At 39.5% G+C, this 72,089-nt stretch overlaps 1 protein-coding gene across 1 annotated transcript; it reads left to right on the forward strand.

Annotated features, from left to right (window-relative positions):
- Positions 1-13,238: 13,238 nt before the first annotated feature.
- Positions 13,239-42,368, forward strand: TRPV5 (transient receptor potential cation channel subfamily V member 5). Its single transcript, XM_054188107.1, has 16 exons — positions 13,239-13,287; positions 13,730-13,892; positions 22,697-22,794; positions 23,336-23,458; positions 24,407-24,547; positions 25,083-25,181; positions 25,408-25,583; positions 26,408-26,554; positions 32,864-33,076; positions 33,413-33,499; positions 34,630-34,706; positions 35,008-35,173; positions 35,447-35,513; positions 36,092-36,360; positions 37,375-37,481; positions 38,911-42,368. The coding sequence occupies exons 2-16, from the start codon at positions 13,762-13,764 to the stop codon at positions 39,185-39,187; spliced, it is 2,178 nt and encodes a 725-aa protein (XP_054044082.1). The 5' UTR covers positions 13,239-13,287; positions 13,730-13,761; the 3' UTR covers positions 39,188-42,368.
- The last annotated feature ends 29,721 nt before the right edge of the window (positions 42,369-72,089 follow it).

Consider the following 72,089-nt stretch of genomic DNA (forward strand, 5'->3'; position numbering starts at 1 on the left):
TGCAAAATGACCTTTTATTGGCCGTACAGTAAGTTACTCTTGTTTTTTTCAAATCATTTGTTCATTTGGATAAGGTTTCAATGTATATCACTCCCCTAGGGTAGATAGCTGTGGAAAAATGCTGACCATTTAGATTACTTAGTGTTAAATTATATTATAATTTATTATCAGATTATCATTTCTCTACTTATTATTAAAAATATATCTCCCACAGGTAATGCAAATAAAGCAACAGTAGCTCAACTACTGCTTTAATTCATAGAGTCATCACCAAGATATCTGTATGAAATACTCACTCTATGGGAGTGTGTGAACTAAAAATGCAGCTAAGAGTTCGTGTTCATGATACCATGGCAAAGAAATCAGTATAGGTAGTTTCAGACATAGCTGCAGTAGTTGAAGGAACCACCAGTTCAGATAAGAAGTTTAGTAATACAGTTTATATTGTCAGTATTGTTGCTTCCAGTTATTTTTTTTAAAATAATCAGTAACAATTACTCAACTTCTTGCCAATAATGTACACTTTTCAAACACACTTTTAACAAAAAAATGTTATGGACCTGAAATTGTCCATGAAACAGCTGCAGAGCTGCAGAACACTCATGGGTCTGCAAATCAGCAGTGTTTTATGAACTGTGGAAATGAACTGGCAAAATAATTCCTACAGGTTTTATAAGCATTAGCATATTGATTATATGTACAAGCTTCCCATACTCCAAGTTCTGATTACGTTATTATCGAGAAAGAACAGGTATCAGGGTTTTGTTACCAGATGGTGGAAATGAAAATGTCTCAAACTGTCATGAAAAGGAAATTTCCAAATGAGGAAAGATTAAAAATGCTACATAGCCTAAAGAAGAAAAGAACAAGAGGTGATATTACACTTTTTAAAGACTGGAACCAAAACACTAAACTGATGATCTGGTCTGTAATAGAAGTAATCAGTTTTCAAATAAAGTTTGCATCACGTGAGAATAGATTGGGAGTCAATATTTATAGTTGACTTCAGAAGGAACTTAAGAAGCAGAGAAGACTATATACATAACAATTTTCCTTGGCGATCCCACATACAGGAGGAGCCAAATGGAATAAGTGTATTCAGTTAGCATTTCTTTTTCAGTAAACTTGGTGACTCCAAAGGGCAAATTATGGAAAAATGCCGTGGGTGCACAGGGGATGTTCAGGTGGAAAAATACTTTGTGGTCTTTTCCCCAGGGTTTGGATGAAGGTCACCCAGATACAATGTTCTTACAGCAGTTCTAGCGATGTGACCTCTGATCTTAAAGGCTTAAAATCAGAAGATGGGCAAAGACTTGGGCCCTAATGCTGGTTACTCTGACGTATTAATGGGAAATCATCTACTTAAGAGCTTCACCTGAACTGATTTAGTGTTTGTGGAGGTCTCACTCTAAGTGGGAGGTTACACCGGGTATCTCAAGAGGTGTCTTCCCGAAAAATGTGATGCTACCATTTTATTTTTTTGGAGAACAATTGAACCTCCAGCAACTTGACTCTAAAATCACTAGGAGCAGATGAGTGGTTGCTTCTTTGTAACTATAAATGCAAAGATCACACATGTTTCAAGGGAAACCAGATTAAGAAGCAGAATGGTTCACAGGGGACTCCCGTGTGCAGTGAAAGCTAAAAGAGTCTTTGTTGAAGCAGGTTTACCCTGCAGTCTGTAGTGGTGAGATCCTCAAGCTAGCTTTACATTAGCTAGGTTGGTTGGTGGCAGTAGTATCTGTTTACACTGAATTCTGAGTTGCTGTGGCTTCTTGGTGGTAGGTTCTCATCCAAAACCCTTTAGCTCATACACAGAGATACCATGGTGTCTACAGTGTGGTTGTACCCTTGGTGCGTATATATATTCCAAATAGGTCAAGGTTAAATTATTATTTGTAGAGGGTACATCTTGGGAAGACAGTTGTTTTCCAGGTTTTATGAAAGGAAATTCTTTTTTCCCCACGAATTGAAATCTTGCAAGTTTATTTTAGCAAAATTCAAATGCTCCAAACCTCATATATTTCAGTTCAGAAAATAATTTAAAAGTTAATACTAGAAAGTGAATTTTCTTTTGTTGCCTAAGGTCAGCCTTTAAAAATTATTTTTCAGTAAAATAAGAGATGCAGCTTTAGCTCTTTGCTACTTTTAAGTATAATTTGTTGATTGAGTTACAACAACTCATGACTATATTACAGATTGAAGTGTGTTTGTAAGCAGTATTGAGCCAGTGCTGAAAATACAAATAGAGCTGCTTCACGCAAAGAACCCTGAAAGACAACACAGTCACATCTATCAGGTGGTTGTTCACCTCCAGTATCTGCTTTGGATAATGCTCGAAGAAGATGACAGTGATGTAATTTTGATGACTGTACAGCTCTAGCATGCACTAACATCAGTGAACAGGTAATGATCAGATACAGGAAGTTCATATGTTAATTAGCAAAATTTTAAAGACTTGTCAAATTTTTATTTCTTAAAAGCACTTCTAGAGATTCATAGCCTTTAAAACATCCGTAACCTCTCCTTGCTCAAAGCAGCGCCAACATCAAAATTAGATCAGCTTGCTCAGTCTTGTTCAACTAGGTTTTGAAAAGCTCAAAGAATTAAGATTTCACAACCTCTCTTGATAACCTATTCCACTGCTGAACCATCCTCACTGCAGTGTTTGAAAGTTGTTGCTTTTTGTCCTTGGTACCTCTGAGAACAGTCTGGCTCTGCCTTCTCTATGACCCTGGTGGTTACTGCAATTAGACCTGCGCCTTCCCCTCTCCTCCCCTTCCCTCCCCCTCTCACCCCCCTACCCCCTTAGCTAGCTCCATGATGAACAAAACCAGCTCCCTCAGTATCTCTTCGAACAGTGTTGTCCATCTTAGTGGCCCTCTGTTTGACATGCTCCAGTTTGCCAGTATCTCTCCTGCACTAGGGGGGCCCAGCGCTGGACGCAGTCTCTTATATGCAGCGTAACCCCTCTGAAATGGAAGGGAATAATAATTTCTCTTGATTTACTGCTTACAGTATTGCTAATGCAGTCCGGCATGTGGTTGACCTTCATTGCTGCAAGGGCACACTGCTGGCTTGTGTTCAACTTGCAGACTCGTTTCTTCAGAGATGCTCCCCAGCCAATCTTTCCCTAGCCTGTACTGGCAGGTAGAGGTTTTTCTATCCCAAACTCAGGATTGGGTATTTGTCTTTGTTGAACTCCATGAGCTTCCTGTTGGCCTGTTACTTCGTTTTATCAAGCAGCCTCTGAATGACAGCCCTGCCCTCCAGCATAGCAACCAATCCCCACACTTTGGTGTCATCTGCAAATTTATCGAAGGCACCCTTTGTACTTTGAATGTGTTTGTGATACCATTAACAATATAAACAAACTTTAATCAATCCGGTAGAGGGCAGCCAGTCTCTGCTACTTGACACACAGGGCACAGAGGAATGTCAAAGCATACATACCACCCCTGCCCCTGCTCTTGTTGTGTTTCATAGATAAGTACATTAAAAACTAGGCCACTCACTATGGAGACCGTTGGGAATAACTAAAATAAAATATGCATTTATGTTTGTTATTAAATTGTTGAATTCCTTGAATTCCACAAGCCTTGAGCTTGTGTTTAGTGATAGTGGATGTACAGTGGCCACACCTCCATATTGAGACATAAGGACTGAATCAGGGAGAAGTGAGGTTACTACTCAGTCATCTCCTAATGCAATTTTATGATATCAAATTTGTAGTGCTTTATTAAGTTGTGATCTTTGTGTCACATTCCCTACATTCCCTTCAGCAGCAGGAGTGATATTTTTGTTGCTCACTCAAGGAAAAAGTGTCATTTTGCATCATCTAAACAACAAATGAAAGAAATCCTTGGTTAAGATGTAGTTTAAGGAAGATTTAAACATATTTGTTTGGTCCATGGCCACCGACACCGACTCCCAGAGACTTCAGGGAGGCTATAAATGAGCCTCTGCCTGGAAAATGTCATGAATCATAGTTGCAAAGGGAAAGGTAACTTTTTATTTCAAGTTCTATTGTCAGAAACCCTCAGAAAGATAGAAAGCTTGCTCTAATAGTTTGTTTTCCAAATGTCTGTCCTATTCAGACTTATGTAAGTCAATGGAACTTCTTTCCCCTTAAGAATCTAGTTAGTAGTCACTGCAAACATACGCAGTCAGGAGTCTCTTCATAACAGAAAAATTCAACTGTTCCTGAAAAAAAACAACCAAAAAACAACCAAAACCAAAACAAACAAAAAACCGCAGTGAAAAACAAAAAACCCCAGAGACAACAGGCTTGTCACTTTGGCTCAGCCCAGGCAGTACCTGAAGACCTGACTTCTCAGAAAAAATTCTGTTCTGTACTCAGTTTTTAATCAGTGCAAGCTTGTTTTAGGGAACAGCTTTCTGGTATATTCAACGTTCTCAGGCAGGGAAAGAGGGTAATGTTTCATTTTGATCATTCATCATGTTTGTAATTATGTGGTTGTAATGACAAATCTGTTTCTCTTATGGACTAAAACTCTTCTCAACTTCTCAGCAGGGATGGGGGGAACAAATCACCAATGCAGCTCTTGTAGCTCTTTGGGTGTCACGGTATATCAGGCTTAAAATTAATTAGCTGGTGAAGCCTAACATGAGTGTGAAGGAAATCTCAACATATTACAAAAAGTGCAAAAGAGTGATAATGAAATGAAACTCTCTGATCCAGCACAGTGTTATGGCAGGCACAAAAAAGAAAAATTCTGCTTTATTAGATAGGGTGAAAACAACAGAATCTGAGGAAAAACAAAAATCCAAACAACAAAAAAATCTCAACTACCAACTTTTCAAGCAAAAAACAAAGCTGAAAATAACTAATTGCTAATAAGTAACTAAATTTACAAATAAATTATTTTGGTTTTAGTAGTTACTTTAATAGATGCATTCAATAAAAACAATCAGTTCCACTTTACAGGAGATTTGTCATTTTCCTTCTCATTGCTGTTAAAATTTCGTTTAAAGTTTAGTTCACTGCCTTCTCCCTGAATCAGTTCCACTTTGCATGTACAGCACTCCCCAGTTTCTACCATAAAATTTTCCATGAGGTGTATAACAGTCGTTTTCCCAGAAGCTCGGGACAATGAGTGTTACAGCCTTTGAGTATCTTTCTTAACTATTGTAATACCATACCTCCACAGAAAGAATAAGATTACTCACACAGTAACTCAGTAACCTGAACTTTCCCTGGGTTAGCTAACCAAAGATGAATTAACAGTGAAATTCTTCCTCAGTCTATGGGCAAGTCCTTTGATGAATACCATTCTTCAGGATAACCTGCTTGAGAAGAACATTTCTAGCTTCTCAGCTCTTTTTCAGAGCTGAGTCTCTATCTGCTTGGGATCAAGCCCTGATATACTTAACTAATTAAAAGCCTTCCAATAGTTAATGCAAGAAACCACTGACTCCTTTGTCACTTTTCTGCCAGGAAAATTCTCTAAGCAGCTCTTCAGATACCATAAGTGGTCTCTACCATATTTCTGTGATTTCTTTTCTGTTCTGAAAGCAAGAAGTTCACGTAAGCAGAGGTATTTGTTTCTACTTTAATACTACTACTAGGCACAATGGGTTGACAAAGTTAATTTTGCAGAACAACCGGTTGTATCTGGCCTCTTCCCATGATCTCTTGCTGCTGCCAAAACTTTCAGAACAATTCAAGATGTTCCCTAGGACAATCTTTGATACTGCAATTTGAAGAGTAGTAAGTGCAGAGGTATTTATAGGACCTCTTAAATTGTGAGGTAAATGTTAGGAAGCAGCAATGGCTAGACACACCTGAAGGGATAGGAAGCTGAGCATGACTTCACACCAGGCAGTACAGGAGCCTCATCAGCTAGAGTACAGCCCCAGACTACTTGAGCAAGGTGAGTAGGCAGACCTGGAGATGGTAGCCAGGTTCAATCAAGAGCCTAGATTGTCAGACAATTTTGTGGTGATGAGGCATGTCTCAGATCAAGCATGGAAATTAATCCATTGATCAGAATGATATCCAGTGATGGTAACCAAGGTCCACTTATCACTGGGTAGGTCCATGTTGACAAGGCAAGCTTGAAGTGAAGCTAGAAGTCAGTCAGCAGGTCAGGGTCCAGATTATGGGAGTCCATGACCAAACACAAGCATAGCTGTAGCTGAGCTAAAAATTTATCCTTCTACAAAATAGCCAAGGCAGGAACTAAAGGCTCAAGACACATAAAAAATGGACCTCCTGTGCTCATGGCCAGGGCGTATGTGTATAATTGGGTGTGTGTTTGCGAAGGCCCTGGATTACACTCGTCAGGGTCATCCAAGCCCATTAGCGCACTCAGCAACCTAACAGTAGTGTCCCCTCCCAGCAACAGGTGTCCTCACACCTTACAGGAATCTGGGGTCAGAAATGACTGTTTGTAGTAAGGTCTAATTATTGTGGGTTTTCATAGGACTATTTCAGGGGACACAGTGCCAAGGACAGAGAGACAGAAGACATGAGACTTGGGGCTGGGTAGCGGAGCTCAGGCTGCCTATGAAGTCCCTAAAGGTTGGGTGAACTTGAGAGGCAAGATGGGGATGAAGGGGGCAGAAATTCTCTCTGTCCCTGACAAACTTTGAAGGCAAGGCAAGGCAAGGCAGGGCAGGGCAGGGGGAAGCATCCAAACTATCCCTAGGAAATCTAGGGGGCTGGACAGGATTTGAGGTGATGACTGTGTGAGAGGAGAACCCATGTGAGGCTGATCAGGGCTATTAAAGCCTCTAAGTACACTCGGGGACCTGACCAAGGTGGGAAAGGGCAACAAAAAGAAGTTAAATATTTTGACTCTGCTCTGGGATTTCACAGGTTACAGATGTTTGTAGCATGCTCTGTTATCTGTTACGTGTAGTTGAACGGCTCTACCAAGCCAGCAGCAAGCAACGTTCTTAAAGACAAACATTTAACAGAGCCCAGATTTCCCATGTTAGCCAGAGCAAAAGCTGAAACCTTGTCATTCAGTAGTTACCTTCCAAATTCTCCCTCTTCCACCAAAACATATATTTAGGAGCTCCCTAATGATGCTCTGGACAACAGCATAACTCAGAGCTGTGTGTTCCAAGTATTAAGTGGCATCACCTGTTGTCACACAAACAAACTAGTCACAATCTAAGTTTGATTTCCTATCTGCTATCCTGACATAGTAGTACAATTACTACAGGCTAAGACTCAAAAAGCTCAAGACAGATTAATTTTTCAGAGGTATCTGAGAATCTTTAAAACATGATGCTAGCTATGAAATTGGAAGTCGGTGCACCCTCCACCCAGTCTTAATTCAACACTATAAGGCACGAATACTAAACAGCCATCACACTAACTTCTTCCCTTTTGCCTTCTTTTTTCCTTCTCTTCTTTTTCCCTTTTCCACACTGCAAAAATATTGCCAGCCACAGATTTGGGGGTTAACATTTCCATGGATGCATCCCAGTTATATACTTTCACACCTTTGTGTATCTTTTAGAGCAAGGAGAATTTCTACTAAAAATGTAGGGTCTGCCAGTTCCAAGACACACACAGAACTTTACAATTACTGAATTAAAGACTTAGGTATTCTTATGGCACTCCTGACCACAAGGTAAAATTTGTGAAGTGCTCTTTTTTGCTAATGCTTTCTTGCACTGTTACAGGCTGCTTTAGAGAATCCCAGTAACACCCTCGGCTATCTTAACATCCCAGACTTCCTTTGAGGAAATCCAAATGAGAGGATTCTTATGGCTTGATTTCGATATCTGATCATTTCAAATCCTACTGTCAAAATTTTTATGTTAGTCTACAGTCCAGGTGAGGTTCCAAGTCCTTTGCTGCTCTTTCTACAGTAATTATTCTTATTTTAAGACCCACTGCCAGATCCCTATGTGCAGGACTAGAATATCTGTTTCATGTTCACTCATTCCATCTTTTCCAAAGGAATATGCTGCTTCTTTGGTTGAGTACCTGAGTCCCTGAGACACACTCCCTTGACAGGAGGCTGGGGGATTGGTCTCTTATCTAAACCAACAGTAAACTTCCCAATTCACCTACAGAAATCTTTTTGACTTAATCTAATAGCTCAAATCACAACACTAGGAAAACATCCAGGACTCTTACCCAGCCTTCCCCAGTGAGGTAGAATCCTACTGACTGACTTATTCAAGGTTACTTATGAATTAGGAAGTTTCTTGGTGATCCTATTTCACCGAGAGCTCTCCTTTAAGTTGCCAATACAGCTGCACCCACCAGAGGTCTTCAGTTCTTGCTTTGTCTCTTTTGCCTTTTCCTGGAAATGCTACAAAGTCTGCTGCAAATGTTTTATGAAGTCTAGTGATTTTTGAGCTGCTGCACCACGATTTTCTGTAACAGCCAATGGAACTATTGCTGATCCCTCCTCAAACTGACCAGGACCTTGGGAATGCATATTTCAAAGGAGTGTGTGCCTCTGCTGCCATTCTCCATCACAAGTGTTTGGCCTTGCTTCTGCTACTCCAAGTAAAGAAGGGGAGATCCACTCTACTTAACCAGGCTTAATGCACACACATGTCCACACACAACAAACACACACTATTAATTAAGATAATTCAGTAAATGTTTTACCTAAAACAAGCTTGCCTTCAGCCTTTTGCCCTCCTTCAGACCAGGAGGCGGATTCACAGAATTACACATCAGAATTACTTGCATAATATATAGTGCATCCTTAAAGGACACCTATGCCCTGATATAGTTTATAATGCACTTTTAAGTTACTTCTATTTCTGAGTTATCTGTGATTTACTGGTGGTTAAGTAATTCCTGTTTGCACAGTAGATGATATCTTGTGAAGATAAGAGTTTCTCAAGACTGATGGAGATAACACACTACTAGTACACTTCTTCTGGAGTATCTAGTTATTTTCCTCTGTTGCTTAGTTTTGGATTTTGATATATATCACCACTCAGTTGTGTGATATGAAACTAGATAATAATGTGCATTTGCTTACAATCATCCACAACTTTGTTTTCCTATGCAACACAAGATACTGTAACTTGACTGACTGGAAATAGCACAGTCCAACAGGATTCCCTAACATATCTCTGATACATCAAGCAGTTGTTGGCTAGTCACTATTACAACCTTCTCAGATGGAAAATTATCCATTATACACCTGGAGAAACTACATCACTGCTTACTGCTGACCTGATGAGTTCTTGACTTTCTGTTCTGTGTTCTGTCTGTACTCAAGAAATGTTATTTTTCATTGTTTTGTTCTGTACTTCTGCTTCTCTCATTCTTTTCTCTCACAACTTACATCTTTAGAGATTTTATTACATGTTGTGATTTCAGACAAAGAATTGTAACACAACCAGAAACGTACAGGATTGATGTTGAAAGACTGAAGTCTGGTTGCAGGCTGCACTTCCACTCTTGCTCTTAAGATGGTAGCCTAAACTTGGGTATGGAATTCATGCATTTGTTTTTGCCGTTGCTGAAAGGACAGAATTTCTCTTGTGATTTCTGAGTGTGAATTTTTTAAAAGCAAATTCTTATGAGAGATAAGGTGAAAGATTTTTGTGAACTGGAGCGAAAAATAGAAAATGTCATTTTATTTTTAAGGTTTGAGCATATATGTTATTCAGAAAGAACATACAGAACAAGACAGGGAGAAATATGCAGTGGAAGGAGAAGAGCTTCTGTAATGCCCTGGCAGCTTATGGCCCTGATGATGTCCCTAAGACAGTAAAACAGGCAAATCTTTGTGCTGAAATTTGTCCAAACAGAAGGGTTGGGGCAATACTTATCTGTGACATAGACAACTTGGGTGGGTTGGCTATAGGCTACCTGAGGCAACCTGGCTACTCAGTGGCTGTACAACGCTCTGAAGATGTGTTAGGCATATAGTTATGCTACTTTATTTGCCTAACAGATGCTTAACATGGATTTGGGGGCACATTTGGAAGGCAAACATAGAAGAGAATTTCAATTCATCATAATAAATAAGTTGACTTCCCTTTCCTTCCTTTCTCTTCAGAAGCCACTTCGTGCAAGTTTTTCTGATACCATTTATTACATACTTTTCTGTGCTTAACAGAAACCTTTAAAATCTCTTCAGAAGGTAAAAATGGGGGACTTCTACCTTGTGCAGCTAATATTGTTTCTCCTTTAGGTTCAACAGGCTTCCTTACTTCTACAATGCCTTTTATCTTCTCCGTTTGCTGCTAATCATAGTTCACATTCTCATGGATTTTGTGAAAGACTAGGATTACACTTATATCTTTGTAGTCAATTTAAAATATCACCCAGCTCTTGCAATTTTCTCCCTTCTAAAGAAATTGTAAGATAAAAACAGAGAAAGAGAAAAAAGAACATGCGCTCCTATCCTGATTTGTCACCAGATAAGCACATTGGATTCAATCCTACATACCTTCAGCACTCAAAATTTCCAGGAAGGTTAACAGGAGTTTTGTGAGAACATGGAATGTAAGGGTCAGGGCCATTCAGAAGGAAAGGAATCCATGCCATGTACTGTGCAAATTATGTCTGTCTCTACATTAGCACTGAAATTACTTTTTTAATAGTCCAGGTAATAGTCTTTTTGATTTATGTTTGAAAGAAAGAAGTAACTGAGGAGGTGGCTGGGATGAAGAGAAAACTGGAGACTAAGTAGAAAAATTTTCTGTAGTCTTTTTATATAATTTTTCTCCAATAATATTTCCTTTTCAGGGATGTTGCTGGAAAAGGCTAAGTTAAGTTCTAGGGTCACCAAAAGTCAGTTCATCCATACTCAGCTATTCAGATTTATCCTGGGGAGGCTTTTGGTGGTTTGTTTGTTGGTTTTGTAGGCTGACCTAAGAGAATAGCAATGCACTATAAAAAAGTGTAGAGTAGTGTCTCTGGCGAGATCACAACCCCCAGTGGCAAAAGTAGCTTTCTTGTTCCCTTGTATTTTTAGCAGGTGTGTGAAAATAGAAATTCCTTGGTTGGTGCTGAAGTATTTCCACATATTGGCTTGATTACACAGTTTCTATAGCTCTACGAAGGCCAGCACATCCTAATTGTGCCATATACAATATCGATATTGACTGAATATGGATTCCCTAGAACCATGAGGTGACTGAACTGCACAGAACCAGCATCTTCCTATCATTGCTAGTCTGCTCATAATTTTGTGCTGTTAGACACCGTGGCGTGAGGAACGCATTTGGCCAGGTCATGCTTTGTCTTTCTTCATGCTTGCATTGATACTCGTGGCCTATGGACATAGGAGGGAAATTTTATGTAAGGAGATTTTGACATCAGCTGTCATATTCGTTAGGTAAGGCCAGGCTGGAATCAAGAGATTCCAGGAATCAGGTCAGTCAGAATCAGGCCAAGTCAGAAACAAGAGAAGTCAAGACACACACCAGGAAAGGGCATCACTGGCAGCCAGGATAAAGACCCTATTTGCAGTAGGAGTCTGGAACAAGGAACAAGTAGAGCTAGAATAATGTCAGGATCGAAAGGTAGGCCTTGAGAATGAGGAATAGGAGCCAGAGTCACAGTATGATTTGGGAACTGTGGAAAGGGATACAAAGAGCTAAAAGCAGGTATCAGGTATGCAGGCAACCACATACACCAAAACTGTACACGCTTAGAATCCTTCCCTTAACTACTAGGCCTTATCAGGTCCTTAGTTTTTGAAAGATTGTTTACAGCCTCCTGCTAGACTGAACGTCCAGCAATGCTGAAGAGATATGGCCATGATTTGCCAAAGAGACTTTGGTCCATGCGATATTATTACATATTTCATCCATCTTTCATCTCTGTATTCTATTACCTTTGAAAATGACCTCTATCATGAATTACAAGAAAACACTCTTGCAGTATTAAGACTTTATATCCATGCAAGTGGGTAAAGGAAAACTATTGAGTCAGATTTACTGCAATCTGAAGCTATGATGAGAGCTGTAATAAACCCCCCACGACAATGCGGGTGGTCCACCTGAGATACTGGTTTGCAGTTGTTTGAACTGCCCTGGCTGCTGCAGCTGTTGCCCTAATGGCTAGTTGAGAACTCTCTACTCAACCTGCTGTCTGACTGTTATTCACTTCTTGTACCTTAGAGCTGCTGGGTGGCAGTAGCACTGATGCCCAGAAGAGGGGGGAACGTGTCACTCCTCCTTGTCCTGCTGATACCAGTCTTCTAGGGCTTTTACTCCTTGGACAGACAGTAGAAAGTATTCTCTGCTTGGGAGAACAGCCCAGGAAAATAGAGATTGTGTTTGTTTATTAAATATCTTTCTCAACTTTAAGTGGAGTTGCTTCCTCCCCTCAAGAATGTTAGGAGAGATACATTATTGATATTTTTTAAAAACCCTCACATTTTGCTCATAACATCTGCCTGATGTTACACTCTAACCTCTTGATGTAGCAAGTAATAAATTTTTCCCATTATAATAGTTTAACTTGACGCTTCCTCCTAGAACTGGACAATTCAGTGAATCTTACATTTTAGGATACAATTCCTCAAGTTTGTCTTGAAGCATTATTTTTTCTGTGTGGCGATTTACATTTTTTTAGGATAGGGTATATCATGAGTTTACAGAAGTTTGGATGTGAATCCTGGTTTGGTAGGTGTAAGTAACCTCTAAATAAATCAGAGTTTCAGAGATTACTCAGACCTATTGTTTTACACACTTTTCTCCCTTATCTACTGATTCTGCCTAGGCCCAGGCAGCCTGAACAGAATCCTTTACCACTACAGCAGAAGTAAGAATGAAGGTACATTTCTGTTGATTCAAGATGCAAGAATATCAGGACAAGCCTTTAGGTAAAGAAGATTAGAAACTAGAAGCTTTTTGTGTTTTTTCTTTATTTCTCCCATGTAGCTTCCAGGTTCTTCACAAGAAGAAGGATGTCTCCTTTCTTCATTTTGATATTTCGTCTACTGCTTTGCAGACATCCCCCTATGACCTTGATGATGTTTTTCTATACCAAAAACTAGGGTTTTTTTTAAATAGAAGTTTTCATCCCTTTCCTAAATAAGCTTTTCTGGAAGAAACATGAAGAAATGTGAAGAAACAAAAAAAGACTATACAACATTAAAGGAAAATGAAATTCGTAAAGTTTACACATTAATCTACATAAACTCTTGTTCCAACTTGTGAAGTGATTTTGTTTGACACAGAGAAGGTGGAGTCTATAATGATAATTTCTTTAATGGGATTTGCAGACAATTGGAGTGGGAGGTGTGTCCTCCTCTATACTACCTTCGCAGAGCACAGTGTCTTTTAGGGCACGTTCCCACATGTTCACTGACCTAAAAGGTGGTTTGCCTAACTTGTTCATCTGTCTGTTTCAAAATTGCTTAGATGCGGCTTTCCAGAGGCATTGAGAGATATATAGGGAGGATGATTACTTCTGAATTCTAGACTTCAGGAACGAAATACGAGCAGCCTAGGATGTTGATGCTGTATGAATTCTTCAGTGCTGTATAGGGTCTTTGTGAGGGGTAAGGCTGCTGGTGAACTGCTTCTAAGTCAGACACACCTTTGGGTTGGGCTATTTTGGAAACTTAGTACTTGATGAGGCTCAAGGTATGGTCTGCTAGGGACAATTGATTTTATTTTGTGTTTTTACATGTACTTTGATCAGCTGATGCAGCTGACAGACAGTCTCCTCTGTAAGTAACAGACTGGGGGTGGAGGAGTGGTGACTTGTAGCGAGCCTTCCCTGACTTTTTTCAAAGCGTGGATTGCTGGCTTTCAGGCAGCTAGGCAAGAGAGAAAAAAGGACGTGCTATGGGGGTACCTTTACTTGGGGACAGCAAGCCCTTCTATTTCCGGATCTGGAATGGACTAAGTGAGAAGTTACAAGGCAAAAAATCCTGGGATAAACATCTGGATGAAATCTACTTACTCCAGCAGAAAAGGTACAGTGAATTTCAGCCTTCTTGTCTTCCCTTTCTTCTGTAGCTCTCACCCTGTAGCTGATTCTCACTCTTTTCCCTGAGGCTTTTCTGCCAGTAGATAAACTTTAAACAGCCCTGGAGCACTTTTCTCTATCAGATTTCTTCTTTCAACATGGAATGCTTCTGGAGTTCCAATCTTATCTACTTTCACAGGTGGGTTTACTAGGTCGCAATTGAATTACCCTGAGTGCAGGACTTCAGTCACAAATTAATAACATATACTCTTGTCTTTCCTGCTTCATTGGTAAAGCTCGCAAGAAAATGCATGAGCGTCTGCTTGTGTTTTTTTTAATTATTATTAAGACTGTGTGTGATATCTATGCTGCAGTCAGCTGAAATGATGGCTATTTTGCAAGGATCCTGCTTTCTGTCTCTCTAGAGGCTGCCCTTACTGTGGGATAGAGTGGACTTAATGTTGCTCCACATTCTGGTGATCAGTCACTTCCTGGGTCAGACTGCTGTTTTTCACCCCCACGGCCCGGGTGTCAACACATACAGTGACTCCTCTTAGACTTTACGTTATCCAGAAGATTGCCTCTGTTTTCATATGTAAATACTGAATCAAGGCTGTTTGTTAGTGCTGTGCAGGGTTGCTCCCTCCACATACAGGAATGCAGTATTCATGACAATCCAGCTGAATCTGTTTTTCATTGTTCCTTGTCATTTCTGCATGTAGAACCACTGCAGTACGCAAATAAGAAATTGCTTCCAGTCCCTTGTAAAATTTGTTTTTTCTTTCCTCATGAAACTGTGAACATCTCTGGGGACAAAAAGGTGGCTGTGTGGGCCAAAATCTATCTATCTGTACATGTGCATGTATGTAGACACACATATATGTATAGAAATAAGTAGGATATTAAGGATATTTTCCCTTAGGAGGGAAAAATGTACATATCTGTCTTTAGGGATAGAACTTACATATATCATCATTTAACTTCTGACCAAATACCAAAAGCCTGTTTTATTTTACTTCAGAGCAGTGGGATTTAAATACACTTAAAATGGGAGGGACAGTGGGAACACTAGTGTCTCCGTAGAAAGCTGAAGAACTGAATACATTTTGGTATGTTCATGAAAAACATCACAGGTAACTAAAAAATAAGTTCTCATCAGATTCTGTAATATCCAAACGAATGTGTGCAAAAGAAAAGTCTAAATATATTAAATTTTTTTATAATTATAACATTATCTTGACATTTTTAGATGATAGAGATGTGGAAGGGATCTCTGGAGGTCCCTGTCTAACCTCCGCTTGAAGATGGACTATTGCCAGCAATAGATCACTTTGCTTTGGCTTTGTGTAGCTCAGTCTTAAAAGCCTCCCAGGACAGAGATTCCACCGCATCTTTAGGTACCAGTTACAGTGTTGTAGTAACCTCCTAGTGAAAAAGGTTTTTTTCCTAATGTTCAACTTGAATCTCCAAAATCATCATTTGATGCTGTAGTCCCTTGTTTTACCATCTGCTGTTACCAAGGAGGGTTTGGCCCCTTCCTTTCTATTACTTCCTTTCACATAGGCTGCTATTAGATTGCCGTTCAACCTTAATTCTGCTTGAGAATCCTCATTAGTCATGTGCTGCAGGCCCATGAACTTCTTGTGTGTTGCTATTGATAGAGGAAAATAGCAAAACTGTTAGGCATACAAACCCTTCTTCATAAACTTCTCTTAGATCACTGTAGTGCAACCCCAGTGGTCCCCATTGCTGTGTTTCTTTATAAAACTCTGCATAACAACACACATAGTGTGCACAAAATCATTGTCTGTGAAAGCAGAGTTGCATGGGGACACAATTGTTCCCTTCCATTTTAGGTCTATATGTTTCCCACAGTTTTCAACTAACATAAGTTAGCCTTCTGATATTTGGTCAGAAATTACATGGTACCAATATGTGGATACTGTCTTCCTAAAGAGGCACAGGACCATTTCTCCCTCTTATTATCCTGCTCTTTCCTTTCCTTTCTTGTCCCCAGACATGCTCAGAGCTTGAGGAGAAAGAAAATTAACATTTTGCAGAGGACTGAATTCAGTTTTACTGCTTTCATATTCTTAATTATTTACAGATAGAAAAACACAACAGGAAAACCTTCAGCAGTGACTTGTGCATGGCAGCTACTCTTACAAACCCTTTGCTTTTCTGGAAAAACTGTTGAAAGCCAAGAGTGCTTTTACTTCATCCTGTCATTTTGTTGTGTGGAACTGCAGTGTTGTGGCTTCAGCTGGAGTTCTTCTTAGTGTTAATGGTGCTGGAATACATATAATAATAAGCAGCAATTAAATTCTCCTATTATCTTATTGAAAACCAGTGGTAAACATGTTACTATTTAACTAGTATGCTCTGACTGCATACAGAAAATCTGCAAGAGAAGAGCAATGGATTTGCCTGTCCTAAAACTGGTGATGACGATACCTGAAAGCTAACTGTTCTGGTAGTTCTCACCTTCACTGGAATTGCTGTTCATTCTCTGTCTTCATGAGTAATAGTTCTTTGAATCTTATTGGCAGTTGATCTCAGCATTATCCACAGTGAGGGATTTCTTTGGCTTAATCCTGCACTGTATAACTTTTCCCAGGTTCAGGAAATGTGATACAGTCTCCTAATATTAAAGAGGACTTTGAGTTTATTTTGCCTAACTCTGCTGGTTTCTTTCTGTTCAAGACTCTCTTTTTTAAACAGCCTGTAGCTCAGTGTGGAGTCCCAGGGACAATGGTCACATCTCATATATCCTTTCTAGAAATATCTTTGGAAGTAAACTCTGGGATCTACATAGCCTGGAGCATATGAACGTAAAAACCCAACATAGTTCATAATCATGGGGAAAAAGGAAATAAATACTTATGAAAATTCAGGCCTGATAGATGTGAAGAGGAATCACATGCCTGTCACAGCCTAATAGATCAAGCAAGAACCATTGCTTGATTACATTTTTTTGGAAAAAAAAAAAAAACCAAAACAGCATTTTTACACATTAATTTACTAGAGAAATCCGTGCTATGAGAAATAATGCATTAGAGGTGCTTGGGACAATTTGCATAACTTGCAGAGAACTATGTTCATTCCAAACATGTCACAATAAAAAACTTTATATTCCCTTTAGTTTCCAAACTTGTTTGTGTTTCTTTAGTCTCACAGACATATTAATAAAGTGCTATGCTTACCCTGAAAGCAGACAATACACAGACATACACACACCTGACCTCAGTGCCCAAGACGTGGCTTCAGCTCATAGATTTAGGAAGCTATTTGTCTTCTTGAACTTGGCTGTAAGTTTCCTTGTAACATTAACATTAGTAATGTTAAGCACTAAGTATGAAATTCGTGCTCTGAAAAAAAAACAACCAACAAAAAACCCCATGCCAAGTAAAAAAGTTGTTAGAGAAAACTGATTAGACACAGGGTGAGGAACACAATCTAGAATAAAACTGCAAGAAAATCCCTATTGAAGAGGGTTGGAAGTTTTGATGCAGGATGAGGTCATGCTTCAGAGGACAAAATTGTTTTGTGAATAACTCAGTGATAATAAAAAATAACTAATATCTGCTGAACTGTTAATCCAGTTCTACCATGAGATTATTTTTAGGATGGTCCCAGATACAGAATTAAAAAAAGGAGATTAATGCAAGGAGACTGCCCTGCTGGAAGTAACTGATCAATATTTCTATTGCTTAGTGTGGTAGATAGCTAAATATATGAAGGGATAAGACTTCCCAGCAGTTTCTTGTCTAGTAGCATTGGCAATTAGTAACCTGCCAAATTTATTTCCAGAGAAGCTGTGTTTATTGCCAGCTGAAGGGGCTTCAACATACATCCACAAGAGGTTCCAGTTGATTTGCTGAGTCTTGCTGTCGGTACTGAAGAAATTTGCTGACCCTGTCCCTGTGTTGATTGTCCAAGCCCCTGTTATCTGTCTCCTTTTCACTTTGCACTATTAATTCCTAACTCATTCTTTAGCATCTTGTGAGATGATTGCATTGATCTTCTTTCTGGCTGGTTAGCTTCCTCTGAGCACTCCTCTGCTTTCCCGAAGTCTTGCACGCATTTACGTAAACATACTAGCAGAAAGAAGGGAGAAGATTTATCTCCTTCAAAAATTTCACGATAGAGTGTTGAGCAGCACAACCAGAAAAAAAAAAGAAAGCTGAAATTATATCCTGCTGATGAATTTATAGCTCAGTAGGAAAGAACTGCTTTAGACCCTCAGCGACTGACATAGCTAGGGATAAAGCATGAAGCTGGAAGATGCCAAACTTAAACTTGAGCGAACAAAAGGAAAATTCCATACTCAAGTAGTAGAGTCTGAGAAGGGAAGGAAAGAGGGGAAAGAGATGCTCCGTTGCACCTCTGGTGAGCACAGTCTTGAAAAAGAAGCTTCAGATTGGTTGCTGTCCAGACAGTTCACATATTTAACGTATTTCTTTGTTTTAAAAGAAAAACCTTATAAATCCGAATTCTTCTTTTTATAACATAAATAAGACTTTTGGACTTGTCCTTGCATTCTTTATCGCTTCATAAGTACAATGAGCAGTATCTACTCCAAAAGAAGTGCTTAAGAAGCCGTAAATCCATAAGGGTACATATTACCAGCAGAAAGTGCTTGTGAAATCCTTAATCTTGTTTAAAACTACTTTACATGACTCCCTCAGTCAGAATCTGACCTACATTCTATCTTCTCTGTGTTTCACAATGGATTTTCGAGTGTTCCTGCCTTGTATAGGTGACTATATTGAAAAATAACTCACAGCTTCCTGAGCATATCATTGAATCATCTGTTAAGAAAACTGACCGATAAGAATGCATGACAAGGCCTATGCACAGCTACATTCCTTAGCTCAGTAAGAAGAAACCAGGAGCACTTCCAGGTGGATACTGTTGTGGTTTTCATTGCCCATCAGAGCTACTTGTTAGCTCTGTAGCTGTGCTTATCCTAAACTGATCCTATAAGGTGACATCAGCACTGCCTAGTGTTACTGACCTAACTTAGCTGACTAAATTAGGAGCTCAGTGTCCCTTGACTCCATAGCTGATGAAGAAAATGATTTAGAACAGGAGCTTAACTTAGGTGTGCTGAATTATCTTCTCAGAGTGTCTAAATAGGTCTCTGCTGAATCATTCTCTGAAAGCCACCCTGTCAATCCAGTGACATAATGGTAGTTTATGAAAACTAAGCATCTCCTGTAGGCAGCTCTGTTAAGAGACTAAGTTAGAGATGTTACTTGCTGCTACTTTGACACACAGGAACTAGAGTTTTAAAATGTAAAATTCATGCTGCATTTGATGGGTCAGGAAGAAAATTGGTTAGATATGCAGAACTTAAAGAAATTAAAATGTTTCGGAGGTTCTAGATTCAAGTGACTTTGTTTTATTTTCTATATTAGTGAATTTGGCTCACCTAGTACTTGACATTTATATGCTCACCACATTGCTGTTATATATTAAAAATGAGTTGATAATTATAATGGTATGTTTTAAATGAGAGTAAAACATTTCCCCAATTATGGGACAGAAAATTAAATGAGAGTAAAAGCATATGGTATAAAGATGTAAGTTATGGACCTCTGAGGCCTCAGTGGCAGTGTGTGAAGAACACTTCTGTGGTGTTCTTTGGCCTGGGATCTCTGGTTCTTTAAGCCCAGTTGGAGGTTCCTACAATAAGTAGAAAGGTTTGACAATTTTTCCCTAAATTTATGAAAGCTGTGTATAGTAGTTATAGGTGTCTCCCTCTTAGCAGGCTTGTAATTTGATTAGTTGTTTACAAAGACTTTGGAGAATTTTGTGAGAAAGGTATTGTGTTTGTGTCCTCCCACACTGTCTCTTACCCAATCCTTCCTCCTTTCTGAGGTCACTTGAGGGATAAAGGCCTACCCAGTAAAGCATCAACATATTAATTGTAGCACTGTTTATACTTTGAAACCCCACCTCCTTCCCACTTCCTACCTCTGAAACTTACATTCTCCAGGAACACAGAGTCTTCCTCAGCCAAAATAATGGCAGAGGTGGCAAGCTTGCTTCACTGATACTGAATCTTACAACTTTCGCTCAGAGTGCCTCTTTGTTTTGTTCCTATTTGTGTGATCCTAGGCGCAATGTTTGCATCAACTCATCTTGTAATTAGCAGCTAACGCAACTGGTGTGTGAGTAAGCTGAAGAAGGAAGACTCCTCCAAACAGCAAGGCGTTTGAAAGACATAAAAATACAGCAGAATGGCTCCCTGTCTTGTTCAGGATGGTTCTTTATATTCCGAATGTTTTTATTTCTTCTCTGTTCTTCAGTGTTTTTCTTTAGTGACTTAGAAAATGTGGTTATGTTGGTGACAGGAAACACTCCCTTTATGGAATGATAAATATCATGTTCAGTTATGCTTCTATTACTTGTAGCCCATGCCCATTAATTTACTTAGTCAAATGATTCCTATTTGTCTGTGTAATTTTGATACTTCTCTTTGTTATGCATTATGCCCCAAGTTCTCTCAAGTGTGTCAGCATCTTTCTGCTATATAGATGTACAGAACTTGTACTTTTCAGGTGGATTAAAGCCAGGGATAATGGTATATCAAAGAATTGTCTTTTTTTGCTTCAATATTCTATTGTTCATAGAAGAATAATTCAAAGCAGGAAATACGTATTTCTGTAAGCCACAGAATTCATATTGCCCATTTTCCTATGGTTTTATTATTAAATTACCCTATACCTAATAAGCACGAGTTCTGAGAAAACATTTTGTGCAATGGGCCATTTATTTTCTCTCCTTCTCTGATGTGGGTTTTCTTGTGGCTTATAACAGAGTTATATTCATAGATAATGTATTCTAACATCAGTGTTATCACTTAATGCAAAACACCTATTGCTTTATATAGTATTTGCCCCATAAACTGCATCCCCAAAGTCTTGTTACTAAATAATACCAGAATACAAGGAAGAAATCTGGGACATAACAAGGAGAAAGCATTGAATATATCTCCAGATATATGGTTTGACTAATGTTTTTGTCCCACCTGTTTGGTTTTTTGTGTGTGTGTGTGTGTGTGAGATTAACATCCAGTCTATTAGTAGTTGTTAGATTGTAGTAAAAGGACAGACTGGGGCTGGTAGGAAAATGAGTCCCGACCTTCTTGTTCATATCAGCTTGAATTTGTCATTGTATTCCTTAGACTTATTGCATTACAGCTTGACCTGAGCCATGCTAGATAATTAAGAACAAATTAAACATCTGCGCTACAGGAAAGCAGAGGTGAGGTAAAAGCACAAAATTTGCATCTGAACAGAGATCTAAACCCGAATTTATCCTGTTTATACAGAGAGGAATCTCTTTATATTTCGTATTGAAAGTCATGAAACATAGGCTGTTTCTTTGGGTTTGAGGGTCTTTCTTCCTTTTAAATCTTTAGTTCCTGAACTTGAGCTACTTAGAATCCTTTATCTGTATAAAAACAAAAATCAAAAAAACCCACCCAAAACACTTTTTATGAATTTTATGAATTTTTGAAAAAAAATATGAATTAAAAGATAAATCTGTAAATATTTGAGGATAACAGAAATATTTGCCCCACATTAGTAAGATTTTTTTCTACTTCTTGTGATTTTTGGGTGGCCAACCCATAGTTTTGAGCATTGGCAAAGCTTATTGGGATGCTGAACAAGCAGGCATTGCAGGTAATTCTTTGCACTCTCCCTTCAGGTACTTATACATATTGATAAGAACCCTGCCCGAGCCTTCTGTTCTCCAGGCTAAACAGTTCCACCTCATATGATAGATGCTCCACCGCCTTTCCTCATATGATAGATGCTCCAGTCCCATAATCATCTTTGTGGCCCTTCACTGAACTCCCTCCAGTAGCTCCGTATGTCTTTTGTACTGAGAACTAGACACAGGACTCTAGGTATGGCCTTAACAGAGTTGAGTAGAGAGGGAGGATCACCTCCCTTGACGTGCTGTTTGCATCAAAGGACCTTGCTGAAGTGAAGGTTGGTGACTATACTTGTAAATTCTTCAGAAGCCCCAAAAGATCTACTGAAATAACCCAGAGCCTCATGGAGGACCCAAGGGCATTCTTCAATTATAAGTGAACAATTTCCAGTCTGGAACTTGTTCAATGGCATGCTCTTTCTCAGGACAGGCATACTTTTCAGTTCTCAACAATTTCCTCAATTTTTTCAGCATTAGAGAAAAAAAAATGGTACAGCTAAGCTTTCAAATTTTTCCTCATAACTTTGTATGATGAGGGACAACATTTCCGAACTCATTCTTTTAATAATACTGCAGGAAGTGTTGCTATGAAACAGCTGGAATTCTTGTTTGTACGTTTTCTTTTCCATCCATTCAGATGCCAACCTTTTTTAAATTTATCATGCCGTGTAAAAAAAAATACTGGCTTTTTCTGGCTCCTGAGATAACTCGCCTACTGGCAGGAGGGGTACCAAATGACCCCTCCTTCACTATCTTCTGTGCTTCAAAATGTGGGCTATATGAACCAGAAACATTTTGGTTATTCGCTTCTTTATTTCCCTCTGCTGCCACCATATGGCTAAGCATTAGTAAATCAGGAGAAGATGAACTACCTGGGGTTTAAGCACTGCATTTGTATGCTTTTGCCGTTCTTTTTTTTTTTTTTGCATTCAAAAAATGCCTCAGATGGTAGGTGTGCATTACTGACCTTTCAGTGAAAATGTTGAAGACATATACTGTCTCAAGCAAAGGCCACACTAGCTCCGGAGAGAGGCACCATGTGTTTGAGTGTGTTTCTTATTAGCCACTTTTTCTTGATTACAGAATCTGGGAATCCCCACTCCTCCAGGCTGCCAAAGAGAACAACCTCCCAGCCATTAGGAAACTTCTCACTGACGGAACATGTGATATCTATCAGAGAGGTAACTCACTTATTTCCCACAAATGGCTTTCAGTGGAAAGCAAGAGCCTGCTACATCGAGTAGAATAGTATGCTTGTTAGTTTGCTAAAACATTTGCATTAGCAGACTCAAACTACTTAACTGTATGTCAGCAGCTTTGCAACAAAGTGAGTTTTCTAACTTGGAGAGCTCATCAAACCCTAAAGGAGTGGTGAAGATCAGAGGTTTACAGCTTGAATGGGCCTTTTTTCTGGAGGGGCTGAAGGAGGTGGTTTACTGTGGAAGGTGATCAATGGAAGGGCTGTGTGCTCTTTCATTTCATGCCTGCGTCTGCTGTCACTTACAAACACCAGGAGTCTGTACAGCTTTCAGATTTTGACGGGGTGAAGGACAGAGATTATGCAGTTATGTGGCCGTTACCATGTCATCTGATGAAGCAGTATCTAGCAGCACTCAAGGATCTAGCACTCCTATAGTTCTCCACTCTGACAAATCTATTTCTGCTTTTGTTCCAGATAGTTGAATGTCTAGATAACTCATATAGTTCTTGTACTGTTTTTAGGTGCATTGGGGGAGACTGCCCTTCATGTAGCTGCCTTGTATGATAATGTGGAGGCTGCAGTGACTCTGATGGAAGCAGCTCCTGACCTTGTCAATGAGGGGATGACATCAGAGCTGTATGAAGGTAACGTCTCAGGGAATGAGGATAGGCAGGATTTTCTGCAGGGGGAGGGAGGAAGTACTATCTGTACATTTAGGAAAGTGGCTTATACTGTTCCTGGTTCAATATATTGCTAAACTGTTACATAGCAAAACCAACATACAAATAGTTCCTGACCATTATATTAAATTGGAATTATATTAAAACAAAGTACATACATGTGCAAACGTGCAAATATGTAATTGACAAACTCTTAACCACAGGTGGGCCTGTTGGCTATAGTGGAATTGCAAGGATATGTACAGTTTGCTTTCTGCCATAGTCATGTGTAACAACGGGGACACCTACCCGATCTCCTCTGAAAGGAGAAAAACTGGTTCTTTGGTTGACAAAGAATAGGGATTGAAAGCAAATGTGGCCACTGCTTTTGAGTCTGGACTCTGAGCCAGGTTTTAAAGAATGGTTCTCATTGACTACAGAGAAATGCCAGACAGAATCCTGAAACCACTAAGATAGTAATGATGGGGTTTTAAAAATTCTAATACCTAGTTTGATGGACTAGAGACAGTCATCTTTGGCAGCTTTGTCTTGACCTCGCCTTCATGTCCCATGAAGGAAAGTATAGTCCTTTCTGAGAGACATGAGCTTTCAGTGTGCTTCCTGGAAGAGTGTGGCATGTCTTGTTTTTCCCCAGAAAAAATCTAGAAAGGGCATCCTGTTGGGTTTTTTTGGCAGGTTGTGAAGACAGTTTTCATGAATTCATAAAACGTTTAAATAAAATGGGACCTCTGGAAAATCTGTAGTCCAACCTTCTGCACGTAAGAGGGATATCTTCAAAGCTACATCTTATAGCCACTATGGATGAAGTTCCAAAAAAATTAGATTTACCATGAGTGAAATATGAACTGCAGGCTACTGATCAGCCTCAAGCTGCTTTCTTGGAAGTCAAGGTTTTATTTCTGTGTCTTACAGGGCAGACAGCTCTCCACATTGCAGCAGTGAACCAGAACGTCACTTTGGTGAAGGCTTTACTCAAGAGAGGGGCCAATGCTTGCACAGCACGGGCCACTGGGCACTTCTTCAGGTGCAGCTCCCAGAATCTTCTCTATTTCGGTACAGCCTTATCTTTTTCCCTTGCTGTTATGGGAGGGAACTGGCAGAGTGATGAGGGAATATCAGGGAGGCTTGCTTAGTTCCCATCTAAGCGGGATAAGCAGAGGTTCCTGCTTCCAAGTGTCATCAGTCACACCCCTTTTAGCAGACAATAAGATTCCACCTGAGTATGTAAGTACTACATAAATATAAATATATAAATCATACCCATTTTATATATTTGCATGTATACAAAAATATATATTGCATAAGAATTATAATTTAATTTCTTCCTAACAGCCTATGCTGCAACTTACTTGTCAACCTTCTTACGAAGAATAGAAAAAGAATACTCTGAAAAGAATACTCCTTCCTTTTAGTGTTGTGTGGGGCAAATAAGATGAGGAAGGGGGCAGGAAATCTGCAGGTTACTTAAAGTAACTTTTCCTTTCATAACCTCTGGCTTCATAGCATGGATAGCTTTCCCTCAGTGTGCTTCAACCTCTCCTGCCTCCTGAGGTCTTAATGTTGTTTCTCCCCATTCCTTTCTTTGCAGGAGAGCATGTTTTATCATTTGCTGCCTGTGTGGGAAATGAGGAAATCGTACAGTTGCTTATTGAAAGTGGAGCTGACATTAGAGCCCAAGATTACCTGGGTATGTGCTGTGGGGCCTAGTGAATTGCATACAGTGGATCTGGACACTTTAAATCAGACTCTGACATTTGTGCATGCACATATTTTTCTCTCATTACAAACAGCTGTGGGATGAGGGATGTGAGAAAAATGAAAGCCACTGGTCTGTTATTGGCATCAGTCACTTGCCAGCCTTTGCACAGGGCTGGGCTATTCCCTATACTTTATCTGATCTGCTTCTTTCATAGGTAACACTGTTCTTCACATCCTGGTTCTCCAACCTAATAAGACATTTGCCTGCCACATGTACAGCCTGATACTTTCCTATGACAGGAACAAAGAGGGACCAGGATCACTTGAATTGATTCCTAACAATGAGGGGCTTACTCCATTCAAACTGGCTGGAGTTGAGGGCAACACTGTGGTGAGTTTAAGCGACACAGTTGCCTCCATACAAAAGGGGTTATTCAGAAATGGAGAACTTGAAATAATATCATCCAGACCAAGCAAAATTGTGCATGTTCTTAGTGAGTGGAAGATACATAACAAGTCCATTTTTTTTTTTGCCAGAAGTCTCATGTAGGACCAGAAAACCTGTATAAGAAAAAATTTTATCCTAATAAAAGAAATGAGTGCTTAAAGAATAGATCTTTTGACCCAATTTTTGAGCCATTTGAGTTAAACAGGTATTAACAGAAAGGTCCACTCCAAGTAATTTTTTAGAAGTCTAACAAATCATTGTCTTTGTTGCCTAGATTTCATTACCCTCAATGTGATGCATAGGAAACTTCTTCATGTATCAGACATTTATTCATAGTTAAGAACTCAATATTTAATGTAAACTCTCACCCTTCCCCTTAACAAAAAGACAAAGATGGTTAGTGTTTATTCTGTAGATCCATAAAGGACAGGATCATTTTTTTCTAATCAACGTATAATTCCATATGATGTCTATTGTCAACGTGTATAAATGTGTCAAATAACTTCAGCAATTTGATTAGAATTTAGAATAAAAATCATTCATCCTTTATCTCAAGCAGGAGATAATAATCAAATGGGAGTCAGAAAAAGTTCTTCCACTTCTTAACCTGCTATAATTGTTCATGAGAGATATGAGAACCACAACAACTACCAAATTCAAGCGAAATACATCGTAATAAAGGGGTTTTAACAAATTTTTTTTTTATTGCAAATACACTATATACTGGAATGCTTCTGATATCCTCCGTCCCCTTATTTTCTCCTCAGATGTTTCAATACCTTATGCAGAAGCGGAAACACAATCTCTGGTCCTTTGGCCCCTTGACCACTGTGCTGTATGATCTCACAGAGATTGACTCCTGGGCTGAAGATCAGTCCTTTCTTGAGCTCATTGTCTCAACCAAGAAGAGAGAGGTACTGTGGGCACTACATGCTTTCTATGCGCAGACTACAGTGATTATTAAAGGAGAAGAATTATGAGTTTGAAGGTTAAAGCTCTTTTATACTATCCATAGAGCAAGGACTCTGTACCATGTGCTGCAGAGAATACATGAAATGTAGCAGCTTTTTAATGATCTGGCTACAACTGATGCTTTACGCACAGTTTCTTCAGAGATGTCAAAGAACTTCGTACGAGCGAGCTACAGAAAATGACATTGTGTGATTTAGTAAAGGGTTGTCTCTCTTTCCCCAGGCTCAAAGATATCAGTAAGAAGTAGCTCTACAGTAGCAAGTAGCTTTCTATAACTGTGATACTGATTAACTCTCACAATGTCCCTGTGAGACATGACTACGTTCAGAAATCCTCAACTGGAATGCATTTTAAAAACACTCATAATCTTTCTTCCCTTCATTTAATGACATTGCTTGTCCAGGTTATGGCTTGAAACAAAGTAGGTGAATTATCTCTGCTGTATACTCAAAAACTTGTAAAGGGGTCACTAAGATAAAAATAGCAGAGTGTAATGGCAAGCTCAGACAGATCTGCTTAAGACTTTCAAGGTACACTACCCTATCAGTTGTAATCACCTTAAATAATTCTAATAGGACAGGAAATGAATCAGAAGACACCTTAATTAGCACAATTCTACCCATCCAGTATTATTTCAATCTATCAAAATTTTAATCAAACTTCTCTAACAAAAGTTTCATCTACTGGAGAGCTTTGCACAATGTGGAGGAAGTCTATGAAACTCTCATTTGCTTTTATTTAACATCCTCTAAATTTCTATGTGTAGCAGTACAGACAGAAATTCAGGGGAAAGAAGTCTATGTCAAAAAAATAGAACAACTTTATAAGTTCCAGAATACTAAACCATAACCTAAAAGAAAGAAGAATATTGTGCCTCTGTCTTTTCCCAAAACATAGTGCACGCAGATCCAAGATTCCTAATCTCAGAGGGTAAGATGTCGCCAATGCCATGAGATATTAGGATTTCTTTGTTTTCCAGAATTCTCTTAAATATGAGTAATTGCAATTTTTGCATGCATAAATAGTAATTCTTTTTTGTATTTGATATATGTTTGGTCCAAAATGTTTGCTTTCTCCTCTAGAAAAATGCAATATGTCACCCCATCCTATCATACCTTCCCAGTCCAGTATTGGACTAGAGTAGCATATTTAGGCCCCAATCAGAAGCAGGTTCCTGTTGTATTAAGGGGATGCCTACACAAATAGGTGTTAAGATGTATTTTCTGACCCTTACATGGATGAAAAGTGGCAAAAATAGAAGGGAACTAAGCTACAGGAAGATTACAGTAAGCTTCTAAATGTATATCATCCTTTTGAAAGTGAAATTTTCTCTCCTATGCAAAGAATTCTAGAATACTGACGTCTACATAGAACAGAGCACCTAAGGCTATCTAGCTAGGCTCATTATCTCTCACTTCTTTTTGATCCTTTAGGATATTTCTTAGGCCATTCAAGGGTCATGTCCATTTACTCAAATATACATGTTCCTTGCACTTTGTGCAATGTCTTTGACTGACTTAGAGGAAACAGGGCAATGTAGCAAAAGAAGGAAAACATGTAGAGTGCGATAAGATTTCCTTTAAAGTAACCCACTTATGCCACTTTGACTTATGTCTCTTTCTTGCTTATTGCTGTGGCCCCCTCAACATTGCAATAGGAAATAGGTCTAGAAGTATTCAATAAAGTGTGTGGGTCAAATTCATTACCAAGGTGTAAAGTACACCCTGTTTATCCTACTTATGCCCTAAGCAACAGTCTTCTAGCAGAAGCTGAAGGCTTGATATAGATGATTCAATTAAGTATCACCCAGATAATAATGCAGAAACTTAAAATGAAATATTTTTACATAAGTCATGGAGCTTTAGACAAGTACTAATCTCATTTGGAAAAACGTTCCAATTTTAGAACCATAGAATCATTTAGGTTGGAAAAGACCTTTAAGATCATCAAGTCCAACCATTAACTTGATACTGCCAAGTCCACCATTAAACCATGTCCCTAAGCACCACATCTACACGTCTTTTAAATACCTCCAGGGATGGTGACTCAACCACTTCCCTAGGCAGCCTGTTCCAATGCTTGATAACCCTTTCAGTGAATAAATTTTTCCTAATATCCAATCTAAACCTCCCCTGGCACAATTTGAGGCCATTTCTTCTTGTCCTATCACTTGTTACTTGGGAGAAGAGACCAACACCCACCTTGCTACAACCTCCTTTGTGGGAGTTGTAGAGAGTGATAAGGTCTCCCCTCAGCCTCCTTTTCTCCAGGCTAAACAACCCCATCTCCCTCAGCTGCTGCTCCTCATAAGACTTGCTCTCTAGACCCTTCACAAGCTTCCTTGCCCTTCTCTGGACATGCCTCAGTACCTCAACATCTGTCTTGTAGTGAGGGGCCCAAAACTCAAGACACAGTACTCAAGGTGCGGCCTCACCAGTGCTGAGTACAAGGGGATGATCTCTTCCCTAGTCCTGCTGGCCACACTACTTCTGATACAAGACAGGATGCTATTGGCCTTATTGGCCACCTGGGCACACTGCTGGCTCATATCCAGCTGGCTGGCGATGAACACCCCCCAGGTCCTTCTCTATCAGGCAGGTTTCCAGCCAGTCTTCTCCAAGCCTGTAGTGTTGCATGGGGTTGTTGTGACCCAAGTGCAGGACCCAGCGCTTGGCCTTCTTGAACCTCATACAGTTGTCCTCAGCCCATCGATCCAGCCTGTCCAGATCCCTCTGTAGAGCCTTCCTACCCTCCAGCAGATCAACACTCCTGCTCAACTTGGTGTCGTCTGCAAACTTACTGAGGGTGCACTCGATCCCCTCATCCAGATCATTTATAAAGATATTAAACAAAACTGGCCCCAATACTGAGCCCTGGGGAACACCACTTGTGACTGGCCACCAACTGGATTTAACTCCATTCACCACAACTCTTTGGGCCTGGCCATCTAGCCAGTTTTTTATCCAGCGAAGAGTACATCCATCCAAGCCATGGACAGACAGTTTCTCCAGGATATTTTCTTAGCCAGGAATATTCTGTCATCCTCGTTCTATGTTCCCACATGCAACAAAAACATTTCAAATGTTTATCAGATAAATTTTAGTTGTTAGCCTTTTCTTTTACCCTCAAGATGCCATAACAACTGAGGGTAGTTTCCAGTCATTAATATATATTGTTTTCCTTATACAGAAAATGCCTTGTTGATATTATGGCACTTGTTTGGCAACCTCAAAAAGGATTCTTTGAAAAGTAGCTTATTGCTCATGTGAACCCTGCATATGTTCTATAGGAATGGCCAAATAAATTCTTCCCTTTTTTATAGGTAGAGAAACTGCAAATGAAATAACACTAAACGTCTTAAAAGAGCTGAATCCAACTGCTTTTGACTGTCTCTTGAGTAAACTGAGCCCCTTGACCTACAAAGCAAACTTTGATCCTTCATAAACATATCAGCCATAGTCCTGTTTCTAGACTTTGAGTATTTACATATTCTACTTACATCAGTAGAAATTCCACACAGGGAAGACAGATGAAGGACTACAGGCTCGTTCTTGACCTATAGGAAGTCATTACAATTATGGCTTCAGTTCAGCTATACTGATTTCTTCCAGATTGTGAATGGACCCTAAGCGGTTATAATGAGATGACAGAAAAACACAAAAAAGACTCCATGCTGATTTACTGGGCCTGCAGGTGCCAGTAAACAAATATCTTTGTTTTACTTTCACTTTAACACAATATGGCTTTTAACTGAATGAAAAAGAAAATTTTGTTTTGAAAATACTTCAAGATGATCCATTTGGTTCCAAAATAGAGATCTAGCTCTTCAACTACTGCAGATCTTGGAGGCCATGATAACCTGAGTCAGTATCATCCATCTAATTTGAAAATAGCAGTTGTCATTTCTGTGGAATATACTTCCTTGCAGTGAGACTCTATGTTGCTTATGACTACTAGGGAATCATGGGCCAAATTTTTCGAAAGAACTCAGTATGAAAAGACCCTAATATTTGCTCTTTAATTTATTCATATCAGCATAGTGCTCTTGTCTCTGTGGTGTTGAATAGATGCCAGTAGTGCATTACATACTAAAATTAATATCTTTCCCATGTAGTACATTCATTCTTCACCGACTAGCTTACTAAGTAGAGCGTCTAATTTTGGGTGGGTTTGAGACCTTTTTTGCACACAATATTGTGTGTTCGTATCGGACAAATTAATCTTAAGAAGTACACTTGGCCTAGATTCATCCCATCTCATTTTTGTCACTGAGATGCTTAATTAAGTAATACAGATTCCCTAAGTTTTACATGTGGTTGATAAAGAAATGCAAGTAACTAAGTATCTTCAGAGAGTAATTTAGATCTTAGGTGAACTGAATAGCAGTCTGTTGCCTACAAGGAGAGAAATCTTAGGATAACCACATCACTAATTAAGATACCTCCTTTAGGTACCTAAAGTTATGTGATGGGGTTACTTGTAGTAATGATTCTCTAAGGACATAGATGAGGCAAAGTTTGTAGGAAGAAGTAATGACATTTATTAGACAGTTCATGTAGCCACAATTTCATCTTATCCTAGGAAAACAGTTGAAAAGAGTGGAGTGACATTGATCTTTCCAAGTTTTAGAATTGTCATCCCAGAAGCAAATCAATAGATTCACTCACAGGCATAGATTAGCAATGTTCAACAGAGGAAAAGATGTTGAATTCTTTTTTCAATAGCATCTCACTGTATTTTCTTTGTCCTTTATATGCACGTGTGCAAATCAACCAGATCGACCATGAGGGCACTTAAGAAAATTTCTGAATTCTTCCTGTTAGTTTTTGAAACTGAATTGTTTGATAAGAGAGGATTCTTCCCTTCAGTGCTCCTGACTCAACTGCTCTTTTTATGGAGTGTCCTTGTCACTCCTAAAACTGTGGTCTCAACTTTTTTTGATTAAGCTTTCTTTTTGCATAGAATTCCTCAGCCATGCAGTATGTATGGATATATGCAGATCTTTGACAGAAACACAACCACAACTTATGCAGCAGCACTATTTTTCATATCATGCAAGATGCTCACTGAAGATTCTGTTTATTCCTGGAAATGTATGTGGTCTTCTAGATGTATTTGAGCTCCACCACTGCACTTCTAAAAAGAAGGACCCAAACTTTGAATATAATATAAACAATGTAAAGGAAGTAAGTTGAAAGAGCCTGGGGTTTTTTTACAGTATATCCCACTGTAGGTATAATGCAGCTTTTATCATCATAGCTGAATGGTGAAAACTTTCAAAAACCCAGTCCATAAACAGGCTGCATTTAGACAGAAATAAAGGAACTTTGGAAATCTTTCTAAAGTCCTCTTAGTTGCCTGCTAAATCAAGGTCAGTTTTTCAAAGAGAGCGAATGATCTAAAGGACCTTTCAATATGTTTCCTTGAGATTAAGAGTTTCCACAGACACTACTGAAGTTGGCAGAAATAGCTGTTGAAACCAATGTTAGGTTACATGTATAAATGCAGAACTCCAATTTGGAGAAAAAAATCTAAGTGAATTTCACGTGGTTGTAGAGAAACCTCTTTTCTGTAGCTGAAAACAGAGTTCAAATTATCCTGTTTTCAATTCTATGTTCTAATAACGATGTATATTTTTCACAGAGGAGAATATCTATCTCTGTAAAGTGCACTGTGCTGTCTTGCTTAACACAAAATATTATTCAAAATTTATTCCAGTTACAGTAAAAGACAATTCATGAACTGAGATGGTTTTGTATGTATTTGAATCCCGGGAGTTCACAGGATTTATAAACTTTCTGATACTGTAAAGTTGGCATGCCCCTAATATGTATATATCCTAATATAACGATACTAAAAATTAATTAACAATAATACCTTTTCTTTTCTATAACACATCCTCATGTATTTGCATTCATGGACCTAGATCATAGGTCTGTCTCAAGTGTTTATATGGATCCAGACAACAAATTTATTCCAGTACCTGACATGCTTTTCTTGCACTTCCCACTGGTACTCAAAAGCTGTTCTCTGCAGGATGCATATTTTGCTTTTTTCCAAAGCTCTTTACTGGCGAACTGAGCAAATCCAAACCCACTTAAGCATTCCATTTTTTCAGAATAAATTCAGCTTCCTAATGCTGAATAGAGTAGGTGAGAAGAGTTTGTAACATTATCCCAGGAAACAGTGTAAATCATGCTTATAAACAAATGTCCTTATGGTGATTAATTCCTTCTTTCTATCTTTCTCAGGCACGCCAGATCTTGGACCTAACACCTGTGAAGGAGCTGGTGAGCCTGAAGTGGAATATGTATGGTCGTCCCTATTTCTGTTTCCTGGCTTTATTCTATATACTCTACATGGTCTGCTTCACTATGTGCTGCGTCTACCGACCACTGAAACCTCGAACAGGCAACAAAACAAGCGGCAGAGACAATACAATCTATGTCCAGAAAATGTTGCAGGTACTGTGTTTATAGGAGTCACGGCCCCATAGGCAGCATTGGGCAATTCTAATCTAACCTACTTAACTGGAAAGTCCAAGCCTTTCCCAGTTGCCAGCTATTGCAGCTGTCCTCCTTCTCTCTTTCTGCCAGCTGGCCTTTGTCAGTGAGGAGCATTGGGTATGCTCTGTTCTCCATTGCTGGGGCTGGGATTGTACCTCTGGCCTTGTCAGGCCTAGTCATGTTTATTACACTAACAGTGGGCCTTCGTTTCCCCCATCCTCATTTTTAATTTCCTTTCATTCCTTTCACTACGAGTTTTGGGTTTTTTTTTTGTTTGTTTTTTTTTTTTTTCAGGAATCATATATGACATATGAGGATGAGCTGAGGCTGGTGGGGGAGCTGATCACAGTCATTGGAGCCATAGTAATTTTGATCCTTGAGGTAAGAGAAACAGTGAGCTATATAGTCTCGAGTTTAATCAAGATAGATTTTACTTGCTAGACAAACATCAGTTTGTGCTCACAACTTCCTGGGGGTTATTTGCTTAGTCTAAGTGCTTTGAAATATGTCTTTGGTAATAGATTCTGTCAACAGTATCTATTGGATGAAACAGAGACTGTGACAACGTACTAGTAAGACTCCAGGTGTGGAAGAAGCAATTAGAAGGACTGGCTGCACTATCAAATACTGTCTGCAGGGTAATGCCACAGTTCCCGTCAGCACCATCTGTGGATCCAGCTGAATCCCAGCTGTTGCATGACATTCTTAGACATTTTTCACCCAGCACCCCTAAATACTCATGTGTTTAGGGATGCTGGTTGAAGTGATTTTTGTGCGTACACAGAAAAGTTTGTATTTCATTGGAGATCAGTGACTATATGGGCCTATAACAGGAGCCTTACTCAACCAGAGTTCTGAGGTAGACATGTTTAAGTGTTCTCCATACCAAGAACTCTCAAAAAAAAATAAAAATTAAAACAAATTAAAACAAATACATCCCCCACTTGATTTTCTTATAATATGAAACAGAAGATTGAAACTTTTACATGAGAAAAATCAAATAACAATGCCAGCATGAACAGAAGTGAAATGGGGCTTGTGAACAGCTTTCTCTCTGCCCATATATATTCCAGAAGGACAGGTCCTTCTTCCTGTGTTTGGTCAGGACTCTGGGGCTACACTACAACTAACACAGTGAGTCTTAATTATAACAAACTCCTTTGATTCCCCAAGAAGAAGTTCACTTCTGAGGCTCAGCTGTTTGTCTGGTCTCTTCTCAGTAATCTATATGAACTTCAGGCTCACAGCTCTATGCTGCAACATCTCTCTGCCACATATCAGAGTCTCTCAATCTGCTCAAGTGTTCTTAGATTTTCCAGCAATCTCTGTTACATCCCCAGGTGTGACTCAATCATTCAGTTTTTAAAGTAATGTAGAAATCAAGCTATGAACCAGCAAACAAAGCACATGCGTCTGGCCCCAAGATCCTTTGAATATTGGCAGTTACCGTGACGTTTAATAGTATAATGAAATCCATCTAAGTCCTAAAGTCAGTAAGATGTCTCTCTTAGATCCCAGATATCCTTAGAGTTGGAGCGGCAAAATACTTTGGACAAACCATCCTGGGAGGGCCTTTTCACATAATTGTGTAAGTACACCACTTTTTAAGTGTAATAATATATTGTCTTTCATTTTCCTCACTGATGTCTTTTGCCACATGAGTCAGTTCCTCCATTTTTTTAGAGTATTCTTTTTATTTACTTTTCTTACTGGCTCAACTGGTGTGTAGGAAGCCAAGTGACTGGACAGGTAGAGTTAATAGCGCCAAGAAGTCACTGCCTATGGGGCTGTGTCTACATGTGCCTGTCTTGGAATTTTTGAAAAGAAAAGAAAAAGGAAGCTAAGATTCCTTTATTGAACTTTTTTCACTGTCTCTTCTTCCTTTGCAGCATCACATATGCCTGCATGATTCTAGTAACCATGGTGATGCGTCTCACCAGCACAACTGGTGAGGTGGTGCCCATGTCCTTTGCCCTGGTGCTAGGATGGTGCAATGTCATGTACTTCGCAAGAGGCTTCCAGATGCTCGGACCCTTTACCATCATGATCCAGAAGGTATAAGACACAAACAAATACGGGCTTGTTACATGCATCCTGACCCCTCTTTGCAGATAGGGAGAACTGAAAGAGTACTTTTTCTCCCTCAGGACTAGCATTAATGGCAAATGGACAAGTTCTTGTCTACACAGAGGGTTTGGAACTTTCACATTCTCTCTTTAGTGCAGAAGTTTCCTTTAGTCTTAGACTCTGGAAAATGGTTTACATAGGGTTGCATTGTGGCTTGGTGGGACAGCTGGGCCTTATGGTGGCTCTGTCTTTGCTCTTCAGATGATATTTGGAGATCTTATGCGCTTTTGCTGGCTCATGGCTGTGGTGATACTAGGCTTTGCATCAGGTGAGTCTACAAAAGGAAAACAGCATTATGTTACCCCTGCCAACTTCTTTAGTATGAATTAAGTGCATGGATTTTGATTTATTCTCAGGTTGCCCTTTGAGTTAGCTGGCAAAGGTGGTGATGATGTATAGCTTCTATTTCTTTGAACATGGTCACTTTTCCCATACTGATTTCTGTTCTCATGAGTTTGGTTTTCAAATCTTGCTCTTTCCAGGGTAATAGAAATTATGACAATCCAGATAATTCTACATATATATAAGTCAAGGTTTAAAAAACAAACAGCATTTAATACATGTCTTTGGAAAATGAGACTAGCAGACATAGTTTTATTATACCCTTGAAGAAGAAAAGATCACTTTTTTGAGAGCAAATAAATAATCAAAGTAATTCTCAGTCATATTCTGAGTCAGTGATTCTAGCCAGGCATTTGCCCTTGTTATGCTGGGTACTGCAGTAGCATGGAAACACAGACCTCCCCAGACCACTTTGTGTAATAAGACCCTGTTGGTGCTCTTGCAATGTGAATCCCATTGTTAAACTCTCTCTCTCCTTTTTTTCCCCTCGTTGCTCTCCTCTAGCTTTTTACATCATCTTCCAGACAGAGAACCCTGAAAACCTTGGGCAGTTCTACAACTATCCCATGTCCTTGTTCACCACCTTTGAGCTGTTCCTCACTATCATTGATGGCCCTGCAAACTATGACGTGGACCTGCCCTTTATGTACAGCGTGGTATACTTTGCCTTCGCCATCATTGCCACCCTCCTTATGCTCAACTTGTTAATTGCCATGATGGGTGACACTCACTGGAGAGTGGCCCATGAGCGGGATGAGCTCTGGAGAGCCCAGGTAATCTAACTTAGGTGGTAGAGGGTTTGCTTTGAATAAACAAGGGGAAAAGCTGTCCAGGAAAAATTTGCTAGATGGTGCAATTATTTACTCTGCCATCTGTGCTCTAAAGGAGGTACTTTAAAATGTTTCCGTGGCCTTCATTTTTCTCAAGCACTAATACAATAAACCGTGTCCTTTTAATTCTGTTTTACAGCTTCTGCACATCAACCACCTTTCATTCTTTCTATGTGTGAAATGTCTAAGTGCGAGACTACTCTTCTGCAAATCTTCCCATGTCAAACTGTCTTCCAGTATACCTTTGCTATGCGAGTATTCCTTCAAATAGCAGCTAGAAGCCCATCCAGACTTTCTTGTCCATCCTGTGTCTCCCTAGCTGTTTGTTCCTTAAGCATGGAATCTCTTGTTAAATAGAATTAAAGTTGCATCTTTTTTTTTTTTTTTTTGCAAATCACATTTCTGTGTAACTGAGAGTTAAATTATAACTATAGGGATTGACTGAGGGGACACAGAATGCAAGGTAATGATTACAAGTAGGTCAGTAACATCCTTAGATCCATTAACAGAAGTTGGCATGACTCTTGCTTGAAAGGCAAAAAAATTCAACCAGATCAGTTATATAGCTGCTTAACAGGAAATCCATTTCCTAGTATTTTTCTGTGAGAAAGCAGTAAGTCAAATGGTTAAATGTAGCTGTGTGGTCACATTGTTAAGTTCTGATGATAGTTAATGCAGATATAAAAGATATAAAAAACGTCCTTTTCTCTTACTTGCAAATTAATTACCTTACTTGTTGCCATCAGGTAAAAAAGGAAAGAAATTTAATAGGGTTTTAAGACCCCCATTGCTTCCTCAAAAAATGGCACGGTTAGGACGAAAACCGTGAATTGCCGTATGATAAACTGAGTGTTGACTCTGTGATTTTTCTCATGAAACTGATAATTTTGAAAGGGAGTGTGATTTTTTTGTAATTCATCTGAGTTCCTTGTGGTTTTTTTTTTTATTATTCTAAAGGTTGTCGCTACTACTGTCATGCTGGAGCGGAAACTGCCACGGTGTCTCTGGCCTCGCTCTGGAATCTGTGGGAGGGAGTACGGGCTAGGGGACCGATGGTATCTCAGGTGAGTTCTCTTCTAGTGTGTGCACATAAGGATGACAGAAGAAGAATCCAATGTATGGATGTTAATAAAGAGCCTTCCCAGTGGCCTGGGGAGGAGTGTTTGGAGTCCTTCCCAGTCTGTTTTCTGTCTGTGATTGATAGACAAGCACTGTTCCCCTCAGAACGCTCTGCTCTGCAGTTCCTTGTGAAATCAACTGATGTTTTCTTATCCAGTAGTCACAAGAGACAGATACCAGAAATTGCATGGGTTATATGGCCTGAATTTTTCTTTCAAACTTCTTATAATGAGTATCACAAAGCTTCACTGCTGGGCTTGGTTGGCTCCCCCTATCTATTAGATGCATGAAATGGCAGAGGCAGAATCAATTAGGCATTCAGCAGCAATGAACTGCACTACACATGATTCAAAATCAGAACGGGAATAATTAAAGGCAAGATTTATTTCTAGCGTGAACCTCGTAACTATATTATACTTTGCAAAGGCTGCATCAGGTGGCCAATTATAGGTCCAGGATTTCAGTTTAGGCACTGAAATAACAAGCAAAGTATCCGTAGTCTAGATAACACTAGATTCCTCGTTATTTCTGATTTTAATCAATATTTATACCAAGGTAAGAAAAGATTAAACTTTGTTTAGGCATGTGTCTTTTCTAACTCTGTCTTCTTTTGCTGATAAAGCCAGAAGGGGGAGTGGTGGCTGTATGAAATAGGACTTTCTGCAGGTTTTAGCAGAGTAATGAACCTTGTGGATTTTCAGGTTTGCTGAGCAGAACCAGCAGACCTAAAGTGGTACCAATATGCAACACCTTCAGTTCAAAGTGCAGAATATAACTTCGCAAGAGCAATATCCCAGCAACAATTCTTCATTGGATGCTATGAGAAAAGAGTGTTGATGTGATCTAGTTCTGTCAAATTACATGTATCTTCATTGAATATAGTGTGGGATAGTATTACAGAAGACAAGTTATAAGTAATGTAGAGAAGGGTTGGTGGAGCAGTTCAATAAAAGTTCTGCAAAAGTGACATCCTGAGGCTAGCAACCATGGAGTATCGGAGGCAGAAAGACAAGAACAAAGGAAATGGTTGAATATACCTGTATATACAAAAGATCTGGAGCTAGAGTCAGGTGGGGTAGCTTTGCCAATAGCTTACAGCCGGCAAAACGGAAAGGCCAAATTATGACTGGGAAATGAGCTAAAGGACAGGAAACCACGGGCAGATAAGGGTACTGAAGTCAATGATGGGGATGAAGGTCTAGGACATAATTGTGTGCTAGCAGCTGCTATGACTCTGCCTACAATCAGGTTCTGGAATGTCTGGGTCAGTAGGCATATTTTTGTGAGGGGTTTGCTTCTTGTGGCTGCTTGGTTTTGTTGGTACACTGGCATGTTTCTACTTCATTCAATTTATGTTTTTTAATCCTCTTACAGAGTTCAAGACAGGGTTGATCCCAACAAACACAAAATGATGCGGTACACAGAAGCATTTAAGACTCAGGATAGGGATAACTATGACAAAGATTTGGAAAAGCTGGAAATCGATAGGAACATCCTGTACAAGAAGGAACTGTCTGCTCTGTCATTGTCACGGAGCACATCCAGGACTAGTTCTCACCGTGGCTGGGAGATCCTGAGGCGCAACACCTTCCACCAACTTCGTGGAGAGGTCGGTCATCATACCATGGAAGAGGAGGTCTATGATGTCTAAGAAGCCTCTTTTTTTAACTCTACAATACAGATCACTTTTGCCACAACAGTTGCCTTCTCCAACTATTCATACACACTCCAGCATGCTACACACATTTGTCAGCCTTGAAGAACTCTGCTGGTGAACAGTTCATGACATCTATGCTATGACACATGAATGCAGTCTTTTCTCTCCTACTTTTAAGTGTCCCTGCTGTTGCACTGGTACTTGCACCAACTTGGTGGGCTTGTTGAGCTAAGGTCTGTGGCGGTTTGTTATGCTTTGTAATGCCTACAGAAATGCACAAAAGAAGCCAGCAATGGATTTCATCCATTTACAAAGAAGTGATGAGTAACCCTCTCCCAGACTGCTACATACGGTATAATCTCTCCCTCTAGTTTCACAAAATCCCAATGCTCTCACAGCATAGAGAACTGACTGAAGTTCTGTTTTATGATTTGCTACAGCACTGAAAAAAACCCCTTAGTTACAAAGCTCAGGAATGAAGGTAGTTGCTGACACTGTGATGATTAAAAGGACTCTAACTACTCAGCTGGCATTCAGGGCCTGGCAGATTTTGCCCTCTGAAGAAAGGCAGTCTCTATTAGCTTCATTTTCAATATTGCTATCTTAGCAGGACTGTTTTGATTTTGGTTTTGGTTTTGTTCGTTGTTTGGGGTTTTTTTGGTGGTGGTTTTGTTTGTTTGTTTGTTTTATTTTGTTGTCACATGAATGCACTTTAAGCTTTTGAAATGAAGTGATTGTTATTCCTGTGAGGATTCTGAAGGATCTGAAGTGGGAACTTCTTTTCCTAATGAGAGCATGTATGACCTGGTTAGGTGACTTTCAGCAGTGTGAATTTCAGCAGAACTATTAATCTCCTAAGTGAGCTGAAGCTGGTCTTTTGTTTTCTGTGAAAGAGTAAGATTCTGAACCATAGTTCTCTGAATTATTGAGCCATCAAGGCTGGGTAGTGAGATACAATATAGCACTGAAAGAAATGGAGAGGAAATGTTGGATAGATGAATAAGAGCTACTGCAGAGGTGGTTCATAAACTGGTATTCTCTCTCTCTCTGAAAGCCTAAAACTATGCAATGAACAACCGAGTCATCCGCACAGTTCCCTTCCAGGCATGATGCTGTCAGTTTGTCACCTGGCTAGGGACACCTTAAGAAAAATGGAGAAATGTTCAGAGAAATGGACTGTCATTTCGAGGTTTTTTGTATTCTCAGGAGTGTGGAAAGCAATCGATGGTCTTAACATTTCCTTGCAATGGGACTGGTAACAGAAACTTTGTTTTTTAAGAAACCAAGGATTATTATCCAACACTAGATTTTGAGCCAAGTCACCCTGTGAAAATCAAAGGAGATAATGAAAAAGCTGAATCCAGTGGATTTCTGTTTGTGTTGAAATATCACAGCAAACATCTCCTACATCTCCTCTCTTGCAGGTGCTGTAGTGAGCATCATGATCTTTGCAACTATGTGTGTTTATTTAAATGTCCTCTTTCTCTTACTTGAACGTGTATTTATGTTCCAGTGGAAGACTGACAGAAGACTCTCTTTCCGGAATTCAACTGCATACTTTTGAGTTGACTCATTTTGTTGAATTGAAAGTGTTGCCTGGTCTAGCTCACTTAAGTATTGTCAGTCCTTCCCAAAACCTTTGAGGTTTGTACTGGTGGTCTTTGGAAATAGGAACAAAGTGCCACATTTACCAGAACTGTGGATTGCTGCTCTAACTGTAGATGAATTTTCTTTCATAGTGAATAGGAAATAGCAGGAAGTAGAGAACTCTCCACAGGCCTCCCCCTGCCCCCAGGTATGTTAGTCTTTTCACTAGCTTGAAAACCTGCAAAAATACAATTATGATAGAGCCACATATAGCTAATTCTACAAAAGGACTCCTCTTTGTGACATAATAAAAATAATAAATAATATTTTTACAACTAGTTTGAAGTATAAGCTGTGTAAGCCCTGGTTCTGATTTGTGTTCTTCTTCATTGCTATAAACAATTATGAGAATTTTGATCTTGGAACTCAAAACAACATATTGACATTACAGGAGACAGAACAGAAAAGAAGAAATCCAGTAGCAGATATTTTTAAGGAAGTGCCTTCTCTTGTAGAATTACAATCTGTAATAGTTAGCTTTCAAACTCCTTGCACGGAACCCATGCACAGAACAGCATCAGAACTGTGTGATTTATTTCCTCTTAGGCAACATGCCTCTCTTTGGAGTTGCCTAATTTAAATAAGATAGAGAATCATAGAATGTTTGGGTTGGAAGGGACCTTTAAAGGTCATCTTGTCCAACCCTCATGCAATAAGCAGGGATGTCTTCAATCAGCTCAGGTTGCTCAGAGCCGTGCCCAATCTGACATTGAATGTTTTTAAGGATGGGGCATCTACCACCTCTCTAGGCAACGTGCTCCAGTGTTTCACCTCTCTCACTGTAAAAAATTTCTTCCTGACTGCTATTGGAATTTGGCTTCCATTTTTCTGAGGTGACTTGCATATTAAAAAAAAATCCTGGAAAAACACCTCATTCAAGAGGGAGCAGAATATTTTACCAATAGTCAGTGATTCCCCAGTCAACTTTGCATAATCTTTGTGTCGATGATGAGTGGTGCAGACCATTTTTAGCATAATTTATTCTATCTGGAGGATGAAGAACAACAGAATAAAATTTGAGGTGGGAAAAGTCAGCAGATATAATGGGCACACCAGAAGTTGGAAATATTAAATTTAACACGTAAGTGTGGAATACCCATCCTCTTCCATTAGGACATATATCACATGAGCTGTGCCCATGTGAACCTCAGATGATGAAGTAATAGGAGACACTAAACTAACATTTGAGCTGGTTCAATGCAATCTGGCTCACGCTTGGAAACAGCAATGACTACAGTCTCACAAAGGCAATGTGAGATGTACTCTTGCTGCACTATTCTGAATGAATGTGCTGTTTCAGGATATTCTTCAATTTTTTGCATTTTGAGTTGTATCCTAAAATTCCAAAACAGCGTTGCTCCTCCTTGCTGTTGCAAGATGTCCTTCCTTGCCCTCCTAACAACTTTGCAATAATTTCAAAGCAGGCATTCCTCTCCTCCTTGAAACTGCTAACTTCAAACTATCTATCTGCTACATTACTGAAGCAACTTCTGAGTTTATAATAATGTGATAAGAATGAATGTTTTGATCCAGTTGCTTGTAGTAAAATGAGAAGTATTTTGCTGAAAATAAAAATTTTAAATATATGGAGTATTTTGTCTGCTTCTTTGTGTCTAAAATAAATATCATGGGCCAATTTTTGTGTTTGTTCCTCTAGTAGCAATCACAGACATTAGTTTACAAATTGTTTGGATTGTCGTGTTTGGATCTATGTTAAATTTTTTGGATTAAAGCTGTTTTTCCACAGCAATCCTCTTCAGAAATTTCTTTATATAAAATTTGTAGAGTTTCAAATACCTATTTCCAGTTCAAAATAAGAACTATCATGGCCCTTATTTTTTAAAGTCATTGAGTCGAAACTGCAATAGAAGCTCTTTGGAGAAGAAGCCTTATTTTCCTGTTGGTGGAATGACCTGTTTTGGATGGTGAGGTGATAGTCCTTGCTCTAGCTGCTTGCAATAAAAAATAAAAATAGTTACAGAGAGTTTTCTCGGTAATACAGATGCAAAACAGATACAGATAACCCAGTTTTGTGTGTATAATTGTGGCTTGCTGAATCTGATGTTTACAGCATTTCTTAAATGATTAATATGGTTTTCTTTCAAACCTGGTTAAGGGCTTCATCTTATATTACACATTAAAGAAAACAAGGCAAAGAAACTGCAAGTCGGACTGATGAAATGAATCCTGATTAATGAATTTCCATAAGCTATTTAAGTGCCTTCTATACTCTTGAAAAACTCAGCTGTAAGCAAAGGATTGTTGTTAGATGTCAATAAAATTGCTAATATACTGAAACCTGACCACATCAAAATCCATTCTTAATAAATGGCACTGGGGCCACTTTGCCTCTACCAAAAATGTCCACATCTCCTTAAAGGTTTTTTTTCTCTCTCATTAGAGAAAGAATTTCGTCATACTGCTATAGTCAGAAAAGGAGAAAAGAAGCACAGGAATCCAATTCCTCAACCAATTTTTACAGTAAATCAATGAGAAATGTACATTATAGGATGAAAATTTTCTCTTCAACTATTTGTTTAAGCTGGTTATAAACTGTGAGTTCAGACAAGGTTTCTGAAGAAAGCTGCTATTAACATTTAGCTGTAGATGATGATTACTTACATAGCAAATGCTAGAACTTGAACTAAATGTGACAAATCCAAACATTCCAAAGATGAAAACACTAAGTGGGATACAATAAATTTTCTTGCACTTAAACGGAAAGATAAAATGACAAGAATAAGTTTTAAGGAGGTACAAGGCAGAAGCAAGCAGAAGAATTCAATTTATGATTCTATTTCCTTTTTTTTGTTTGTTTGGTTGGTTTTTTTATAAAGCAATGAGATCACAGCTGCTCATAATTTTCCCAGAACTCCATCTATGCTGCTTTTGCACATAGATGTACATACTGCTTCCACATACTATCATTTAGGACAGACATGAAACAGAATCTAAAGGATTCAGATAAGAGTTAGTTCTTTATTCAAGCTATGATCATCGTACTGCTTGCTTGTTTGGTCTCATGGGGACAGTGCCCCGGCCTGTTGAAGCAATAGAGACTGTCTCACTCGAATGTGATACACTGGGGATGTAGCTGAGATGCTTGAGAACACCAGCACGCTTATTCCTCCTATGTCTCAATGTTCAGGATGGGCCTCACCAACTCCCGTTGGTAAAACCACATGATATTCCACATAAGAAATAATCAGGAATGGATCATAAATGTCAATGTGCAAAAGGTCACTTTCATGGCATTGTGTCAACAGCTGGCACTGGCTCTGGACAGCCTGCACACACATATCTGGGTGTCAATCGTAATTCTAAAGCAAGTGACCTTTAACAAATACTAATCTCACCAGGGAGGGGCTGAGAGAAGGAGTGGTTCACCAGCTTGCAGATGGTGATCCTAGCTGGACTGAGAGCATAACAGTTTCATCAGACTCATGGTCTGGTGGAATCCATGTTGAAAGAAGGCATGTGGTCAGTCCAGGTTATTTGGTTGCGCTAAGATCTTTAGCCACCACCTTTTCACAACAAGTCAGAATGTTCTCCTCCTATTCTCTCTGAAGGGCAAAGATAGGATATTTTGAAATGCTTTTTACATATGGTAGCAATGCATTTCCCCCTCCATCACTCCAAACAGGAGCTGCCATTTATGGGTTTGTTCAACATTTTTCCTTCATGAATATTTGATTTGTAGCCTTGAACATTGCTCAGGTAATGAGAGCACCACTGGAAGTGATTTTTGAGTGTTTTTAAGAGGGCTTTCCAAGAAGTTGGTGAACTGGGTGCTAGGAGAACCTGAGGGAACGCTCCCTTAGGAAAGCACAAATGCAGCCACAATGATGTTTCTCTTATTGGCAGAACAATCAATACAGATCAAACGATCTAGTGTCAGAACTATCTCCTCACAATACAAAATAGATGACCGATTTAAACTCGAATACGGGTGAATGCTGAAAAGTGAATGCATTTCCTAACTATAACACAACTCTTCACTATTAAAAACAAAAGGGTAAAGCAATATAGTAGGACCTCTGTATTTTCTTGGTGAGATCTTTTCTAAAAGTTTACATCACCAATACTTTCCAAAGACCTAAGTCCAAAGATTCTGGCATATAATTGAATGCCAAAGTAATAACATCTTTATATTTAAGTGTCTCTGCCTATGTGAGACCAGCTCTCCTATTGACTGGTCAGAGGATATTGCTAAAAGCTGACTAAATAAATGCTTTAATTCTCAACAGTCATGTCTGTGTTGTTGATGACAAGTGTTTCTGATACCCCTTTTTATGATCTATGCTAAGAAATATCTTGCACATCTTCTAGATGTGCATTTGTCTTCATATTTTAACATCCTGTATGTCTGGATTTTCTTTAGTAGGAAGGAAGTATTTTTCTATTTCTGTCCTTTCGTCCTCTTTGCTTACAACTCCAGCAGCTCCTTCTCTATGTATTTCCATATAATTCTTTGAGTATGGAATAGTCTGCCAAGTTGTCTTTTAAAACTCTCTATTTCTATCCCAAATGCCTTTTTTCAATCAGTAGCATTGGGGCCACTCCCTGACAGGAAAAGATACGACCAAGACGTTCCCTAGTTTTATTACATTATAGAATCACAAGCTTCTTTAGAGGTCTTTGCAACACTGTGACAAATACAAGCTCCGTTTTTAATATCACATGCAACCTGATACTAAAACTAATATGAATAGCCTGCTAGAAAATGAGACATTATAAGAAAATCTTATCCTGGAGCTAAAATACAGAAAAAACCTCAACCTTCTGAGAGATTCCTCATGTATATACTTTCCCCTGGGTCTTCCCCTAATCTTCTGTCTACCTCTTAATCATATTAATTTCAGCTTCAGGCACAAGCCTCTTCTGGAGTAACAAACAATTCAAGGAAGCCTAGAATTGTATTTGTCTGTGGGGCACCTCCACTTATGCGCTCAGCCCTGTGCAAAAGGTATGCAAACCGGTACATTCAGTATCGGCTCATAATAAAAAGCAAAGGGATCAAATTCAAAAAACTGAAATAAAGAGAAACATAACTGCACATGTTGTAGTGCTGACTGCGTATAATAATGTACTGAAAAGATGAGGCCCATGAGAACAAAGGCATAACCACTTATTTTCAACTGTAATGTGAAAAAAACTACCATGTCCCCCCTCATAACAGACTTGTCATTCAGAGTGACATTGCCGAAGGTCAGAAATGAGATAGCTTACCGATTTCCAAACCAGTTTTTCATTATCATGTTTGCAGACTCCAAATTGCTGAAATCCATTTAAAAGTTCATCTGTACATACCTTCACTTTTGCAAGACACCTATACCTAAAATTCTCCTCTGCTTATAGAAAGCATATTTATTTTTTTCTCAGGAACTGCAGTTTTACCCTTGAACTTGTCCTTATAGTCAGACACAAATGCTACATTGTTACTAGAATCTTGATTTTTAATGGTAACTCGATAGCAGCTTCGAAAGCAGAGAACTACAGAGTAACATAGGACTTACAGAAAAGTTCAGGCAAATTCTACAGTATTTTCTTTTCTGTAGGCATACCTGAAGAATATGCAAATAGGATATAGAAGCACATAAAATAACTAGGTACGTAATGCAAGTTGCTTTTATTTATTCTCCTGAGGCTGTGCATTAGATATCTGGGCCAAGTTTGGAGGTTTGGGGGCTGGACTCTTGTCTTATATCATTATTATAATGACTAGTTTTGGGGTTTCTCCCACACTGGTGTCTTCTGCTGTCACTTAGCCATCTAGACTTCCTGCACAATACTATATAGAGAAAATTAATTGAATTTAGGGTAGAGTCAATTTTCTTCATAGTAGCTCATATGATGCTGTGTTTTAGATTTGTGACTAAAACAGAGTTGATAACAGATGGATGTGTTAGTTATTGCTGATGAGCACTTGCACAGCATCAAGGCCTTTTCTGCTCTTCACACCACCCACCAGCAAGTAGGCTGGCAGCGTACAGGAAGTTGGGAAGGGACACAGCTGGGAGAGCTGGGCCCAACTGACCAAAGGGATAGATAGTCCATGCCATATGATGTTGTGCTCAGAAATAAAAGCTGGGGGAAGAAGGAGGAAGGAGGGGGACTTTGTCTTCCCAAGAAACTATTACATGTGATGAAGCCCTGCTTTCCTGGAAACGGCTAAACAGCTGCCTGCTGATGGGAAGTAGTGAATGAATTCTTTATTTTGCTTTGCTTGTGCATTCGGCTTAATTGTTTACCGGGGTTAATCCACAGCAGTGAAACACATTTACTACACAGAAACTTGTTTGAGAAATGATCTGAGTCAGGAAATAATAAATGCTTAAGGAAGGAGAGATGACCAGACAGAAGTCCTATATACAGAAGTCCTGTATATTCTTGGCAGGTAATGCCAAATCAAAGGGAGATATCTCAGCAGCTCTCAAAACTTCATTTGACTTAGGAGTCTAAAAATGGTTCAGTTTATTTTCAAGATACAAGACCAGAATACACAGCCATTACATCTGGTTTGTGGCTTTTTCAGTCTGTCTTCATGAAGCTACTCAACTTTTTGGCCATTAGTCATTGAAAAAAAGTTGTGGATTTGACCTTCTGAACACCAAATAAGAGCCTTAAAAACCCAAACTACAGAGTAAATTTGCTAGTGTTTTACTTGTACTCTGATCTGATTTTATGTAAATTCATCATTATTTATAAAATACTATGAGATCTAGTAAATAATAAGGGCAATATCACAGCTCAGTAATTTTTGATCTCTTGAATAATGGTATCTGAATTCCTGCAGTCTCTGCTTTTTTTCCCCCCTTTTTTTTTTCTTTTTTTTTCTTTTCTTCTTCTGAGTATTTCAGGCAGCTCATTATTATGGGCTCCTTGTTCCCATTTACCTTCACAGTCTCCATTAGTTAAGGTTCATATGTTTTCAGGGCGCTCCTTAGTCATGCTGTTTCAGTCCTCTTTTGTTATCTGCAACTGATCTTCAATTCCTACCTCTTTCTTTCATTTTCAAACTAGTATGTTTGTTTTATGAGTTGCATCCTTTTGAAATAAGATTTCTGAACCTTTGGAGGTACTTGGTTAGTCTAATGCTGTTCATTTTGATCACATCAAACATGCAACCATATACACACAAGTGGGAATTGCTTGTCTGTAACCATTGAGCATTTTCTTCACTAAAAACTTCAGTATGCAAACAAGTAACCCTTTCCTGATTATATTTGCCACTTACTTCTATAGTTCACATTTGAGACTAAGAAAACCCTGTCATGCATAAGAAAAATAAGGTCAGCAATGGTGAGAGCCCTGTTTGACTAGTTCTACATGTCAATAATTAAAACAAAATCCATTAAGGACAGAAGAGTTTTTAAAAAGTTATTTGAAGGAAAGTGAATGCATGAAACAATTCCAAAAATAATTAAACACTATTTAACCTTTCTGTGGGGGATGTTTCTTCCATTGTCTTGGCACTAAAAAGTCAAAAGAAAAGAAACCTAACCAGGTAGAGCTGTTCAGTATGGAATAGATCCCCATTTCATGATATGGATCGTAAAGCTGCCAGAGAAGAGATGACTTAGTTTTCAAAGGAGACTTTGAGTTTTCAAGTGTAGGTCCTTGTTGCCATGAGCCAAAAAAGACTTAGCCAAGGGAAGCCTACACATAGAACTGAGAATCTTCTCTCTAACCATCTTATTCTGTGTCTTTAGGAGGTGATACAGAACATGGATAGAACAGGACACATTCTGGTTTGTTTTTTTTTTTTGGACATAGTCTCTGTTGTGGAAAGATTAGAGAACTAGGATAATAAGATCATGAAATAATTCAGGTTGCGAAGGACTTCAGGAGGTTATTTTGTCCATACTCCTGCTTAAAGCAGGGTCATCTCTGAGGTTTAACAAGATTGCTCAAGGCTTTCTCCAATCTGATCTTGAAAGCCTCTGAGGAAAGAAACTGCGCAAACCCTCTGAGAAACCTGTTCCAATGTTGAACTGTCCTCATAGTGAAAAGCTTTTTCCTAATATCCAGTTGGAATCTCTCATTTTAACTTTGTCTCTTGCCTCTTGTCCTCCCACCATGCACTGCTGTGGAGAGCCTGGCTCCATCTTCTTAATAAGTTATTCGTATATGCTCAAAGGCTACTATTAGGTCTGCTTGAAGCCTTCCCTTGCCCAGGCTGAACAAGCTCAGTTCCTCCAGCATCTGCTCAAAGGGCAAACATTCCATTCCTCTGGCTATATTCATGGCCTTCCTCTCATCTCATTCAGTTTGTCTTCCTTGTACTAGGGGATGCAATACTCTAGATGTGGTCTAAAAATTGCTGCATAGAGGGGAATAATCACTTCTCCCAATCTACTTTTTATGTGACTTTGAATACAGCCCAGGATATTGTTTTCCTCCTTTTCTGTCAGGGTACACTGCTGGTTCATATTCAGCTTGCTGTTTACCGAGTCTCTCCATATCCTTTTCAGTAGACCTATTTCCCAGACAATCAGTTCCAAGAGAGCACTTTTGCAGCGCAGACTTCGAGTGTACACCTGCTGAATTTCAGAAGCTTCTTTTTGGTCCATTTTTCCAGCCTGTCTCGGTCCCTTTGGATGGCAGTCCTGCTCTCACATGTATCAACTGGTCCTCTCAATTTGGCATCATCCGTAAAGTTGAGCAAGCACTCTGTCACCTCCTCCAGGTCATAGACAAAGATGTTGAACAACACAGGCTGCAGGAATAACCTCTGCCATAACCCAACGGTTACTGGTCTCCAGGCAGAATGCAGTCTACTGATCAAGTAACCAGTCCCCTCTGAGCCTGACTATTCAATCAGTTTTTATGCACGTGATTCTGAGGAGAAGGATCTGGGGGTCCTGGTAGACAGTAAATTATCCATGAGCCAACAATGTGCCCTTGTTGCCAAAAAGGCCAATGGAATCCTGGGCTGCATAGGGAAGAGTGTGGCCAGTAGGTCGAAGGAGGTCATTCTCCCCCTCTACTCTGCACTGGTGCATCCAGTTTTGGGCTCCCCGGTTCAAGAGGGACAGGGAACTACTGGAGCGGGTCCAGCGTAGGGCAACTAAGATGATTGAGGGACTGGAGCATCTCCCTTATGAGGAAAGGCTGAAAGAGCTGGGACTCTTTAGCCTGGAGAAGAGAAGGCTGAGGGGAGACCTTATTATGACATACAAGTATCTAAAGGGTGGGTTGAAGGAGGATGGAGCCAGACTCTTTTCATTGGTTCCCAGTGACAGGACGAGGGGCAACGGGCACAAGTTGGAACATAGGAAGTTCCATTCAAACACACGGAAAAACTTCTTTACAGTGAGGGTGACAGAGCACTGGAACAGGCTGCCCAGGGAGGTTGTGGAGTCCCCTTCTCTGGAGATTTTCAAGACTCGCCTGGATGCAGTCCTGAGTAATGTGCTCTAGGCAATCCTGCTCTAGCAGGGGAGTTGGACTAGATGATCTCTAGAGGTCCCTTCCAACTCTGAAGTTTCTGTGATTCTGTGATTCTGTGATTCTGTGATTCTGTGATTGTCCGCTTATCTAGACCACAATGCCTAACAAGAATACTGAGCAAGAAAGCATTGAGGGCTTTGCCAAATTTGATGTAAATAATATCTGTTGCTGTCCCCTTATCCACAAATCAAATAGTTTTATCACAGAAAGCAACGAAGTTGGTCAAACATGATTTAACCTTAGAAAATCCACACTGACTGTTCCAAATCACCTTCTCCTCATGTCCCCAGAGGATTTGCTCCATGATTTGTCCAGTGATTAAAGTGAAGCCATTCAGCTTGAAGTTTCCCAGCATGTGATCATTGACTCAGTCTTCCACTGGAGTGGAAGAACCAGGAGAACTGGTAGTTCTCCTCATTGAACTCTCCATCCAAGCACAGAGGCCTTAGAGAGCTTGCTGATGAAAACTGAGCAAAGGCGGCAGTGTGTACCTCAGTCTTTTCTATGACTGCTGACTCTAAATTGCCCACTCATTCAACAATAGGCCATAATTTTCTTTGTTCTGGCTTCTACTAACATAGAAATAGAAGTTTTTTGTTGATGTTGATGCCCTTGTGAGTGCCAACTCTAGTTGAGCTTTAGCTAACACCATTCCTACCTCTTCATGCAATATTTCTCCTTTGTAACCTGACCTTGCTTTCAGTTCTGTATGCTGCCTTTTTGCATTGGAACTCTATCATTAATTCCCTGCTTAGCCAAACCAATCTCTTGAGACATCTATTTCTGTTCCTGAGGGTGGATGGACTGTTCTTGCACTTGGAGGATGCTGTCCCTAAAGACCTACAGGTTTTCCTGAGGTCTTTTAGAGTTTGCTCTAGAGCTTCCTCCTGTGGAATCCCACCCACCAGTTTCCTGGAGAAATTGAAATATGCCCACCTGAAATTCAGGGTCTGTACTCTGCTACCCTCACACCATTCAGTATTTTGAACTCCCCTATTTCAAGCATGCCACTGATTATCTCGTCTGCAACCAGTTCTTCCTGCTTATCAAGTCCTTCTGAGAACATTTTAATTGTAGCTGCATAATAATTCAACAAGAGTTTAACTGAAGATTCACTGATCTAGTATGGCAAGAAAACAGTGCTATCTTTTCCTTCATTTCATGTGGGCAGCATTGTGTTTAGGTAGCCCTTCCACTCCCAGTTTTTCTGTGCTCCTGGATGTGGTTTTGCTCAGTTAGTCTGTGGGGCCAGGCTCTATGTACATTCCCATACTAACCTACATAATAGTGTCTGTGTTCCTTAGGGCACACAGAGATGTTTGAAGCCTTGAAAATCCTTTCCTAGTCAGTACTTGGTACCCTCTATTTGATAACATTTCACTACAGCGTCAAAAAGAGTGAAACATTTTGTGCTGGAATGAATGTGCCTTAATTTGGAAAAGGTGCCAAAGTAAGTCCTAAGAACAGATGTTGTCATCCTGTAATGTAATATATCCTGTAATGTAATCCTACAATATATGCAACACATTGGATGCTTAGTTATCTAAGTGATTTGGGGGTTTGATATGTCAAGCAAAATGAATAAACACAAGTTGCTGACATGAGTCAAGACACCTTGATGGTAATCTCTTCATTCTGCCTCCAAACAGTATTCTTCTGCTCTCCCTAAAAACTACCTGTGTCAGAGTAGAGGAGTGATGTAGTGGCGTTCTCAAAAGAAAATTCTTATCTACCTACGTTCAGGTATACTACCACAATAATAATGAAAATATACCAAATGCATCCATCAGGTACACTAGAGGTAATACCAACAGAAGCAAAGTGTAAAGAAAAATGGTGTATTTTATTGCTGCTGAGGGTTTCCTAAGTTCATTTTGATAGGCCACCTTGTCAGTGTGTGATGACCTTAGGGGTGGCTTGTCCCTTGGAAAGCCTGCTAAGCCAATGTACTTGTGCTGAAGTATGGCATGCCCTTGCTAAGTTCAGACTGTCCTGTTTACCTCACCCTTCTTTGCTGCATACAGCAACTACAAGGGAGCATCCACAACAGCCATTCCCTATTTATTAACTAGTGCTGAGCAACGACAAAATGTTATGAGATATACTTGGTGATAGACTTCAACTAAAGAGGAATGAATGTGTCTGACGCATCCATACTCTAAACAATTTCATGTTTGGGTCTATGTTGTCTGTCCTTATCCCCTTGCCCAAATCCTTGTCGGTGCATGGTCTTTTATGCAAACAGTCAGAATGTATATGAAGTAAGTCTGTGTCTGAGTATGGGTAGGCCTATGCTCTAAAGGCAGGTAAGCCTGAGACCTCTTCTCTGAAAACAGGGATAAGCAGGATGAAGTTGATCTCTTTCTTAAATCCTGTATTAATGTATCCACAGCAAACACATGGCTGACTGACAAAGCAAAAAACCTAAATATGCTCCTTCAGCAATTGCAGTGTCATCATGGTAGATGCGTGTAACTTTATTCTGCTTGGTCACCAATGGGTAAGTACACATTTCACCTTCTTTCAGGACATAAATGTGCTTTCTGCTTACCTAATGGAAGCACACCTCTGAATTAAAGTCAGGTTACCATGGATGATGGAGGCATAAGCAAGGGAAAAAAGCTGAAACTCAGCTTTTCATCAGCATCCTATATGACCTTGAAGCGCCTGAAGGCTGCTTCAGAGTGAACTTTAGCACAGTATCATGGAAATATATTCTATGTATTCTAGTATAGCTACTAGACAATAGTATCACACTTACCATTCAGACTATGACAGAGGCAGGGCTTTGTTACAGAGTTTACAGCCGTAAGACTCTATTCACTCTTCATTAATTACAACAGCTACTTGAATTTAAGTGATTAGCATAAAGAAGATATAAAGTTTTAGACCCAGAGCTAAGTTTTAAAAAAAAATATTTAAAAATCAGTCTATTTCAGTAAGACCCAGATGCTTTAGAAGCCATTATGCAGTCATGGAGTACTGCAAGCTGTAAAATCTGATAATCCTAAAACGAGATATATGCACTCTGCATTAGAACAGGAAGAGGTTCCTTGGACAAAAGTGGAAAAATCTCATACTAGATCGTGTGCAGATGTAACACTGTGCTGACCATGCATAGGTAAATAAAAGCAATGAGAACTTCCTTGAAAACAAGTGTTTTTCCAAATTACTTGAAGACAATGTGGAGTTTTCCATGTATTACTGAGTGCAGAAAACAGGATCACAGGCAACGCAGTGAGTGACTGTGGTTTTCTAGTAATTTGACTTTACACAGTAGCTGGAACAGAGCGCATGATGAGTTCAGATCCTATTAATGGAGGTGGGTTTACAGTGTGGAAACACCATGCACTACTGTATTATAAATATTTCTTAATGATTAACAGGAAGATGTACAGATCCTCTTACACATGAAGCTGAGGAAGAACACGGAACTATTCTTACGTAGCTCTGCTTGAGAATTTAAAAAGAAGTAGTATATGGCAGTTTACACATGGACCAATGGAAACTTTTGTGATCTGTCATGTTGGGAACTGAACCCTTTCTGCTTTATTCACACAGATGCTGGGAAAATCTCCAAGTATAACATAAAAGTTACACTGTAATTACATTAAGTCTTGTCGGATCAGGTCCTAAGTATCACTAAAGAAAAAAAAGAAACAGAGGCATCCAAAAATTATGAGAAAAATAATATGAATATAATGATTTATTAGGATAAAGAAATTGCCATGGAAACCTCATGTGTGAAGCATGATCTTCTAGGCACATTCTCAGGCTGTGCTAATGGCCGTATTTAGCCTGCACCTTGGGGGAACACAGTGCTACAACTCTTACATCCCATATCCTGCCTGAATTTGAACTTACGTTTTCCAGACTGGCACAAGACTCTGTCAGCTCTCAATTCTTTGAAGCTTTTCTACTTGAAAAATCCCTTTTTGGTGCTCTCTCAAAACATTATGATGAAGAGCTTGTTTTCAAGGTAGGTGAGAAAGTAAATAATTCATGAACACCAGCCCCAAGTATTTCACAAGACTGCATGAGCTTCCCAGCTGTGAAAGTCTTAATATTAATGTTAGACTTTAAATATTGATGCTAATAGCTATTTGTTAGGGCTTATTCAGGCCCTGTTTTCCGGCTTCTTGAATAATCACAATGGCAATTGTCAGTAGCTGGGAGGAACAAGGTGTTAATCACGTTCGGTAAGGCTGGGTCCCAGACATTCCTGGAGATCCTCCACAGTCAGACATCCTTGATGGTAGGGTTGTACTGTCCCACTTTGTGCTGAGGTGGATGATTTCTGTGAGGTGGAGAGCATCTTCCAAATAGTTTGATCCTTACTGGGTGGTGAACTGCTTCAAGCTGCTGCTTGTTGATCAGTATGGCAAGTAGCCAGACAAATATTCTTGTATAAGTTTTCTTTCTTTCAGTTACGTGGGGTTTTTTCATAACACGTTTCTAATTGTGCTTATTTAACTAAAGTTACTTCCCTAATAGTAACATACAGATGGTTAGACTCTGGGCCTCTGACATTAGCCTAACTATTCAAGTTATGACAGCTCAGTAAGTCAAGACACTTGCTTCTAGAAATTAGGTACTTATACAAAATGTTGTTTGACAAGTCTCATCATTTTATTACATTTTTAAATTTCTGCTAACTTGAAATATGTCTGATAAAAAACATAATTATGAAAAGAAAGCAATTTAAAATAACTTTTAGCAAGTAAATGAGGGAAGTTTTTTATCATCAAGACATCGTGAAATGATTAGAGACTCCTCCATTTGAGGATTCATTTAACTTCCTTCATTTAGTAAAAATGCAGTTTAAAATTGGGCCCAATGCTGTAATTGTTTTATTCAGGAACTGCTATACTTGAGAACAACCTTGTTCTCCACAGGAATAGTACTACCTGGATATTTTCAAAAGGCTTTGTGACTGTAGAACTGGACATACAATCATTTGGATTGTAAAGGAAAATTTTCTGCTAAGCTCAGACCTACATTTGAGAAGACAACATTGAGACAATACTTAAATTCCTTTTAACCTAGTTCATTTCAGTGCATTTCATCAAGATTATTTCATGGAGTTAAAGTTAAACCTAAGTAAATATTTTAATCTTATCCTTTTCTAAGGAAAGAATTGTCCACCTTGCTGAGTGTTTTTAAGACTGGATTACCATATTATCTGAAGATCTCACATGTAGATCTCAATTGTAGATTCAGAGTACTCTCTGACTAGAACAATCAGTCTTTCTGCATTCTGTCTTTGTACTTTGTTACATTCCACATTTCTCATAAACATGTTTCTTCATGGGGGAGAAGATGAGGGGAAAGAAAAAGGAAAAATTAATTTCCTCCAGAAATGGAGGAATAGAGGACAGACATCAGTAAGAAAGAGAAAAAAAAGGGGGAAAGGCAAGTGATTCACAAAATTAAGATTAAGCGATTCACAAAAAGGTTTAGATCAGATCTGTAAGATTTTATGCCAAAATGAAAATAAGAAAAAGTTTCTCTAACATCATCACAGGAAGCGAATGCTCCCTCTAAAACACAGCTTGAACCCTTTTTACATACCACCCACGTGATCACAGACCTGCAGGTAGTAGTGACAATTGTTTCCACTGAAGATGAAGGGGTGAGATTTCTATCTAATGATACTGTGATCTGCAGTTATAACTTTAAAAATACAATATAACAATTTTTATATATATTGTGTATATATATATTAATATTTATAACAATAAAAATATTGCCTCAGATTTCCTTCTTTCATTTTGTAAGCATGGGGCATATGAATTTAGTAAAATCTAACTACAACTAGTAAAATATCACAGCCTAAGACAGAAAGGCCTCTATGGTCCATTTTGACTTAATCTTGGGATAAAGGGGAATATTGCCTTGAAGCAAGTGGAGGGTATCATGGATATAAAGTTATATTAGTCTTGGAGGAGGCATGACTTTCATAGGATGTTTATGCACAAGCAAGTGAAGTTCTGTTCTACATCACTGGTTGAACTGTCATGGGAATGGTCGTGCAGGACTTAGTTCATACAGGCTTAACTTGAAGATCACAAAAAGCGAAACATCTGTAGACATGCCAACAGAGTGAGGATGTGCACTTGCTACCGACAGCAGAGCATGGCTAACTCCCAGCATTCATCCTTTCTCATCAAAGCAATAAAGAATTTTAAAAGAAGTATTTTCTTTATGAAAGGACAGCTTGGAGGAATCTGTTTTAGCGTCTCTTAAGCTTGCTTCAGAGCTCTGTGCATGATTTATTTTTAATTTGAGAAGATACATGAATCATTCCATCTGGAGATGTGGATTCAATTATTCCTATTCCTCTACTGCTATGTGGTGTCCTCTATGCCAAGTCAATTTTCCTTTCCAGTAACTTGTTTCTTCTGTTTGTCAAGACAATAGACATTGTTTCACAATGTCTATTGTCTAATAGAACAATGTTGGGGTTGTTTTTTAAGACTTCCAAGCATTATCATAAGAATACAGTACTTAGAAAATAAAGGCACTAATTACTCTTTCAAGGTACTTCTCAAAAACAGTAAGTGTAAACGAAAGGAGAGAATCAGCTAGGTCCAACATTGCCCAGATTTGCTAGAATAGGAACATATTCCTATTCTATATTCACATATATTCCTTAACATATATTGAAATCCTAGCACAGCAGAGATCTAGGTGAATCAGGATTAAAAGATAACCTGAAATTTCCATTTGTGGCTGAGAGTTTCCTGATAAGCAGCCTTGGCTAACCCATGGCTAAAATGAGCAATGGAAGTTGAATTTCACGAAAGCTGTTTCCCCAGCTCTGAGACTGACAATATGTATGTGAAAGAGAGGTGTTTCCCAGAGACATGGAGAAAATGCAACAGGAAACCCTAAAGCATGGTGACATGAGGATGGATCTAATGCAATGCACACACCAGATTCTGCCAGGTCTTTTTCTTTATGTTTTCTGCTTAAGGCATAAGTAGAAGACAACAGCCCTCAGATATTGGCCTGCCAGACATAGTATGAAGTATTGTTTTGGCTTCACCTTAAAACTCTTAAAGATAGAAGAAGAAGATAACAGAGGATCAGAGGGATTAAAGGCAGATAGTCTGTGTTTCTCCCTGTGAACTCAGTGACTTCAAAGAATGAAGAGGTGAAAAAATCCTGCATAAACTGAGGAGATAGAAGTAGAAAATAGCTCTGATTTCTCATTACAGACAGAGGAGTGCCTATGAGAACGTGGAATGAAATAGTGAAAAGCAAACTAGAAAAACTATTGACTGTTTAGACAGCCAGTGACTCCTGGCTATCTGGATGTTCACACAGTGCTTACCAGGCATGGCAATTTATTACAGAAGATTAAAATGAATAATGTTATCCTTTAGGTAAGCATATAAAGGACTCTAAGCTTTGGCCTCATTCATATCTGTGTGCCTCTCACTTTGTGAATATTCATGTGTGCACACTCATGTATGAATTTCCTTCTGTTGTAATTTTTTCCTTTTAGTACTTGTGGAAGGCGGATGTCAGTCTGGTGACAGTCTGTTATGGATACATTTATATCTCAGTGATGCTTTAAGTTGAGTGGTGTCATATCAAAAGCTCTTTCTCATAACAGCTGCCTAATTTACTTAATAAACTGTTAAATTACAGTTGACAGTTTCAGTACCTGTTCGTGTTGGGTCATGTTAGTATTCAGACCTCCATGCTTCAAAGACAAAAAACAATGTATGACTCAAACTTTTACTCTGAGGAAAATATGAATGCTGAAAAATTATAATGGATAAGTGGAACTGAAAAAAAAAAGAACTAAATGCATTTAATAAATTCAATAACTTAGGAGTCAGAACTGCAAAGTCAACTTTGAAGGTAAGTGTGGGAAGAAAAGAAGAATAGAATTTATGTGTGTCCTGGAAACTCTGCTAAGGCACGTGGAAAATAAGGAGGTGACTGGTGACAGCCAACATAGCTTCAACAAGGGAAGTCATGCCTGACAAATTTGGTTACCTTCTATGATGGGTTACAGCATTAGTGGGTAAGGGAAGAGCAATAGACGTCAGCTACCTGGACTTACAGGCAAAGTGTTTGACACTGTCCCATACGACATCCTGGTATCTAAATTGGAGAGACATGGATTTTATGGATGGACCACTCGGTGCATAAGGAACTGGCTGGATGGCCACAAAGAGTTGCAGTCAATGGCTTGATGTCCAAATGGAAACCAGTGACAAGTGGTGTTCCTCAGGGGTGGGTACTGAGACTGGTGCTGTCTAACATCTTTGTTGGCAACATGGGCAGTGGGATTGAATGCACCCTCAGCAAGTTTGCCTACAACACCAAGCTGAGTGGTGTGGTTGACATGCTTGAAGGAAGGGATGCCATCCAGAGGCACCTTGACAGGCTTAAGAGGTGGGCCCATACCAACTTCATGAAGTGGAACAAGGCCAAGTGCAAGGTCCTGCACCTGGATCATGGCAATCCCAAGCACAAATACAGGCTGGGCAAAGAATTGATTGAGAGCAGCCCTGAGGAGAGGGATGTTGGTGGTGTTGGTGGATAAGAAGCTCAGCATGAGCTGGCAATGCTCTCTCGCAGCCCAGAAAGTGAACTGCATCCTGGACTGCACCAAAAGAAGGGTGGCCCAGCAGCTTGAGGGAGGTGATTTTCCTCCTCTACTCTGGTCCTGTGAGACCCCACCTGGAGTACTTTGTCCAGCTCTGGAGTTCTCAGCACAAGAAGGATGTGGACATGTTGCAGCAGGTCCAGAGGAGGGCCATGAAGGTGATCAGGGGGCAGGAGCACCTCTCCTATGAACACAGGCTGAGAGAGTTGGGGTTGTTCAGCCTGGAGAAGAGAAGGCTCTGGGAAGACCTTATAGCAGCCTTCCAGTACCTGAAGGGGGCCTACAGGAAAGCTGGAGAGGGACTTTTTACAAGGGCATGTACTGACGAGAGGTAATGACTTCAAACTGGAAGAGGGTAGATTTAGATCAGATATCAGGAACAAATTTTTCACTATAAGGGACACTGGAACAGGGTGCCCAGAGAAGTTGTGAGGGCCCCATCCCTGGAAGTGTTCAAGACCGGGCTGGATGGGGCTTTGAGTAACCTGGTCTATTGGGAGGCATACTTGCCTATGGCAGGGGCATCAGAACTATTTGATCTTTAAGGTCCCTTCCAACATAAACCATTCTATGATTCTATGATTCTATTCTACGAAATGGTTGATAGGGAATGAGAGTTTGTTTTGAGAGGGCCATACAGGGTTTTACTCCTTCTAAGCCTTTTCCTTGTCAAAAATCAGGCCCTTGATATTTAACCACTTTTCAAGAGACTATTTTCCAGCTAAGAAAACCAGAACAAATGCTGTTTGTCTGATATTTTGGGTAAGTGTTCCTGTGAACACAAGCATCACTGCTGTCCTTAAAGGAAAGTTCAGTCACAACCATCAGCAGAGCAGTTATATATAAAGTAATTTTACTTTATGGTGTGAACACATGCATTCCTATCTAACCTGAACTCACAAAGACCCTCATGTGAGAAAGATGATAGGCTGCTATATAGACTGAGTTCCATATTCCTCCCACCACCACCACTTTAAAGCCCTTCATCCATTTGCAGGAAGACAGATTTCTCTTCCTGACTGTCCCTGACACGAGGAGGAAACAGAGGTTTATGCTCCCAGTCGCTGAATTTCTCACACTTGTCCATGTAAACCCTCCCCCCGTCACCCACCCTGCAGTGCCTTTGAAAGGAAAGGGGTGGTGACACTCTCCGAGTTCACAGGGTTTATCCTCATGCAGTTCAGCAGACAGACTGTACCCAGAGACCTGGCTCAAGCTAGCCTGCCAAACCTGCAGCAGATTACAATCATTCCAACTCATGCTTTACCGATCAAAACAAGTTTTCTTTGATTTCTAGTCATGATTAGAGAATGAGGCTGTCGTCCTTGGTTTATGGTGACAGCTAGATGATACTGTGGCTTTGTGATGTCTGTTTAACAAGAGACCTGTGACCTAACTCAGCCTCACAAGTAGTTTTGGGTTAGTGTGCTTTTCATGCTCATTCAGTTGAGTAGCATGAGAGAGAAAAAATGACAGCCTGGGCCCTCACATTTTTTCATTGCCAATCTAGTATGATGAAATTTTCATTCAGGGATAGCAAGTACCTGCAAGGATATTTTTGAATGTGCAACAGATGTCTGCATTAAAGATAACTTATGGAGGTGACTCCTTTTCAGGCCCTTTGCTGATATACTTTTGGTTTAATGACTCACACAGGGGGAAAAGAACATCTTAGGATAGCTGAAGGGCATGGGTAGCTGTTACTCAGGGCTGAGGTTTAAGCATATGCATGTGGGCTTTGCTTGTGGTGAGAGATGCAAGAGAGGAGTTTGCCTAGAACTTGAAGCAGAAGAGCTTCAAGCAGTCCTTCCCATTTGGTCTCCTGTCACTATCATTGTTCCCTCTTCTGCAGACAGGGACAAAATGTACCTGAAAGAGAAAGAAAGTGAAAAGGAGAGGAGGCAAAAGTAGCCCCTGACAACCTTTGGCACTTCTGTTATAACTCTGCTGTTTCTGTCAAAAAAATCTGTTCTTGAAAATATGTGCTGGAAATCCTGTGTGGAGTACCAACAAGACTATTTGGGGAACACAGTAGACTTCTTACAGCTTCTGAAGAAAGCCACCTCTCTTTAAATCAGGAAGCAGTTTGGAAGACAGGTGCATGCTTGCTCTCTTTCACTCAGCAGGCTGGCTGTCTCTGGAACTCAGCCAAGTTGCCTGCCTTAGCCAAATGTTGTAATTCTCTGCCACTCTTCTGCACTGACCTTTTCTGCAGGAGCACCTGTTTCCCACTTGGATAATCTTATCCCAGATGGAACAGGAGGAGAAAGTGCCATTTACAGACACACACTAGAGGGAGAAAGAGATGGAGGTGGCTGTTTGAGCTCAGCTGAGGAGGGCACACAACCATGGGGATGGTCCTGCTGAGGATCATGGGTTTCTCCTCTGGCTCTAGGGCTCTTTTTTGCATTCCTTACAGGGTGAAAGAACTCAGGCTAGGTGCCTGGATGAAATCACAGCAGAAAAAAAAGGGTACATCCGAGACTTGATGTTCCTCTCTGCCCTTTACTTCAGGTGTTTTCCTTGTCTACTGTCCCCACCTGGTGTTTACCTGTTTTCTAGCCTAGACTTGGATGCAGAGAATAATTGTTGTCTCCAGGCAGCTTAGAAACAGTTCTTCTTTTCATATATAATTATGTGTCAAGAAATGGGCATTCCAAAGATGCCCAAAGACAGACTAAAGCACACTACAACACAATAGCATAGCTGATTTGACAACTGAGAACTCAGTAGCTCCAAATTGTAAGGGAAAGCACAACAGAGATCAGGAATCTTTTGCCATAATTAATAGTTTGTGGTCTTGAGGCAGCCATACTCTGACCTTTGGCCCAATTGCAACCACAAATTTGATGTGTCACACCCATGTTTATTACTTATCCTCTCTGATAGGTCTCTTCTCTGCTGAAGTGTTTGTGGAGAGGGACAAATTTTTAAAGCGTTTTAAATTGTGTGACTGTGGAGGAGAGTAAAACAGAGATCACAGAAGTCTTCCACCATCCGCATCCAAAGTCCCAGGGGGAAGAAAGTTGGCCAATGAGAAATTGCATAGCCTCCTCAGTGAGGCTAAGTTTACATGGTCACAGTAAGCCGATGTTATATGCTTTGGCTGACGCTGAAAGTAGTCTTCTCTCTGTGTCCAAAACCTTTCACATCTACTCTATCAACTTCCTTGGGCCAGCACTAATGCTAACATGGTTGTGCTGTGGGCTGTAGCAGAGAAGCAAGCTTGTTGCAGACTAGAAACCTGAGAAAAATGTTTGTTTTCCGCGGGGTGGGTTCTTGATGTGTTGTGAACTGAACAGGAATTAACCCCAGCACAAGGAGGTACAGAAGAACGCCCACAAGGGTGAGGCTGAGCCCCTCCATCAAAATGGTTGTGCAGCTGCAGCCCAGGACACAACATACCGCCTGCTGATCCACCTTGCTCTGCTGCCATGCTTTTGACATCCTCCTCTTCTGACAGTGACATTGGTGAGGTGGAGGCTAGCAAAGGGACTACCACTGAAATGTGCTTGGTGAATGGGTAGCAAAGGAGTTCCTCTGAGTTTTAGCTGTCTGAGAAGTATCTCATCCTTACCCGCAGGGAGCCACACATAACAATCATCATTGTTACTAATTTTCAGGATCAATAGCATGGGGGCCATAGCATCAGCGCTACTCAAACGATATTTAGGAGAGGGAGGAGATGATCAAGGCGAGCAGCTGCTCGGTAGCTGAGTGGTCAGAATGCAGCAAGAAAAAAACCCTTTTGTCAGGGTAAAAAAAATTTCACAATGCTAACACAGTAGCTGCTGTGGACTCTGCTCTTGCACGGTATTTGAGGAAACTGAGTACTACAATGTGGATGTGTGTTGCCTGTGGGTGGCCAAATAGGTGAATCACTAGACTGGCTTGATTGGTTATTTATTCTGTTAAGTCTTAGGGTGTGCATACTGTAATTCTATTTGGCTTAATCATGATGACTTGCACCTGAGGAATTAATGAACATGAAGGCAGTAAAACTTGGCTTGAGAACTGTAGTCCAGAGGGCCAATAATTGTACAGTAACTAGAAGGTTAGCAACTGGAAACCTTTCCTCTAAGCCCTCCTGCTCTATTACCAGTGTTCACTACCACTGAATTAATGAACTGTTCAAACCAAATGGTGAAATTAATGGAACATGTCTGAAAACAGGAAAGGGTTGAGATGTTAGACTATTTTCATTGGTAGTGACTTCATTTTTTAAATGTTAGCCCATTTAAAAGTAGGAAATAATAACAATGAGAATATTGTAACGCTTAGGGTTAGAAGCAACCACAAGCTGAATGAGAGAAGTGAACAGTCACAGAGCCAACATCCTTCAGAAAACTTGCTCCTGTCCCATTCTGTAAATTTCTGCTGGAATCATGCATTCAGACTTAGTTATCCTACCTCAAAAAAAAAAAAAGAGGGGAATGTAAGAATGGGTACAAAAACTTATTTAAAGCATGAAGAAACCATGATGTGAGACAGAGTTGAAATTTTTTAGTTAGAAAGGTTAGCAAGTGGGAGGTAGTGTGCATAGAGGCAAGATTTCCTAAAACAATGAATGAGAAAGAGGAGGATGATCCCGTCCTTCATATAATGGAAGAAATAAGAGATGCTGGCAACTGAAAAAAACCGAAATATGCTTTTTACAGAAGGTGTAATTTACTTCTGGAACAGGATACAGTGAGGTAAAAAGCACAGCACAATCAAAAAAATAAAGCGTAGAGAATCTGGAGTTTGTTTGTTGGTTTGGGTTTGGGTTTTTTTTAAGGTAGATTACATTCATACCATGAGTAGTAGCATAAATGTACTGTATGCAGTTGGAGACGCAAGAGACTTGTTCAATGGCATTCTCAAGGTGAAGCTTTACCAGGAAAGGGACAGTTAAATGTACTGCAGATTCTCCCATCATCAATGCTATTATGCTAGTCTACGTGATGCCCCCCACTCTGTGACGGGCACACTGAACTGCCTTATATACTTCATGTGTGGCTCTGATCCTGGTATTAATGTTTAAAAAACCACTGGCTTCTTTCTTCATCATACATGTCACTGGCCATGTTCTCTGACAGAAAACTGTGTTAGTGAGCTGCCATTGTGTCACAGTATGGCCAAGCCTATGTTAGCCTAGTTTCACACAATAAAAAGGGAAATTGTTACAAGCGTCATGTAACCCTGAATTTAACTGTGGTGCATGGTCTTGAATAACTTGTATTACGTCTCCCCGTTTTCAACCTTAGAATCTGCAGGGTAGAGCTTCCCTTTTGGTTAACTCCTGTTTCCCAGTAGGTTAATGTTGATTAAATCTTTGACTATATCACAGGGGGTAACATATTGTAATTCTTGGTTGCATTAAAAATAGGACTGAGTTAATCTTCCAAAGGTTTTTATTTCTTTAAATTATTATATTTTTTTGATTATGCTCTTTAAAATTACTATATATCATTAGATTATGCATATATCATTAGAAAATGCATAACATTTTTCAACAGTACGTGCATTCCTGATGTAGGTAAGGCCAAGTGCTACCAGTGGCACCCTCATGTTTCATGTTACACCAACATTGTTTATTTAAATATCTAAAAAGCACCACACTGCCTAGCAGGAACAGGAATTTCATGTAGAACTCTCTGGGACATTCTTTTAGATGATTACATAGATAACATGTTGAGGAATGCAGCACTGCTAACAGAGTATTAGGAAAGTAGTCATTACCATAAATGACTGTATTTTTAAGAGGGACTTTTTCTAACATGTTTATCTAAAGGTTTATTATGTAACACAAACAGCCCACAGCCGTTGCATTTTTATGAGTTAATCCTACTCTCAGTGACACTGTGCAACCCCATTGACCTCAGTTAGCCTGTCCAAGTGGGTTCAAGAACAGATGACCTTTCGACCAGTATTCACCTCCTCCTCTGTTGTCTCATGAGGGTAAACAAACAGTTTAAGGGGTTTTATTCATGTTTAAAATACAGTTTGATTTTCTTTTTAATATAGAATAGAATAGAATAGAATAGAATAGAATAGAATAGAATAGAATAGTTTTAGTTGGAAGGGACCTACAACGAACATCCAGTCCAACTGCCTGACCAATTCAGGGCTGACCAAAAGTTAAACCATGTTATTAAGGGCATTGTCCAAATACCTCTTCAACACTGATAAGCTTGGGGCATCAATCACCTCTCTAGGAAGCCTGTTGCAATGTTTGACAATCCTCTCAGTAAAGAAATGCTTCCTAATGTCAATTTTGAACCTCCCCTGATGCAGCTTTGAACCGTTCCCACATGTCCTGTCACTGGATACCAGGAAGAAGAGATCAGCATCTCCCTCTCCACTTTCCCTTCCTGGGAAGCTATAGAGAGCAATGAAGTAGTCCCTCAGCCTCTTTTTTCTCCAGGCTAGACAAACTTAATGTCCTTGGCCACTCCTCATAGGATATTCCTTCCAGCCCTTTCACCAGCTCTGGAGGCATTCAAGGACCTTACCATCCTTCTTAAAGAGTGGGGCCCAGAACTGCACACAGCACTAAAAGTGAGGCCACCAGCACTGGGACAATAACCTCTTTTGACCAGCTGGTTATGCTGTGTTTGATGCACCCCAGGATGCTGTTTGCCACGGCACACTGCTGGCTCCTATTGAGCCTGCTGTCAACCAGCACCCCCAAATCCCTTTCTGCAGGGCTGCTCTACAGCCACATCTCTCCCAGTTTATACTTGGTGTCTGGCATTTCTCTGTCCCAGGTGCAGAATCCAGCATTCGTTCTTGTTAAATTGCAGCCATTGACGATTGCCCAGTGCTCCAATCTATCTAGATCCTTCTGCAAGGCCTCTTGTCCTTCAAGAGGGTCAACATCACCTCCTGCTTTGGTATCATCAGCAAACTTGCTAATGGTGCATTCAACTCCTGCATCCAGACAAAAACACTGAACAGAACTGGCCCTAGAATTGAACCCTGAGGAATGCCACTGGTGTCTGGTCGCCAGCCAGATGTAGGCCTATTCACTACACCCCTTTAAGCCATGCCCTTCAGCCAGTTCTTCACACAGTGCACCATGTACCTGCTTATCACACAGTTGGACAACTTGTCCAGAAAGACACCATGAGGGACAATGTCAATAATCTTACTAAAATCCAGAAAAAATACGCCTACTGCCTTCCATTCATCCACTAGGCTGTGACCTTATCATAGAAGGATATCAAGTTAGCTAGACAGGACTTTCCCTTTGTGAACATGTTGACTGTGCCTGATGATTTCATTGGCCTTTAAATGCCTCTCAATACCACCTAGTATTATTTTCTTCATAATTTTCTGGGTACTGAGGTTAGGCTAACAGGTCTGTAGTTTTCTGGGTCTTCTATCATGCCCTTCTTGTAAATTGGAATAGTGTTGGCTAGCTTCCAGCTTCCAGTCAGCAATGACCTCCCCAGACTCCCAAAGCTTTTGGTAGATGATTTCATCAGGTAAACAGACATGCATAGTAAGTTCAGTGAATTGAAATAAATGGGGCTAAAAAAATCTACTTAGACACAGGTTTGTGCTCTACTCTTCAAAAAAGGTGTCTTTGGCAGGTCTACTTTTTTTAACAAAAGCTGAGGGACATCTTTACGAGCACCATGGAGATGGCCTGCCACAGTGATGTCAGAAACTCATGTTCTAATATTCGTCATCCTTGAATAAAAGTAGGGATAAGTCTTTCCTTGCAGGAGACTGCTCACATTACTGAACTACAGGATTTTTCCAGAATTAGCAGTCCTTCATCTTTTTAATGTTTCCTTATAATTAGTCCAAAAAGAGAGAAACTATCTTCCCCCTGGAGATACTGAGAGCAGTTTAATATGGAATACCTGGTAGGAGCCTGGTGATAGCCATTTCCTGAGGTTTTGATTCAAATCCTGCTCTGAATCATATATTATATGGTTTTAAATTCAGAGTAGGTGACTGAATTGAAAGACAAAATAAGGTATTGTTTTCCTTTTCTTTTAAATTTTATGTGTGATAGTTCTGTTTATTTGTGCCTCAATCCAAATACCATATATGATTCATAGTCTTTGGTCATAAACTAGTTGTAAAATTCCTGAATTCCTCAAGGTGACCCATTTTTCTGGCAAATAAATTATTTGCCAAAAATTATAAAACTATCCCAAACAAATTCCATTAGCTTAAGTGGAGTAAACCCAGGTATGAATGTTACAACATGCTGAGTATTTTAGTTCTGATAGATTTCAAGAAGCTTGATGTGCCTCAGCACTACTCTAGTCAAGAGATTCTACAAATGGATATCACAGATAAATGCAAAGCTATTCTCGTCATTTGCAGCACCACTCCAGGTTCCTGTGGTGACATTCCAACAACTTTGCTCTAGAAGTACCCTGTGGCCAAAATTAAGGTAATGTTGAGTCCTAATTTTAAGAATATTAGGTCCCAATCTTAACCTAGAGTAAGGTTTATTCTTAAAAAAGAATGAACTCTCCAGTGTATGCAATCAAATACCTCAAGTGTGATACTATTTGCTTCGTTAGTCATTTACTCCATAGACATTTTGTATGTTCACATGTGTTTTCTTTACTAAAAATAACCTGATTAGGATCTCAAACATATCCACTTCTTTGTTGCATTTATGCATCACAAGTTTAGTATGCAAGTGCTTCTCAAACTACATCTTCTGGGGCAAAATGTAGTATTTAAAGAGTTATAGACATAAGTATCTTGTAGCGTCATACAATCTGTATTACTTCTAACAAAGGTCCTTACTCTTTACAACAATTCTCAAAGAACTTAACCCCTAAAACTTTTAAAACCGAGATATATCAGAGGTGAGATGATCTTCCAGGCGAGAGGAAATCCTTATCTTCCGAGTTACCTATACCTGGAACAGATAGGGTAGTAGATATTGTGTTTCCAGAAGCTGCACTAGCTGTATTTTGGAAAAGAATTCTGGTGTAGTAAGGAAAAATAGTGAGTTTTATTTGTAACCTCCAAAGTTTTTAATTTTGCTGATCATGGTAGAGGGGTATTTGGTATTGTTCCTTAAAATCACTTTCATTGAATAGATCTGAAATAATAAACTATTATTTTCATGGTTTTAAACTTGGACTATGTCTGTTGTGTTTGAAATCAGAGGCAAATTTCCTCTCTCGCATCTGACAGTAGAGTCTAGTGGCTACACCAAGACACTGTATGACAGGGCATTTTCTTATAATTTTGATTGACAATTTCCTCATCTGCATAATAAATAGAAAACATGCAGCCATGTTATGAAAAGATGTGAGATACTTGGATGTAAACAGCAACATGTACATGAAATATGTAACTTCATACCTCAGTTTGGGCTAGAAACGCCATGATGATAGTTTGCACCACAATTTAACAGGTAGTAGGATCTACACTGAGATGGCATGAACCTCACTTGTTTTCAGCATTGGTTGAGTGTTTTTCACAATTCCTGTATGAAGACAATTCTACCTGGAATATTGAAGAATGGAAATGAGTGAGGTGAAAAGTAGAGAAACTGGACTGGTATAAGTATACCTGCACTGATAGTACATTAGGAAAGTAAATGACACTTCAGTCTGTGTGAAAGTATAGCATAATGAGCAGTTTCATTATCATTTTTATTTCTGTAATTGTTTGAAAATCAAGGCTCATCAATTTCACTTTTTTCTTCATCAGAAAGGATTTCGTTGTTGTTATCAATATAATTTTTTTTTCCTCCAGACACTTGTAAAAACATTTTACCCATGAAATTATGGAAGGGTAGAGCCCTTTTATATGTATATATAATCTACCTGCTTTTATATTTTTCATGCTTTTCTAATGTCACATGCATCCCTTGAACAAGAAAGAGGCAGTAGATCTCCATAGCAAATATACAAGAAGTATGCAGTGCTGGAACACGAAGTTTCCTACTCGCTGCATGTCACTCTGTATCCTGGCCAAACAATACCCAATGGTACAGCTGGATTTTAAGAAAACTGCAGGAAGGGCAATAAATGTTAGAGAATCACTTATAGCGTTTTTTGTTTTGAAAATAGTGAATGCCATTGTGATTGCAAAAACTATAAGCAAGTGTTTTTATTCCTCTAGACCAACAGAAAAATTTTGATGGAGGTCTTCATTTTATTCAAAAGTTACTTTATATGTGTATTTAAACTATCTGAAACCACATATATTTTATCTATGTATTATTGTATTTTATATCAGGAACTTTGGGAGTTTTCTAAACTTATGTCTCTGAAAGGAAGCATAAATATAAAATTGTCTGTAATACGGACTTCTGTCTTCCTATTTTTATTCTTTGTTTTGTTTTGTCGCCCAATCAAATGAATCATCTGTATGGAAATCTGTAAATTCCAGGACAGTTGCAACTAGGGTGACATCTATGAGCAACCTATGCTATGAATGCTTAAAAGTAATCACAGAAATCCCACCTGAATCTCAGTTAGGATGAATCCAAGGTGTGTCTGCTAAAACCCCTGATATTCTGGGGAATCAGGGTATCAAGACGTCATGGAGTCACCAATCATCTCAGTGGAGCACAGAACATTCCATATCAGCAGAAATAGCTGATAGTGTTGTGCTACCGGTATGTTTAAGATCTCTAGTAAGTCCTCTGAGGTATGAGCCACATGATATAGTTAAATTGCTCTTGAACCCTGTGACTGGCCTGGTGACCATGAGGAACACAGCAGATGTACCTGCAGCACAGTAGAAACGAAACAAGGGGACCTGTGTTCCTTTTTGTGTCCAAGGCCAGGCACAAACTGGAAGCTGGGGCTTTTTGTTGCATCGTTCTATTAATGTGGCAACAAGCTGACTGGTAGAAAGACAAGCTTATTTGAAAAGAGAACATATGGTTTTTCATGTCAAATTCCCAGGGGCACTTTTCAAGGGTTACCTGAACATCTAAAACATAAAAGAAAATGTTCTGCCCAGAGCTACAGAGTCCTATAACTGGCTCAGGTCTCGTTCTAATCCAGTGTGTTGTGGAAAGTACCAAGTCCTTGTTAGAGGACCTTGCTGAGTGTAGTGTGAGAGGATGAAGGTGATTGCAAGTTGGTACATGATTTGACTTAGTCCCATTCCAGGCTGCCTGGTCATTTGTAGGCTTCACTGTTCTTCACTAGGGATTCTCCTTCTAGTTGGAACAATAGCAGGATTGTGCTATGCCAGAGAAGAAAGCGTAGGGCAAAAATTCTAGAAAAGCAGCAAATATTGGATTGACATCAGGCAATCCACTGAGTTCAGACACGCCCTATTATTCAAAGTATCTGAACCACATCTACATCTTTGTGAAGTCATAAAATGCCTTTGTTTATGACCCATATGCACCCAGAGTGTTTGCTGAACAGTATTGTAGCAATAGCATATCATAGATATAAAATAGGATAGTGCTGGCTTCAGTTCTGTTCTGAGAGATGATCTGCAGTGAGGGGTAGTGATAGGGAATGGGAACAAATTAAGAAAACGCCCATCAATCTGCTGTTTTATAATTCTGGAATTGCTGTATTCCTGGCCTGAGTTATAGATACAAAAGTAAAAGTAGGGGAAAAAAAAAAAGTCCTATGCTCAGCTCCTCTTCCACCCACAGCTCTTCAAACTGCTTAACTGATTTGATTCCTAAAAATTAAATCTAAAAGAAAACACTCCTGAAGTGATTTTGAGATAAAGTCAAAAAGAATCAGTCATACTTTTTATCATGCAAGTTCTGATTCTGAATAATTGTAAGCCCTTGGGGCTGGAGAGGCACTACGGCTGACTGGGAGCAGCACTGTGTTGATATTTAGAAACGGTCAAGTTCTAATACATGCAATGGATATGTCTACAGCTCTAGGCACATCATATGCCTCTGTACGTATGAGTTTCCCCATCTGAAGATATTATGATGGTGTGTAGAAGGGGTATATATTCTACTTTGTCAGAATTATTTAACAGATGTACCACCAAAGCAGTGTCTGCTCTAACGATCATTCTCAAGGCCTTTTTCCTTCTTGCCTTCCTCCCTGTCTTCTACCCTTCTTTCTTCCTATCTTTTTCTTAAGAAGTTTTGCCACAAGCCCATGGAAATATTTTCCTATTGGTTAAACAAAAGGGCATCAACAAACAGAACTTCAGGCAAATCAGTTCCATTGGTTGCCCTGTTTGCCTTGTGTGTAATTAAATAACTGAATAACTGAAATTATTCAAGCTCAAGAAATGCCACTGTGTTTGCATGTGTTTAAACCTTTCCAGACTTTGTTGCAAAGCCTCTATAAAAGGCGAAGAAAAAGACTTAAAATTCAGCTTACTTTCTATACGGACCTTCCTAAAGAGGAAGGAATTAACCCTGTGTATTAATCCTATCATTGACCACATGTTCACAAAAAATTGCAGGGCTCCTAATTGAGAGCCGACGCTAACTGCTGTTCTTTAGAATGAATTATTTTATTCCAGAGGGATAGACAACCATTTCTAGCCTGGCTTCATACCATGGGGCGTGGTGAACGGGTGGTGTAGGAAAATACAGAAATTCTAGGACAGTGCTTGCTTATAGCAGGAGGTAAGGTAAGAAGGCAGCAGATAGTATCTGTGCATGAACACTTTATGACCAGGGCATTGCTCCACTTATTGTTTAGTCAGTCTGTTGGGAAGATGGGAGAATGGGAAATGAGAACATATTCTTTTGCTCCAGGGTTCTCTTTCAGGTTTCACTGCAAGCCTAATGTGAAACTGGATAACATGGATATTAGCAAAAAGAGACAAGGAGCATATCACTGCTGTTAAACGTGTCATCAGTGATGCAATAGTAAACAAAATAAAGATTAAAACAGAGCAGTTTTACAAGACGCTGTGTTTTTTTTGGCAACCTGGATCTATACACAGTTAGTCTTAGGTGTTTTGTTTCTTTTTTTTTAATAATACAGCCAGAGAAACCAAAGTTTTATAGATTTTAAGGAAGAAAGCTATCTAAGGCAACAGACTGGGTGTGGGGGAAAGCGTTGGCACTGAAAACCATTTTGGGGCAGTAGAGGACAAATAAATCAACATCACAGTCAATGTGAAACTGTAAAAAACACTACCGCAATCTCTTGGCATGGGTATTGAAAGTATTACGCAGGAGAAAGAATGTAAATTTTTAATTAATATGTAAATCGTTAAAGCATCTGAAAAGTTAAAAAACTTCTT

This window comes from Rissa tridactyla, chromosome 1 (genome assembly GCF_028500815.1).
Source record: "Rissa tridactyla isolate bRisTri1 chromosome 1, bRisTri1.patW.cur.20221130, whole genome shotgun sequence".
NCBI lineage: Eukaryota > Metazoa > Chordata > Aves > Charadriiformes > Laridae > Rissa > Rissa tridactyla.

Excerpts from the sequence above, each read along its gene's own strand:
- TRPV5 (XM_054188107.1), top strand. The coding sequence starts at position 13,762 with ATGGGGGTACCTTTACTTGGGGACAGCAAGCCCTTCTATTTCCGGATC. Across the intron at positions 33,500-34,629 it reads TAGTAATTTTGATCCTTGAG|ATCCCAGATATCCTTAGAGT; the intron begins GTAAGAGAAACA and ends TGTCTCTCTTAG. Across the intron at positions 35,174-35,446 it reads TTACCATCATGATCCAGAAG|ATGATATTTGGAGATCTTAT; the intron begins GTATAAGACACA and ends TTTGCTCTTCAG.